Source organism: Culex pipiens, chromosome 3, assembly GCF_016801865.2.
Source record: "Culex pipiens pallens isolate TS chromosome 3, TS_CPP_V2, whole genome shotgun sequence".
Taxonomy (NCBI): domain Eukaryota; kingdom Metazoa; phylum Arthropoda; class Insecta; order Diptera; family Culicidae; genus Culex; species Culex pipiens.
The window spans coordinates 146452029-146524117 of NC_068939.1; the positions used below are offsets into that span (position 1 = coordinate 146452029).

Sequence of the window (72089 nt, forward strand, 5' to 3'; positions counted from 1 at the left end):
TTGCATGCAATATGTGGGAGTAGCAAACAGCCCTAATTCTCCATGCAAACTTTGGAGAAAAACCATTCGGCCCAGCCTAAATATTTTTTGAAAAAATTCAAAGTGCACGTTTTTCTGGGGACCCTAAACTTCACGTTTCCCCTCGAGTTAAGCCTGCGCAGAAATTTTGTTGGTCGGTGTACCCGAGCAGACGGAAATAACTTGGGAATAACATTTTTTGATATTTGAAAATAGTAATGTAATAACATTTTATGATATTTATAACAAGATTTGTTATTCGTCGTTATGATTTTTTTGTTATTGGATTGTTATTGTAATAACAGACTAATCACATTTTTAGTTATTCTTCGAACAAATCTTTGTTATTATTTTTTGTTATTTTAACAACTAATCCGATCTTCCCAATAACAGTTGGAGTTATTCTTCCATAACAAAAAATGTTATTCCAAAGTTGTTTTGGCCTTTAACCAATATCAGACCAATAACAAATTATGTTATGATAACATAAACTGTTATTAAACCCTTATGCAAAAATAGATTTTTCAAGAAGATTCCATAACACTTTCTGTTATTTTAACAGTATTTGTTATTAAAAAGGCATAAATATTGTTAATACCGTCTGCCCGGGTAATCAAACTCGTACAAATGCATTGTTGGATCCAGTAGAGCAAACAGTGCATTTTGTTTTTGATTCCAGTGAAGGGAACAATTATTGGAGATTTACAAGTGGGAAGTGAAAAACAATCAGTGATGATGTAGGGCTTGGAAAGCTCTCCAAAATAATTATAAAATTCATTCGAAGAAGCTATTTAATTACCTCTGAACTAAATAAAATCACGAAATTGATTGAAGTTGAGTGTCAAGTAAGATCTTTTTAATTACAAAAGACTACGTTTATGAACGTTCTGAATTTCGATAATGTTGCAGAATTCCAATGAAACCACATCTTTTGAACGTCAAATCTGATACACTCCTTAAACATGCAAACTACAGTTCTGCGTACCATTCTGCCAACTTCCGCAAGTTCCGTTTCCGGGTTGCCAGCAAAAGCTGGTGCCATCTCGCGAAATAAAATAACGTTGCAAACCTGCTGCAACACTTTCGCCACTCCGTTATTCATGGAAACAAAACTTTCGGCGGAAACTTTCCACTTACTGCCGGAAGCGTATTGTTTCGCGCCTTCCGGTTGCATAGCCCTACCAACAAACCTTCGGCAAAGAAAAAGCTTCGGGAGCCGTTACAAAACTCGAATCTATCTGTTCTGCCGGCAAACGGCACGAGCGAGCGAGCGACTGCTGCAAGAGTGTAAAACTTCCGCGTTGTTTCTGGCAAGATTGAGGGGTTCTCTGCAAAAAGCTCAAATTTTGCCTTTTTTTAATATTTTTGAAAAAAAAAATGTTATTGAATTGTTGGATTTTGTTAGCAGTGAATATTTGTATGTCAATTCAAAATTCCAAATTTTATTAAATTTAAATAGCGAACGATTATTTTCCCAAAGAATTGCTCAAACAAAACTCTTTATTCGCTTTGTCGGTGCACTTGCTGTTTGCTGACACGTGCAACACACTCAAACACTTATACAAGACCCACCAAACTTGCACAAAGACGGCAAGAGCGCGCACAGCAAGTGTGATTATTATTTATGGAGTTTAACTTAATTTTCAAGCTTCGCGTAACTTTTTTGGCATGATTTCATTACCATGACTTTCAAATCCTGTTTAGTGGCGGCAGCCTGCATGGCGTGGCGCTAACAAGCCAGCCCAGAGTGCAGCGTCTGGTAGTGAAATTCAAGTAGACGGAAAATTGTCCCACGAAAAACTTTGCGATTGCATCTTGTAGCGGCAGTAGACAAATTTTGCAGTCTTGGGCTATGAAATCTTGAATATTTTCTTAAAGATGGGACTGGTATCTTCTATCTTTGTCTTTATTTTCAAAATTAAACAACTTAAGTGGGTTCTCAACGATCCCTCCAATGAACGCCATTCCAACTAGAACCAAATCACCCAACCGTCTCTCAACTGATTATGAAGTTGTCAACTCCAGGTTGATAAATTCGCTTGGACTCGTCCATCCAGCACGAACCGGTCTTAACTCGTTTGTCATTTTTGTTGCCACCGCACTGATGGGTCTCTGTCAACCACTGACCGACCACCCCTTCCCAATCCCGCTCCGACCGAGGCATAAACATTGATCCAATCGCTGGAACTGAACCGCAGAATCGACCCCAAAGTCCAGTTTCATTTTGTTTGGTCCCAAAACGGTCATCACTTTTCGACGTGCGGCTCAAATCGGCCGGACGTGACTGGCGTCGGCAAAATATTGATACGGTTGTGATAAAAAGTTGTGGCTCCTTTTTCATAACGACAAGGTTGATCAGTTTGAGGAGACTTTTTGGTTGAACGATGAGTTTTTTGTAATATCAGATGTTTTTTGAAAAAAAAAAAAAGAGCAATATAATTTTTGTAATTGAAAATCGGAAATGCTGTTAACTTTTTCAGGTGAGATGAGGCAAGATGGCAACTTTGTGGCAACTACTTTTGTCCACATATTGTTTAAATTAAAGTAAAAATAGTTAAAAATAAGGGTCAACACCAGGAAAAAATATCGACATCAGAGATACCCCCTGACTCAATTCCTTTGGTAAAAATAAATAACTGTGCCAATTTTGAGCCAAATCGGTTAAGGTTAAAGTGTCACTATAGCTCGTTAAAGTTGATGAAAAACTATCTTTTCAAGCAAAAACGCCTTCTTTCAATTGTTAATATCTCGTCAGGGTTTACTCGGATCGTTTTGCGGTCTTCTACAAACTTGTATGTCATGCAATTTTACATACGAATCTCACACTTGACAATGATCTGACGCATTTTACGCTACCTTTAGGTGAAATTTTGAAATAAATGCTTTTCCCCATACATGCTTGCTTTTATTTTTCATACAAACTTCCACGATTAAAAGCAACCTTAATCCTTTACCGATTTGGCTCAAAATTGGTGCTGTTATTTATTTTTACCTAAAGAATCGAGCCAGGGAGAATCTACTAAGATTTTCCAAAACTTTAAATTTTTCTTGTCATCCTAGTCAACACTAAAGAATTTAATTGAAAATCAAAATGAAAAACTAACTAGATCCATCCATGTAGTTGATGCCTTCCCCACTCTTTACCAACAATAAGATGGGTTTGGACTCAAATTTCATCGTTTTTATTTTCAGATCCGAAATAACAAGTACATAAATATCAGTTAAGTGGTCATAGCTCGAGACAGGGTTGCCAGATTTTTTTTGGGACTCGTTGGAAAGGTCTTTCGATTCCGGATGATGGATCCGGACATAGTTCACATAAATTTTAAGTGAGATACGTCTCCAAAAAGTACATAAATATCACTAAAGCGCTCATAACTTGAGACAAGGTTGCTGGATTGTCAATGTATAGGACTCGTTGGAAAGGTCTTTCGATTACCTCACCAACGATATGTCGAATGATGGATCCGGACATAGTTTACATACATTTACGTGAGATACGTGTACAAAAAAGTACATGAATGTCATTTAAGTGGTCATAACTTGAGGCAGGGTTTTCGGATCTTTAATATTTTAGACTCGTTGGAAAGGTCTTTCAATTACCTATCAAACGATTTATAACATGATGATATTTGGTGCGATTTCCTGCCATTTATTCAACTTCCGAAAATATGCGAAAACACATTTTTATACATAGAGCAATTCCAGCTCAAATCAGGATTTTTTCTGGTACTTTTGAACCCAACCCTTTCCGATTTCAATGAAACTTTGTTGACATGTTATTCTAGGTCTATATAAGCCATTTTTGTGTATATGGAGCTAATTGTACTCGGAAATAACATTTGAGAAAGGCGTAAGTTATTTAAATATTTTTGTATCTAGCAATTAAAAAAATATTGTATCTCGAAGCCGTTGCAACGTATCAAAAAGTGGTCAAAGACAAACTTGTAGGAAATTGCTTTCTGAAAAAATACACTGAAACAAAAATGCACACCACTTCTATGAGATTTTTTCATTTTTAAATATAAAAGTTAAATTTTAAGGTGATGTCACGATTTTTTTTTCGTTCAAAATTTTTGAACACCACTTCTATGAGATTTTTTCATTTTTAAGTATTAAAGTTAAATTTTAAGGTGATGTCACGATTTTTTTTTCGTTCAAAATTTTTGAACACCACTTCTATGAGATTTTTTCATTTTTAAGTATAAAAGTTAAATTTTAAGGTGATGTCACGATTTTTTTTTCGTTCATCATCATCATCCTAAGATGTTACAAAAAGACTGACGAAAAATTCAGGATGGTATGTCTCTCCTCAAAAAATTCAAAAATCATTTACTAAAACTGTTATTTTTAAAGTGTTTTAAACGTCAAAATTTTTGAAAACCGATGGTGCGAATCGATTCTCCAGACAATTTTACATTCAAGAGTCTATATTGACCACTGTCCTATGTTCGATCCCTGTGAAGATACAGTGGTTTTAAAAATAAAAATGTTGAAAAAAAGTAATTTTTGGTGGTTTAGGCAATTTCTATATGACAGACTTGATATTTCAATCTAGTAAATACTTTTACCGGAAAGCTCGTCCAATTTCTCATAAGCTGGAATTGCTCCATAACTTTTGAACTAGCAATGACGCACTACAAATGTTAATAAACGACAAGAAGAGCTGCGTGTAAAAGTGCTGGGTGTAAAATAAATATTGCATTATTTAATGGATTTTTATGTAATTTTACGCCCTGAAATATGTAGCCTATCAGTATGGAAAACCTACTTGACCGAAATGTCAAGCTCATATATGCGTTTATCCTTACTGCTTTTGATCGGTCTGATGGCCGAGTGGGCTAAGGCGCCAGTCCTTACTGTTGGTGCTGGGTTTGAATCCCGTCGGTTGCGACTTTTTTTTGTGTATGCAAAAAAATTGTACATGCAGTGTGTAATATTAAGTGTTTATTTTGACGAAGGTGATGTGCATGCTTTTGCATGCGATTTTACCATTGGATTTTTTGCTGTGTAGGCGTCATCTAACCTTAGGCGCTTTCCAGGATCCCTTCGAAAGATTGGTTGCACTAGGGTCTGATTAGATCAGACCCTAAAAAAAATTCAACAATTTTAAAATTGTGAAAACTCTTACTAATGAGATGAGTTACTAAAGTAAAATTAACAGAAAAATTGAAGTCTGCATTTATTTGGACAAAAAAAAACAGCATAAATGAGAAGAAAGCCGCAACCATTTCAAATTGGATTAAATAACGGTTTTCCAATTAAAATACTTTTTTCCATAAAGTGCTTTCAATTCTTGCGCGTCTTCTGCTTGATAATGCCATTGGCGAGGTACACATTTTAAAATACCAACTCATGAACAGACAAAAAAGAGAATCAACATATGCCACGAAAAAACGCAGCCGGTCCACGTGGCCCCCACCACCCAACACTGCCCTTGCAGATCCACTTGTGTCCCTGGCAGCAACTCACCAGTGCCGGCGGCTTTCGGCGGCCAGCTGCAATGAAAGATAAAAATAATAATGAATTTTTAAACACATTAATTTATTTATCGGCTCCGGAATCATTTGTCACACGTCGGTTGGTATTCGCTCGGGTATTCTGACATCAAAAAAAAAAAAAAAGAGTTCACAAAAAATATTGGATTCAACCACGTGATGAAATTGATATGATAATGATGGTTACCAAATGTGTGTGTGTGTGTGTGTGTGCGCGTGGCTGGGAGGGTGGGTTGGTGAAGAAAAGTCGTGTTAATTTGCACTGACAGCTTCCGGTGGCGTTTTTCCGGCCGACAGCCAACCCGCCAAAGCGAGCCACGTGGAAAATTGATGTGCTGCCGGAGGTGCAGGCTTTTTTAAAATTAAATTTCTTCCGGCGTTGTCCGACACTTTTGAAACTGGGGCAAGGGGAGGGGAAAGAGGAGGAAGGAACGGTAGATTAAAACTGTATTAATAGGCGTTTTCTGTTGGTATTTTTTTGTTGCTGTCTGGGGAGGGGCATCAAATTTGCAACATATTTGACAGTTTGGGGCCAGGCCAGGATGAGGGTGGCGTTGTTGTTGTAGTAGAACGGAACCAGGACGTACCGACGAGGACGACGGCAAGGCCCATTAAATGGCAAATAATAAATTGCTTAAATCGCAGTTTAATTAAATTAAATTATGCCCCAGATATATTAAATGGTTAGCTAGAGTCGTACTCACTTCTGGTCTATCCCGAGCGAGTCTGGGCTCAGAGGCAGGAGAGATAACTCGAAGAAACCTGGTGCTCGGACTGTCGTTGAAGAGGGAGAAACATAAGAAGAAGATGTCCCCAGCTTCATTTTCTAATGTGCTTTTGTCGGCTTTTTACGTTTTATGACACTTTTTGCGAATTATGGTTTGCGGCGATTGTACTCGGACAGTTATGAAAGAAAATATGTATTTGAGTTGCCAAAAAAATTGAATACAAACATATTTAAGCAAATCAGGAAAGTTGCTTTTAAAGCATCAAATAATTCATTTCCTGTTGCTAAATAATTCCAATTCAGTGATATTACTGAGAGAAGGGAAATAATTTATATAGAAAAAATCGTAAAATTTCGCAAAAGCTTGAAAGCTTGAAATTACAGGCTAATTAGTTGCAACTTAGAAAAATGCATTTTCATCGATTCGAGTTCTTTGTTAGGCTGTACTTTAAACTAATTGCACGATTTTCAATATTCAGAGACACAATTTTAGGAAATAAAACCCAGGAGATGTCTATTTAGGTTTCTGAAACATTTCAAAAAATTCAGAAAATTGAAAATACGAATTTGGAGAATTTCATTTTACTAATAAAAAGGTAAATAAAACAATCGAATTTATTTCCGTGTATATATTTTGCCTACAACTTTGAAGACACAAAATTGATCATAAAATCCCATCTGAAGGTACAGAATTTCATACATTGATATTCCCATTTTGTATGACCAGCCCTCAAAATTGTAAGGAGACTTGTATCGAAAGACTAATTATGTTGAATGGTTTTTATTTGACAAAGAAATGTATGGACAAAGTTTCATCCAAATAAAAAAAAATGAAATTTTGCCAGATTCCTAGTTTCCTCTTGAAATAACCAAGCGAAAAACTACAATACAGAATGTAAATCTTTTTTTATTCAATTTATCTATATATATATAAAAAACAAGCCTTACCCGGCAAACTTTGTCTTGTCTCCTTTTTTGTATTTTGACGTTTTGAGCTTTTTGCTTATTCAGCCTCCTGTGATCCAAATTAGATTTTACGTAACTTTCTCCATACAATTTGCCGAAGCTCCGGAATCGGTTCCAGAGTGGCCAAAGTGTAAATTAGTTAGCGTAAGAATCTTCCTTGGACTTATACGAACCCAACGCAACAAAGAGCACCTCGATCTGACGTTCCGTGTTCAACTGATTCGCGTTCGAACAAAACCATCTAAATCTATATATATATATATATAAAATTTCGACGGTTTTGTTCGAACGCGAATCACTTCAACACGGAGCGTCGGATCGAGGTGCTCTTTGTTGCGTTGGGTTCGTATAAGCCCAAGGAAGGTTCTTACGCCAAAAAGTGACAACTTTGGCCACTCTGGAACCGATTCCGTAAAATCTGCAGATTGTATGGGAAAAGTTACGTTGAATCAAATTTTGATCACAGGAAGCTGAATTAGCAAACAAGCAAGAAACGTCAGGAAACCAAAAAAGGGCAGGATGAATTTTGCCGGGTAAGGCTTGTTTTTTTTTCAATTCGGTTTTATTTGTGAATAATCAAGTTACAATGAGTTAACAGAGTTTTGGTGTTCCTTTCAGCTGTGTTTTACATCGTATTTCAATCGAAAAATTATTACTTATAACTATGGAATAGACAAGAGTAAGAAAAAGTTTTCAAAAAACTTACAGAAAGTGCAATGGAAAAAGGATAGATAGAGAGAAAGCTTAAAACTAGATCACAGACAAGGCTTGTTTTTTATATATATAGATTTCAATGGTTTTGTTCGAACGCGAATCAGTTCAATACGGAGCATCGGATTGAGGTGCTCTTTGTTGCGTTGGGTTCGTATAAGCCCAAGGAAGGTTTATACGCTAACTAATTGACACTTTGGCCACTCTGGAACCGATTCCGGAAAATCTGCAGATTGTATGGGAAAAGTTACGTAAAATCAAATTTTGATCACAGGAGGCTGAATAAGCAAAAAACGTCAACAAACGAAAAAAGGCAGAACGAAGTTTGTCGGGTAAGGCTTGTTTGTCATAAATAAACAGCAACAGATTAACTGGATACAAATTTGAGCATTTGAGCTACACTGCTTAATCTCGAGTATTTCATTAAATTGTTATTTAACACCCAAAAGGTTCCCAATATTATTTCTTCAATCCTCTGCCATATTACATAATAACATTTAAAACATTTTCAAATCAATCACTTTGTGGAGAACTGTTTCCCTTAAAAAAGTATCAATTTTGGTTCAATATATCAAAGAGATAGTCCCAATTTGTAAAATAAAAAGTGACTTTCTCCAAAATGTCTGGATGTAATTCCCATTCAAACGATGAACACTGCCTACTGAGTTTTTTCAAACTATTCTAATCAGATGATAATCATTGATTTCATCACAATTTGAAAAAAATAATTATGTTTTAGGAAATTTATTTTACGATTTTACGTATATCAACAGACAAAGTTTGTGGTATAAATCTGCTTATATTGAACCAAAATTGATACTTTTAAGGGAAATAGTTCTGCAAACTGGCATTTCATCGTGATCGGGCTAAATTGTAGTAAGTTTGCTTTTGACGTTTTGTTTGACAAGCAAGCAATTCTCTACGAAGTCGGTCTTCTTCAATTTTAATTTTTGTATTTTTAAATCCGGCTGAAACTTTTTTGGTGGCTTCGGTATGCCCAAAGAAGCCATTTTGCTTCATTAGTTTGTCCATATAATTTTCCATACAAATATGGCAGCTGTCCATACAAAAATGATGAATGAAAATTCAAAAATCTGTATCTTTTGAAGGAATTTTTTGATCGATTTGGTGTCTTCGGCAATGTTGTAGGTATGGATAAGGACTACACTGAAAAAAATGATGCACGGTAAAAACACTTTTGTGATTTTTAATTTAATTTCACTATAACCATGGCAAATAGTGTCCAGGGCATTTGTGGAAATACAATGTCCCATCCTCGAGGGTCCCGGAGCACCAAAACTTCTCAGCATGGTGGCTCCCAACGATAAATTGCTTTACACAGGAACGTGAGCGGGGGATCCCCACGTTTCTTCCTCCCCTATAGATTCAGAAATTTATTGTTGTTTGAACACTCGTGCTCAAACTCAATGCAATTCAACGAATCATCTTTGCGGTTAACTTTACGCAGTTGGCCTGGCCGCTTTAACGTTTGTGATGTTTCAAAGCATTCTTATGCATTGAGGCACTGCAAGTGTTAATAATGACAAGAGGATGCTAGGCGTTAATCAACCTAAGGCATTTTCCAGGATGCCCTCGAAAGACTGGCTGCGCTTGGGTTAGATTAGATTAGATTAGATTAGATCTGATTACTATTTTCTGATATGTTTTAGGAGATCAAATGCCAACTTTTCAGAAATTTCCAGAAAGGGCAAAAAATATTTGACCGAGTTATGAATTTTTGAATCAATACTGATTAAAAAAATAAAATCGAAATATGGGTCGCAAAAATTTTTCAACTTTATTTTTCAATGTAAAATCGAATTTGAACTATGTTGATACAACCCTTAGCTGCTGAGATATTGCCATGCAAAGATTTAAAAACAGGAAAATTAATTGATGGAACTTTGCCAAAGATACCAAATTGAACAAAAAATTCCTTCAAAAGATACAGATTTTGGAATTTTCATGTATCATTTTTGTATGGACAGCTGCCAAATTTGTATGGAAAATTATATGGACAAACTAATGATGCAAAATGACTTTTAAGGGCATACCGAAGGAACCAAAAAAGTTTCAGCGGGATTAAAAAATACAAAAAAATCGAAAGACCACAATCTCAGAGTATTGCTTATCTACTAATTCGTCCTATTGAAAAGTTAATACGGAAATAATAGGAGGCTGTTGATTTACACAAATTTTGAAAAGCATTTTTTTTTCTTCAAAATTCCAACATTTTTTGCACCGCATCAGCCGAACAGCAAATAACAATGACCAAAATTAAGAAAGCTCTTCGCCAGCTGCAAAACTAAATAATCCGCGAGCAAGTGCAATAACTGGTCCACTAAAACACGAAGCAACGGCGATCCTTTTGTATGCTAGCCTCACCCTTGGCTTGGTTTGACTTTGTGGCCAACACTAAACAAAAGACAGTGTCTTCATCATACCACGTGGATGGCGTCTCGTGGCTTAGAAGGGTATTGGGATTAAATTTTGGTACTAATTTCAAAATTTATATAAAAACGCATGTTTGTTGGTTAGAAATGTTTAATAAAAGCCTAATTTAAAATATATTTAAAAAAAATTAAACTACCAACAAAAAACATTTTCAAAAATACAAGAAGCTAAAAAAATGACAAATTTCAAACAACACAGATCAGGGAATTGGCTAATTTAAACTCAATTTCTAAAAAGTTGGTTAATTTTCTAAGTTCCAAAGTCGAAACATCACTGTAGCAGAAGTAGATTTTAAAATATGTGGTTCAGCTCGGATGCCCATTTATCACCTAAGCAAAGAATTCACGGGGATGGGGACTCTCCGTCTCTTCACCAACTCTAAGTACCAAGATTGCTAGCAGAACTGGGTAGCTAGGTCAAACGAGGGGACTGGGAACGGGAATCTCTTCTTTAGAAAGCAAGTTATGTGAAATTTAATAAAGTAAATGGACCGTAACATTGGCATACTCGGCCATCTTTCTTCGCGTCGGAACCTACGAAGACGTGCCCCACGGTGGCTATTATTGTTGTCCTCTGCTGTGGGGAAGATTTTTCGACGGAAAGACATAATTAAATTTTGGTGCTGTGCGTAACGGTGATACTGTTAATAGAATAAATCGAGACATTTGAATTTGGAAAGTAATTTGGAGTAGAGTAGAAGTATATTGCATTGTTGGCTGTAGAGTACGAAAAGCTAAATATAAGATAAAAAATGTTCTTAAAACAGATATTTTCTACTCAAAGTCCCCCCAGTGTACAGTTTAAATAGATGTGGACGATGAGTCAGCCTGTCCTGGTGACGTGACCTCCAAGACCTGCTTTCCAGGACTGGTCCCCGTGGCCTCTGCTGGTAGTTTAAAGCGCGATTGTATGATTTATGGGGCTGCGTGATGCGTCCACGAGGCTCCACGAAACGATTAGAAATTATTTCCACAGTCAATATAGCTAATTAAAATGTGGCGCTAATTGAAATGAAGCACTCTGAGCCGGGCGGGACGGGATGGGGAGTTTATTTATGAATTGCTTTACTGTTTGTACTTTACTTGTCTGCCTGTGTGGATCAATCGGACCGCGCACTGGACTCACAATCCAGAGGTCGCCGGTTCGAATCCCGAGGCAGACACAAAAATCCTAAGTGTTAATATAGGTATTCGGTGCCCTCTCCCCGTGCCATACCTTCACACTTAGGAGACCCGGGAGGCGGAGTCTTGTCGCAAAAAGAACGATACACGCCTGTGGATCCGTTGACGAAACCGCAAGGTTTAAGAGGGCCTCATTATAAGGTGTTACGTCGATTCCGTTTTTTTTTTTTTTTACTGTTTGTAAATTATGCATTGGCTGATTACAGTGCGGAAAGGGCCCCGCTGAGTGCATTAGCAATTGATTAAAAGTGTTTTGAATTACAAGGTTGAATGTTTTGAACTTAACAGGAGTGCCAATTTAACTATTATTCAATTAATATTTTATTATGATTTTCTGTCTCTTGATTAAATTAGTATATTATCACAAATAAATTGATAAATGAATCAATGAATAAAGTTTTGAAAAATTGTCACAAATGCTAAATATTTATGTGAATTAAAAACTCTTTACAGAAGGAAAAGCAAGTCTTACTTTCTTTGCACTTGCTATTGAGCAGTTCTCTACGAAATTCGATCTTTTTTTTTGGAATTTTAATTTTTGTATTTTTTAATCCGGCTGAAACTTTTTTGGTGCCGTCGGTATGCCCAAAGAAGCCATTTTGCATCATTAGTTTGTCCATATAATTTTCCATACAAATTTGGCAGCTGGCCATACAAAAATGATGTATGAAAATTCAAAAATCTGTATCTTTTGAAGGAATTTTTTGATCGATTTGGTGTCATCGGCAAAGTTGTAGGTATGGATATGGACTACACTGAAAAAAAATGATACACGGTAAAATTTTTTTTTGGTGATTTTTTATTTAACTTTTTGTCACTAAAACTTGATTTGCAAAAAAACACTATTTTATTTTTATTTTTTTTATATGTTTTAGAGTCCATCAAATGCCAACTTTTCAGAATTTTCCAGGTTGTGCAAAAAATCTTTGAGCGAGTTATGAATTTTTGAATCAATACTGATTTTTCAAAAAAAATCGAAAAATTGGTCGCAAAAAATTTTCAACTTCATTTTTCGATGTAAAATCCCGTTTGCAATCAAAAAGTACTTAAGTAAATTTTTGATAAAGTGCACCGTTTTCAAGTTAAATCCATTTTTAGGTGACTTGTTTGAAAAAAGTCGCAGTTTTTTATTTTTGAAAATTAGTGCACATGTATGCCCACCTTAAAATAGTAGTTTATGCAACAAGTTGCAAAAAGAGGATTTTTTCAGCACGAGTCGTACATTTATCCAACGAGGTTCACCGAGTTGGATAAATACGAAGAGTGCTGAAAAAATAAAGTTTTGCTACGAGTTCCATACAACATTTTTTGCAATTCCGAAAAACACCCATTGAGTGAAAATTTAGGTAAAATTATCATGTATTTTGTTAATAAATCGTTTAAATAAAAAAAAATGTTGAAAAGTGTTACTTTTCGAAACAAGTACTGAAAAGTTCAACTTTTCAGCACCCATTTCAGTGCTGAAAAGTAGAACTTTTCAGCATTTATTATGAAAAGTGTTGCTATTCGATTCTGTTATTTTTGGTACAGAAAAGTAGACTATTTCGTCTTTCAAGAATGACAGGAAAAGTAAGCAGTTTCACGACGGAATTGCAAAAAAAATATTTGTGAAAAGCTGAGAAAATTCTCTATATTTTGCTTTTTTTAACTTTGTTGATACGACCCTTAGTTGCTGAGATATTGCCATGCAAAGGTTTAAAAACTGGAACATTTATGTTTTCTAAGTCTCACCCAAACAATCCACCATTTTCTAATGTCCATATCTCATAAACTAATGGTCCGATTTTCAATGTTGAAATATGAAACATTCGTGAAATTTTCCGATCTTTTCGAAAAAAATATTTTCAAATTTTTTAAACCAAAACTAACATTTCAAAAGGGCCAAACATTCAATATTCAATCAAAATATTTTTTTCGAAGAGATCGGAAAATTTCACGATTTTTTCATATTTTAACATTGAAAATTGGACCATTAGTTGCTGAGATATTGACATTAGGAAATGGTGTGTTGTTTGGGTGAGATTTAGAAAACATCAATTTTCCTGTTTTTAAACCTTTGCATGGCAATATCTCAGCAACTAAGGGTCGTATCAACAAAGTTCAAAAAAGCAAAATATAGAGAATTTCCCAAGCTTTTAAATTTTTTTTTTCAAAAGTGGGCAAACATGTGCACTAATTTAAAAAATTTAAAAACTGCGACTATTTTCAAAACAGTCACCTAAAAATGGATTTAACTTAAAAACGGTGCACTTTATCAAAATTTCACTAAAGCACTTTTTGATTTCAAATTTGATTTTACATCGATAACTGAAGTTGAAAATTTTTTGCGAATTTTTTTTCAATTTTTTGAAAAAATCAGTATTGATTCAAAAATTAATAACTCGCTCAAAGATTTTTTGCACAACCTGGAAATTTCTGAAAAGTTGGCATTTGATGTCCTCTAAAACATAGTGTTTTTTTTTTGCAAATCAAGTTTTAGTGACAAAAAGTTAAATAAAAAATCACCAAAAAATTATTTACCGTGTATCATTTTTTTTCAGTGTAGTCCATATCCATACCTACAACTTTGCCGAAGACACCAAATCGATCAAAAAATTCCTTCAAAAGATACAGATTTTTGAATTTTCATGCATCATTTTTGTGTGGCCAGCTGCCAAATTTGTATGGAAAATTATATGGACAAACTAATGATGCAAAATGGCTTCTTTGGGCATACCGAAGGCACCAAACAAGTTTCAGGCGGGTTAAAAAATAAAATAAAAATCGGATGACCGAAATCTGAGTGAACTGCTCTATTTCAATGCTTACATAGAAGCACATAGCATTAAAACTTGAAAAAAAAAAATCTCAGAAAATATATTCAACACAGTGAGCAAAATTGAGCACGAGAAACTGCACATGTGGTTTGCGCAACAAACTGGAGGTCATTATCTTTATTTTCAAGCTACATAGTTTGAAGCACTATTTTTTCCAAGCAAAAAACAGTCTTTTCACGTCTAGTTATGAGTTGTTCTCTTTATTCCTTGGAACTTGAAACATACACATCCAGCCTAGCGTTCACACAGATTGTTAGCGCATGCAAAGATAAGACCCGGCATCCAAACGACTTTCCTTCGCAGATGATGAAGATAAACTTGGAAGTGTGTGTGTGGGGGTGTTTCTTCAAGCAAGGATAAACTTTTTTCCTGGAAGGGTGAATAAGTTGAGTTATAGTTTTTCAATTTGTTCCAAACCACTCCAGCTGGATCTGCTCTATTCACTGCTAGATGAGGTATATTCATCCGCAGATTGTAAGAAGGCTTGGGATCTTGCTTTGCTTGTTCGAGTACGCAGTATGTACTACTACTACTACTGTGGAAGACATCCTCGAAACGGCTGGAAAACAAGCTTCGTTACGGTGTTGCTGCGGAAGAAAACTCTACAACTTGAAACTTGGTGGAAATACTCTGCAAATAATTGTGATTTGTATTGAAGCAACAATTTCCATATACAAAAATCGCTTCGCTTCAAGTCGGTGATTTTAACGAATTGCAGACTGGAAGACGGCAAGTATTGAAGCTCCACTTTTTTAAAGGGATAAGGGAAATTCTGCACGGTATCCCAATTAAGTGTCGCTTGGAGTTGGACGGTTTTTGAGAAGGTATAAGATCTAGCATACGTTCTAAGCAAGCGTTGCGACCAATGGCAAAATGTGTTTAAGGGTTGAAATTTTATTCTCACGGCAAGGGATGCTGCTGTCGAGACATTTCCCGTTAATATTTTCTAGACTAGAAAAACGTCTGATGTTGCTGTCTAGACAATTACCTATTTTTTACAGTGTAACAATGTTCTACAAATTTGTAGAGCAGACAATTTCAAAAATTTGCTTATAACCATCACGAGTTATTGTCGTTTTACGAAAAAACATTTTTGAAAAAGTTACTTGTTTTAGGGCTGTGGAGTCGGAGTCGGAGTCGGTGGAGCCGGGTTTTTTTGGGGACCTGGAGTCGGAGTCTGCTCAATTTTATGAGCTGGAGCTGATAAACCCGGAGTTGGAGTATTCAAAAATTAACACAAAGTTTAAAAGCTTTAATTGTTCAGTATTTGTTATAATGCATGTTAACTCCCAAAACTTTTTTTAATTACATATCTAATGAATTTATCAGATGCATTTTTATTGTGAATGGATTTTTTTTTGTTATTTCACTATGATCACTAAATTATAACCTATTAATCCTCTCTTACTCATAAAATAATAAACAATTATGGTTGTGTAGTCAAAAGTATTTGACATATTCAATTGATTCTTGACTGCCTCCTTTTGCTTGAATTTATGACCAAATTTAATCAAACTCTTTCTTAAAAAAGTACACACACAGTCATCTTTTAGCCAGATAGCGAATGTCTTGGAGGTTTTAAGGAAAAAAAAAATATGAGGTACACCAAAAAATCTATAAAAAATAATAATTACTGTTTTTCGGAATTTGTAAAATTGACAGTATAACTTTACCATCAAATGATTAGCTATTTTATCAATCTATTACTTGGAATTCAACACGCGCATTTTGTATGTAAAATGTCGTGTTGAAAATATTTGAAACTTACAATAAATATCTACTAATTATTTAAATAATTTAGAAATAATCATTGAATTAGAGCGTCTAATTTCCGGGAAACGGGAAATTTTCAACAGATTTCCCGGGAAATCCCGGAAAATTTGAAATTTATCGAAAATGATTTGATCTTGGCTCTGATTAGTATTTTGCAACAAAGTTGTATGGAACAGCAACTTATATGGTAAACATGAGTGTGAGGATCAATTAATGGCCTGACTACTTGTTAAAAAAATTAAGGAAAATATACAAATTTTGAAATTTTATACGTTGTCTTTCAAATCGTACCAAATCAAAAACTAGTCATTAGTTTGTTTTGTTAAAAATAATTATTGATTTATCGAAATTTTTGGACATTGAATAAAATGAATCCATTTTCCCCAAAAATAAAAATTGTTTTTGTGAGAGAACATGTTTAAAAATAGCATTGACACATAAAGTTTAAATGAAAAAAAAAAACATGCAGAAATTACTATTTTTAGGAAAATAACCAGATCAAGTCTTAATGCTCTCGCCTCATGAATAAATGGAACATCACGGATTTTAACTTAAAAATCTGAAACTCAAAGTTTTCAAATATATATATTAATGTATCAAGTCAAATATAGCGAGTTTTTGAAATGTGTTTGCATTCTTTGGGCACCTTTCGTATCATACGAAGTTGGTTTTCAATCCTATTTTATGGTTTCATTCATGGTTTGGCTTTTGTTACATGGTATTCAGCCTTATAAATGACATAGGTTGAAAGAGATTTCATAGCACAAACAGTGGTTTTAAATAAAACGATATATGTTTGTCATATTTAACCCTCTTACGCTTTGTGCTTCATTAATTTTTAATATCAAACTGTAATTTCTCGAATACTTTTTAACAATTTCTTCTTGCACAAACGATAACAAAAAACTTTATTTTCATCTTGGCTCTTGGCCAGAAGGTGAATGACCGAGTCACGTAGCTAGTGGTAAAGCGGTAGATCGGGGTTCAAATCCCGGCTCGGACCAACACAACTGGTGATCGTTTCTCTTCTGGATTCGATTGCTTAGTAAAGGGCTGGTGGTGCACCGTCACAAGCTGGACCTTACCCACGAAACCTTAGGAAGGCGACCTCACTATACCACAAATAATTTGTTGCTATATAGGTAATTAGTTATTAGGCACACTGATTTATAAGGGAATACTTTCGCTTGAATTTCGGGAATTCCCGGGACATTTACAAGTTTTCCGGGAAACAGGAAATATTTTTTTTGGGAAATCCCGGAAATTCCCGAGAGTTGTTTTTCCCGGGAAGGGAAAATGGACGCTCTACTTTGAATATATTAAATAGATCGATTACTTTAATGGTTACTGTTCAGGGTTGCCAGGTTGCCAGATAAATCTGGGAATGCCAGATTTTTCAAGTGACAGCCAGAATAAAGATTCACTCTTTTCTGTGCCATATATTTACAGATTTTTCACTTTATGCCGAACTTGAATTTTTTATTCATTATAATGTACATTAATTTTTCTTATTTAAAATTAATGTGATTTTCTTTAAGAAAATGTAAATTCTACATTTTTGAGCCCATAAAATCATTTAAACCATCTGAATTCTACAAACTTTTGAATTAATTCATATCCTTCCTCCCTTCACCATTCAGAGTTGTTAGATTTTCGACGGCCAGTTTTTTCCAGATTTATAACCGTTACTTTGCCAGATTTTTCAAATTTCGACCTGGTAACCCTGTTACTGTTTCTCTACATAAAACTGAGAGTTTTGATCCTTAGGCAAAATATTTTGATATCGTTGCAAAATATTGATTTTTCAAAGATCAAAAATTATTCTACCGTTAAGATTTTTCTCATGATTTTTTTTTTTTGTTAAAAACATGTACTGAGCTGGATGACACAATGTTCATGCACGTCTTTAAATTAGTTTCGTTGCAAATTATTTATTTTGAAAATCTGTGTGACTTTCATTATTTCTGTTTTTCTTACAAATTTCAGCCTAAAAGTGAGAAAATTGATTTATATGTCAAATCAATTATGAAGGCTAGGTTTCATTTTAAAAAAAATTAACAAATAATATTTGTTTAACTAGTTTATGATCTTTTTAATAAAAAAATGGTTATTTTAGGCTTTATGTCTCAAATTTTTTTAAAAAGTCGATTCACGAAAAATGGCAGGAACTTTGAAACTATTTTTGTATTTTTTCGACGAAAATTACGTTTTTTTCTAAATTTCGAGTATGCCATCAAATCGTGTGTCTAATTTTTAAGAGTTTCAAAGTTCCTTTGAGACAAAATTTTCAAACTATCATAGGCTGCAAACCATTTTAGGCTGCAAATCATTGAAAAACATGTATTTTTTCGAATGTTCAAAAATGGAAGGGTCTTACCGCCCCTCCTTCACGAGATATCTAAAAATGGAGCTTGGATTCGCAAATCAAAGAGGAGTCGGGGCAACTGCTGTGTGAGGTGGCGGAAAAATGGCCCCCTATAATTTTCATGTGCATAAATGTAAAAAAATATTTGAAAAGCAGTTTCAATATTGCTGATTTTGGTCAGTAAGCATAACGATTTCTTCAAGAATTGCACAACGCCATGGACTGGAAGCTCAAACTAATGGACGAATTGTTCCCAGAGAAACCCCTTTCGGGAGCCTCCGTTGGCGGAATCGCCGCCGACCGGGATCCGTCGTGGCGGGGGCTTGTTTCTCAAGGATATTGTTTGCGTGTGTCGTGTCCCCCCCCCCCTCCCCGGCCAGGACACACAAAAACAGTTTGGTGGAAATTGCAGACGGAAAAGTTTTATTTATTATTGCTCGCTCTCTGTCTCAATATCCTTGAGCCATGGGAAAACACACACAAACAAGTGGGTACTCATTCGGGTGGAACGCTCCGGATTGCTGCCGGATGGCTTTGGTTGCTGACTGGTTAGAGGACGCGGCCGGAGATCGTCATTACAACAAACTCCTCATCCAACCAGGGAGCTTTTGTTAACGAACCGTTGAGGAGATCTGCGTTTGTTGTTCTGGATATGGGTTCAACAGGGTGTTGCGGCGTTACGTGTGTGTGTGGTCTTGACATCTGCGATGAACAACAAGGGCTCATCATCCAGCGATGGGTTTGTTGTTTTGATGGTTTTGATGGAGCAGAGAGAGAGAGAGAGAGAGAGAGAGAGTGCACATTTTAATTTTTGATGTAATGTAATGAGTTCATTCGTTAAATAAGTTGGTTGTTCTGGGAAAACGAAGCTTTCAGCAGGATTGTTTGCCCGAAAGCTGACAGTAAACACATGCTCAATGATGAAGGTATTATTTTGGGTGTATTGTTTCAGTTGTTGCTGGTTCGTGTTGTGGATTTTATTTATAAGTTAATTCCCAGTTACATTTTTTCTTAATGGTTATTACCTGCTACTTTGTTGAAGAAAGCAATTCGATCAGAATGTCTTTTATTACACAGAAAAAAGTCGATTCCCGAAATCGTGAATTGTGTTCATGAATGTGAGAACCACGAAGGAATATATTCACGTTTATAGTGCAAATGCACCATACTCATGAATAAATTTCTTCGTGGTTCTCACATTCATGAACACAATTCACGATTACGGGAATTGATTTTTTTTTCTGTGTAGGTACAAATTTATTTATTATTTATTTGTCAAGTCCAACTGAATGAATTTCATAGAAACTTGTTTGGATGAACCTAGTATGCGAAATGGATTCTTAAAAGATGAACATTTTGAAACAAGTTAAATCGCCAAAAGATTAACACTCAACAACCAAAAAAATATCCAAAACCTGTTCAAGTTCTACGTACAAACATCCCAACCTATCATATGGCGCTACCAAAGTCATTGCTCTGTTGTCGTCCTTTGGTATCAAAAGATTTCCGGCCAAGCACGTTCTCGATAGTCTCGTAACATTCCGCCGCGCAATCTGTTCCCCATACAAATTTGCATTATAGGGGCACTTGTTGCTCTCTCTCTATCTGGAGCTAGCAGGTTGGAGTCCCGGAGTGCCCACCAGCTTCCCCAAACAAATCCCTTCCAATTTATAGTGCGCCACTTTAAATCGTACCAAACACCCGAAGCGTTCTCTTGCGTCCTAGTTTCCTTCTCAGTTGTGAAACGCCAAAATCGGGGAACCGGCCAAGGTTGCCAGGTCTCTCCCCCGCTGGGCTAGCGGAGAGGACCGACAATCAGCTTTTACTATAATCGTTTGTTCAAATTCCCTGCGGCGCCGCAAAACGAAGGAATTACATTTAGAAGATTAATAAAATCGTACCACGCTGCTGTGTGGGGGTGGTGGTGGTATGGTCCTTCGTTTTTCTTATACCGTGCGAGTCCTGCCCTTTTCAGTGGATCATTGCTGCATGGGTGGATGGGAGCGCGCGGGTGGACACCAGTCCGGAGCGTCATAAATGGCGCATAACCACGCGTCCAACAGCTGGTTTGTGCGGTGGTGGACAATTTTTTCTTCCCGGGAAATGCGTGTTTTAGCATAGAAATAAAAATTGATGATTATAAAAAAAAATTGGGTCAGTCGATTTTTTTTTCACTCAATTTTTTTTAAAAACACAAAGTACTTAGGCCTTTAGGAGATATAAACAATTGTGTGATTTGACCTGACAGCAATTCTTCATGAAAACCGCAAATTGTTAGTAAATATTCGAAAAACTGTACTTTTGGGAGCAAAATTTATGCTAGGAAGATTGTATGTCTTCGCAAAACTAGGGAGCAAACGGTGTACATCAACCAGATTGTTTGCGCCAAGATTTTAGTTACACACATTTTAATATCTTTACAAACCACGGGAAACACCGATATAAAGTGCTGTCTTCAAAATTGTTTACAAGAAAGTTTGATTATTTGACAGTCAGATTATTGCAGGATTGGGTCCGTAAGTTTGACAGTTTTAGAAGATCAATTATTATAACAAATTCCTTAGTAACTGTGCAGCCTCAAATCTAAATTTGAAAGAAAATAGAAGTACAATCAACTGAAACTGCACACTTTTGTTATGCTTTCTTTGTTGGAAGTGGACATTTACATGTTGAAAAAAATGGTCTGTAATGTATTTTTTTCCACCCCCTCGACGTGGACGTGTTTGCCACGACCTTACTCCAATTGGAAAAGTTCACCGCAAAAATTTAAATAGGCGTCACATCTTAAGTTTTATTTTGAAGAAAATATATATTTCTGTTAATAGTGCACATGACCACACCCTACACCCAAAGTTAAAGAACGAGGGGATAGTCCTCACGAAAAGAAACGTGAGGAAAGTGCTATTTTGCGAGAGTATAGTCCTCTCGCGTGTTCATTCGTTCATTGGAACAGTTCATCCTATTGAGTGGCTTATATGGACAAATGACCGCCACTTAGTCACCGAACCATGGTGGCCCATACGGCAAAGGTACGGTTCAATATGCCGAAGGTCTTGGGTTCGAGTCTCGGTACGGGTACTTTTTTTTTGATAGATGAATTTTTTTGAAGATGAATCCATGAGTAAAGTACTCTCGGTAATTTCGGGATTTATCCTCTCAGTCCGCACACAGTACCATTTTACTACCGAATCGTGCTCTTTATCCTCTCGTATGCCGATGCCCAGTTCTGGGTGTAGTAACATTTTTGGTTTTAAGTAGGCCATAAAAGCCTATTTAGGCTATATGTGGGTTTTCAGAACCCTCATAAAATCTGTAACTTTAAATTTGTTACTATGGCATCCTTGTTTTTTTTTTCCAAAAAGCTTCGAATAAATAAACTAAAAGAACATAGAAGAACTGTTCAAAATCTTAGCATTCGAATTATTGAATTCAGCGTCCGGGAATTCAATGCAATATTTGATCACTAACATGACCGGAAACTGACTCCGTTTCCCATCCCTAAAGAATTTAATTGAAAGTAAATGATTTTTTTCCTGAGATCGTTATTAGTTATCCCGCCTATCATATGGCGACAAAAAAAAAATTGAAAATTTTGGAAAATCTCAAGAGATACCCCCTGGCTCGATTCTTTAGGTAAACAAATTGTTTCAGATTAGTTATCCCCCTATCAGGGATGCCAGATACACAGATTTGTCTGTGTTTCACAGACTTTTGAGCTTGTCAGACATTGTTTGAGGTGCACAGACTTTTAAAAAACTTTATTAAATTAATATTTTGTAATCTTTTTTGTTGAAACTTATTTCGTTAGTCTTCAAATGCTTAAAAACGCAATTTCTGATGGATTTCAATTACTGTGAATTGATATATTTGAATTTTAGACAAATGCACAGACATACACAGACTTTTTTACAGACATTTTAAAAAACCAAGTGGCATCCCTGCCCCCTATTCCCCATGAAACGCGTAACGAAAGGTCTTTTTGCTTATTTGTATGATTGTTTATATGAAAATTGTGCGTTACGGAACAGATTTTTCCGTCACTACCCTCCCTTCCCCAATTTTCGTAACATTTCGCAACAGACCTCGATACCCCCTTCACCCTTTACTGCGTTACGCAATAAAATTAACAATTAACAATTAACAATTAACAATTAACAATTAACAATTAACAATTAACAATTAACAATTAACAATTAACAATTAACAATTAACAATTAACAATTAACAATTAACAATTAACAATTAACAATTAACAATTAACAATTAACAATTAACAATTAACAATTAACAATTAACAATTAACAATTAACAATTAACAATTAACAATTAACAATTAACAATTAACAATTAACAATTAACAATTAACAATTAACAATTAACAATTAACAATTAACAATTAACAATTAACAATTAACAATTAACAATTAACAATTAACAATTAACAATTAACAATTAACAATTAACAATTAACAATTAACAATTAACAATTAACAATTAACAATTAACAATTAACAATTAACAATTAACAATTAACAATTAACAATTAACAATTAACAATTAACAATTAACAATTAACAATTAACAATTAACAATTAACAATTAACAATTAACAATTAACAATTAACAATTAACAATTAACAATTAACAATTAACAATAAACAATAAACAATTAACAATTAACAATTAACAATTAACAATTAACAATTAACAATTAACAATTAACAATTAACAATTAACAATTAACAATTAACAATTAACAATTAACAATTAACAATTAACAATTAACAATTAACAATTAACAATTAACAATTAACAATTAACAATTAACAATTAACAATTAACAATTAACAATTAACAATTAACAATTAACAATTAACAATTAACAATTAACAATTAACAATTAACAATTAACAATTAACAATTAACAATTAACAATTAACAATTAACAATTAACAATTAACAATTAACAATTAACAATTAACAATTAACAATTAACAATTAACAATTAACAATTAACAATTAACAATTAACAATTAACAATTAACAATTAACAATTAACAATTAACAATTAACAATTAACAATTAACAATTAACAATTAACAATTAACAATTAACAATTAACAATTAACAATTAACAATTAACAATTAACAATTAACAATTAACAATTAACAATTAACAATTAACAATTAACAATTAACAATTAACAATTAACAATTAACAATTAACAATTAACAATTAACAATTAACAATTAACAATTAACAATTAACAATTAACAATTAACAATTAACAATTAACAATGAACAATTAACAATTAACAATTAACAATTAACAATTAACAATTAACAATTAACAATTAACAATTAACAATTAACAGTTAACAATTAACAATTAACAATTAACAATTAACAATTATCAATTAACAATTAACAATTAACAATTAACAATTAACAATTAACAATTAACAATTAACAATTAACAATTAACAATTAACAATTAACAATTAACAATTAACAATTAACAATTAACAATTAACAATTAACAATTAACAATTAACAATTAACAATTAACAATTAACAATTAACAATTAACAATCAACAATCAACAATCAACAATTAACAATTAACAATTAACAATTAACAATTAACAATTAACAATTAACAATTAACAATTAACAATTAACAATTAACAATTAACAATTAACAATTAACAATTAACAATTAACAATTAACAATTAACAATTAACAATTAACAATTAACAATTAACAATTAACAATTAACAATTAACAATTAACAATTAACAATTAACAATTAACAATTAACAATTAACAATTAACAATTAACAATTAACAATTAACAATTAACAATTAACAATTAACAATTAACAATTAACAATTAACAATTAACAATTAACAATTAACAATTAACAATTAACAATTAACAATTAACAATTAACAATTAACAATTAACAATTAACAATTAACAATTAACAATTAACAATTAACAATTAACAATTAACAATTAACAATTAACAATTAACAATTAACAATTAACAATTAATAATTAATAATGAAAAATTAATAATTAAAAATTAACAATTAACAATTATCAATTATCAATTAATAATTAATAATTAATAATTAATAATGAAAAATTAATAATTAAAAATTAACAATTAACAATTATCAATTATCAATTAATAATTAATAATTAATAATGAAAAATTAATAATAACAAATTAAAAATTAACAGTTGGGTAATTCTCTATCTAAAATTAGACGCCCGATTTGATGGCGTACTCAGAATTCCGGAAAAATGTATTTTTCATCGAATGAAACACTAAAAAAGTTTTAAAAACCCAGCCATTTTCCGTTACTCGACTGTGAAAAAATTTGGAACATGTCATTTTAAGGCAAATTTAATGTACTTTTCGAATCTACATTGACCTAGAAGGGTATTTTTTTCATTTAGAACAATTTTTTTCATTTTAAAAATTCGTGTTTTTTTCTATCTTTGCATGGTTATTTTTAAGAGTGTAGCAATGTTCTACAAAGTTGTAGAGCAGACAATTACAAAAATTTTGATATATAGACATAAGGGGTTTGCTTGTAAACATCACAAGTTATCGCGATTTTACGAAAAAAAAGTTTTGAAAAATTTACTTTTTGCGTTTCTCTTTGTTTCGTTGTCCGTGTCAGTCGCGGATGACCATGAACGGCCATGATCAACGACGAGCAACATTTTCAAAACTTTTTTTTCGTAAAATCGCGATAACTTGTGATGTTTACAAGCAAACCCCTTATGTTTACAAATCAAAATTTTTGTAGTTGTCTGCTCTACAACTTTGTAGAACATTGTTACACTCTTAAAAATAACCCTAAAAAGTTATAAGAAACACGAAATTTTAAAATGAAAAATTTTGTTCTAAATAAAAAAAATTACCCTTCTGGGTCAATGTAGATTCGAAAAGTAAATTAAATTTCCCATAAAATGACATGTTCCAAATTTTTTCACAGTCAATTGATGGAAAATGACAGAGTTTTTAAAACTTTTTTAGAGTTTTTTTCGATGAAAAATACGTTTTTCCGGAATTCTGAATTCGAGCGTCTAATTTTACACAAAAGTCCCTTTGACACTAAAATCCTATCTCGTCACCGTTTCAGGCTGCAAATTATTGAAAAACACCTCTTTTTTCGCATGTTCAAAAATGAAAGGGGTCGTACCGCCCCTCCGTCACGAGATATTGGAAAACGGACCTCGGATTCGTGACCAAGGACAAAAGTTACTCCTTAGGACAAAGTTTCACGCAAATCTAATAGGGGTCGGGACAACTGCTGTGTGAGTTGACGGAGATTTACCCACATGATTTAATATGCATCGATGATGTAAACGAACCCACGTTCCACAGAATCAACAGGGGACGGAAGATGCGTGTACATACCGTACCAAACGTTAAAATTTAAAAATTACAAGCCTTACCCGACAAACTTCGTTCTGCCCCTTTTTTTCGTTTGTTGACGTTTTTTTGATTTTTTGCTTATTCAGCCTCCTGTGATCAAAATATGATTTTACGTAACTTTCTCCATACAATTTGCCGATGCTCCGGAATCGGTTCCAGAGTGGCCAAAGTGTCAATTAGTTAGCGTAAGAACCTTCCTTGGGCTTATACGAACCCAACGCAACAAAGAGCACCTCGATCCGACGCTCCGTATTGAACTGATTCGCGTTCGAACAAAACCGTCGAAATTTTTTATATATTTAGAAGAAGAAGATTAAATTTAAGTAATATTTTTCAATTCCCGGACAAGGGGTTTCCAGCATCATGTCAGACTGGTCACTAATCCGGAATTACTTGGAATTTGAGCAAGTAATTCTGTAATTCCGGATTTACTGAGTAATTCCAGAGTAATCCTGGTAATTCCTACTAATCCCAGTAATCCTGGTAATTCCTTGATTTTTGTTTGTGAAAACATACTTTAGAAAATAATTAAATAATAAAAAATAATTGTTAAAAAGATAATTTCGATAAACCTTTTATGATTCTATTTATTGCCTATTAATTTTCATGTAAGAAACCAAAGTTACAGCTAGTACGGGATCATTCGGATTTTGAGTAAGTAATTCAGTAATTCCAGAATTACTCCGCAATTCTGCAGTAATTTCTGTAATTCTGAAATTACCTTGTAATTCCGTAGTAATTCGAGTAATTCCATAGTTACTCAGTAATTCGTGTATTTCCAATTAATTCAAGTAACTACTAGTAATTCTTTAAAGGCAGAATGCATTTTTCTTTTCCTTGATGCTTTTTATGTTTGTAAGAAGTACAGAGCGGATTCGGAATGTCCGCAAATTTGGATGCTCACTAATTCAAATGTATTCGGATGAAAAACACTCAAACGTCAAAATCAGTTGTCAAACTGATGTTGATGTTTACCACATTATTCGATGATTTCCAAGTAGGGCGTCCAATTTTCCCGGGTTTTGAGTTTACCGGAAAACGGAAAAAATATATTTTTTATCCCGGTAATTTTTTGAAAACGTCATAAAATCTATGTTTTCTTTATATTCGTTATGTTTTTAAAATCATACTATTAGCTCAATACTATTAAAATCAATCTAAACAAGGATAGCACTTTTAGACAGTTTTAAAGATTTTTTTTGTTCTTTGTTGTGTTTTGAATTTTAAATGCACTCAAACGCCAAAATCAGTTTTCAAAATGATGTTGATATTTACCCAATTGTTCGATGATTTCCAAGCAGGACATCTAATTTTCCCAGGTTTTGAGTTTCCCGGAAAACGGGAAAAATATTTATTTATTCCCGGGATGTTTTTAGTTTTTGAAAAAGTCGTAAAATCTATGTTTTCTTTATATTTGTTATGTTTTTCAAGCTTTAAATTTATAGAATTAGGTCAATACTATTTATATCAATCTAAACAAGGATAGCAGTTTTTAGATAGCTTAAACAATTTTTTGCTGTTCTTTGTTTTGCTTTGAATTTTAAATGCACCACATTTCTAATTCAAATGAAATAAGTATCTAATAATAATTATTTTTTTATTTATTTCTATATGAAATGACTAAAATAGCTTAAAAATTGGTTTAAGATGTCTAAAAAACAAAAATGGCAACAAATAAAATGGTACCAATTTATGTAAAATTTTAGAAAAGTTTAAACTTATTAATTGTAATACTAATGTAATTTCCAGGCCAAATTAAGATTTTTGTTTAATTCCGGGAATTCCCCGTACAACATATAAAAATCCCAGGAATTTTGTGCCGGGAATTCCCGGGATGGACGTACTATTGCCAAGCACGTGGTTTTGTGCATTTGACAGCTGTCATTCGATCCAATTCTCAATATGCTGGAAGCTAGGCAGTAATTCCAAGTTATTTTTATAAATTTGAGCAATTCTGCGTGGTTGGAAATCCCAAGTAATTCTGGGAAATCAAAGTAATTCATGACATATTGCCAGTAATCCTGGTAATTCCATTTAGACTGGTCAGTAATCCTTGATGCTGGAAACCCCTTGTTCCCGGATAAAACATTTCCCGAAAAAAACCCACAAACTTACTACCAGAGAAACGTAGCAAAGCAATGGAAATTGTCACATTGAAAGCACCATGGTTGTGTGTGTGTGTGTCGTCCCTGTCTATGTGTGTAGGGTGTAGAAACGTGCTGCTATCCGGAAAAGTAACCGGCTGTGATCCGTCCGTTCAGCACCCACCCTTATTTTCCTCTCTAGGGTCCAAAAATCCACCCACTGGGGAACAATAACGATCGTTTCAAATCATGTCTGTAGCATGAGTATGTGTGTGCGTTGAGAGGTGGGCCATGCTGGGTGAAAAATGTTAAGAAAAAGTAGTTTGGATGAATTCTTCTAGCAGTATTTTATGTTTTTTTCTGAGGTGACAGTTCGTCCAAAGTTGCACTAAAACACGTTACAGTGCATTACATGCACACTCAAAGTAAAAGGGTTCGAAACAAAATAGTAGCGTGTGTTGCATGCACCGAATAGATGTCATTAGTACGGTGGGATTACTCTGGTAATGCTCCTCCGGGGGGTTGTTCCTCCAGGACAAAGAGACGACTGTGTGGGATTCCTTCTCACTCTGGGAATGGAGGTTTCCCGCAGTGCCACTTCTTTCTGGTTCGGCACCAATGGCAGCAATAATATTTAGTTATTCTTTATGGGTGCGGAGGGCGAGCCATTGAGCATATAATTTCGTACAATTTCTCCGTCTAGACATGAATGCACTTTGTCCGTGCACTGTGCTCGCTCCAGGGCAACCGGGTTGCCCCGCCGGAGATGGCCATCAGCGTGGTGCAGGGCCAGCAGTAGTGAAAGTTTCGACCGACCTCGACGAAGAAGCGGTCTGGGCGGCAAAACTGGAAACGGAAATTTATGATTTGGCTTTTGGGGTTGAAGAAGCGATGCGCACGATGATTCTGCTGGAGTTGTTGGTTTTGCAGGCAGACGGAGTTGGGTGACGGCAACCGCACTTTTAGGTTTCGCAACGGAAAATGACAAAGTTTGCTGGAAGATGTCTCCGACCGCCGCCGTCAGCTAGGCGTGGATGATGGGATGTAACGAGCGATTGCTCGAGGTGTTCCGGGTCAGGGGTTTTAAACCATAAACTTTGAAAAATGTTTGCAACGGGCTTATTTGGCCAAAACAAAAACTTCCATTGTACTGAGATTCATTTTTGAGGTTTTTAACAACTTTTAAAATATTTACAGTTCTTTAATAGTAGTTTATGCAACAAGTTGCAAAAAGAGGATTTTTTCAGCACGAGTTGTACATTTATCCAACGAGGTTCACCGAGTTGGATAAATACGAAGAGTGCTGAAAAAATCAAGTTTTGCAACGAGTTCCATACAACATTTTTTGCAATTCCGAAAAACACCCATTGAGTGAAATTTTAAGTCAAATTTTCATGTATTTTGTCAATAAATCGTTTAAATAAAAAAAAATGTTGAAAAGTGTTACTTTTCGAAACAAGTGCTGAAAAGTTCAACTTTTCAGCACCCATTTCAGTGCTAAAAAGTAGAAAAGTAGGCTATTTCGTCGTTCAAGAATGACAGGAAAAGTAAGTAGTTTCACGATGGAATTGCAAAAATGATTATTTTCATTACCAATCAATGGGACTCGAAACTGGACCGAAAGAAACAAATTCAAATAAAATTTGTTCTACCAAAGCCAACTTTTACTGACCGTAGTTATATTTATCAATACTTTAATATCTACTATCAAGTTTTGATGATCATGAGCATTTTTGTAACTTTTTAATCATTAATGATAAAATTAACACAATAAATCAAAGCAATCAATCCAACGACCACTGCCTTTCTTAAGAGCTGGAATTCCTAGACCATAAGCAAGAGAAAACTCGAGCACCCGGCAAGAATTGCGCGCCGGAGCTAGGGGAAACCAATTTTGTCATATATCTGAAAGTTTGTCAATTTGCCGAGCGCCAGCGTTTATGGCCTTGCCTGGCCAACACTTTCGTCCCCCGAACCGTCCTCGGTGAAAGTTTACATACTGTTGCCTCTTTGGGGGAGAGGATGAGTCATGAAGTCATGGCCGAATACCAACCAAACCGAGAACCAAAACTGTGACTTGTCCCTTGGAGTCTTCTAGTTTCGCTGCGTTAGTGCTGGCGGGCGAACGCAATAAGGGAAAAGTTTGATCGACTGAAGGATTAAGTAATTTTGGAGAAACTTTCTGACAGCTTCTTCGTCGTCCTTTGTCGTTGGAAGTTCATATTAAATAATGGCAAGCGATATTAAATTAAGCTTCTGGTCGCCCAGACAGGTGATGAGTGACGAGGGCTGCGACAGAGCGCAGTTATTCGTTTAGCTGAAGGATTGATTGGTGACATTATGTTCGAATTAATTTTCATTAGGAAGGGTATCAAAGGGAGACTGACGTTATAGAATGTAGTAGGGAAGTTGCTTACTAATGATAAAGTTATATAATCTTAAAAAAAAGTTCACATCACAGTCTTCCTTCCAGCTTATGCTAATAAATCCCAACTTTACTGCTGTATCCCAAGGCAACGGAAAAGTTTCATTTTCAAGGTGGAAAACTTAAATCCACCATGAGAGGTGCAGATAATCTCACCAACGCCCACTGTCAAACCAAGCATGAAAGCTTTTCTTATCGTGGTTTGTTAAGCTTTTTAAAATGAAAAACTTACATGCAGTGGTAGAAGTGGTATCATGGTAAAACAGGACCAGGAATGGAAGAGGGTTCGTTTAATCTATAAGTTAAGGGTGCGGTGATTATTTTCAATTTAATTAGCATACAACTCAATCACGAAGACTCTGAAATGGAGTCGAAGGGAACCGTGTGCTGAGGTGTCATCAAACTCACATTAATAATTGGATTGCAAAATCAAAGGTTAATTTAAAAATGATGTAAAATGTAAAATACGATGTTTCAAAAACAATGATTTGAAATCAATACGTATATCAATCGGTTTAAGAATCTAAATCAATCGAATTTTACTTTACCCATTGAGAGATATTATCCAAAGTTATCAAGTTTCATCAGTTTTAATCGTGAACTACCGGTAACATGAAATCTCATGAATCAATAATACTATTAGAACAAAACTCGACGAAATAGGCCTTTTTGCCTTCCTCACCTTACTGAGGAAAGGCTATAAAATCACTCGAAAAATGAACTTCTTAATTCGACCTCGTAGACCTACCTTCACGTATACCTATCGACTCAGAATCAAATTCTGAGCAAATGTCTGTGCGTGTGTATGTCTGTAAGTCCGTGCACCGAAAAAAATGCACTCGATTATCTCCGGACTGGCTGAACCGATTTGGGCCGTTCTGGTCTCATTCGATCCGTCTTAGGGTCCCACAAGACCTATATTAACTATTATGAAGTTTTGTTAAGTATTTCAAAAGTTATGCTAAAAAAACGATTCTGGCTATAGTTTGAAAGATTGTAAAAAGGGTGGTTTTTGTAAGAAAACCCGTCTGATCCTACATTTTTAGAAAGGTATTTGAAATACCTTTCTAATGAGCCCAAAACATTGAAGATCTGATAACCTTATCAAAAGTTATGAGCACTTTAGTGTCATTTGTACACATTTTAGATGCCGGATCTCAAATATGTTGATGAAAAAGTTGTCCGGATCTATCATGCGACACATCGTTGGATAGGTAATCAAAAGACCTTTCCAACAAGCTCAAAAGATTGAAGATCTGATAACCCTATCAAAAGTTATGAGCACCTAAGTGTCATTTGTACACATTTTAGAGGCCGGATCTCAAATATGTTGATGAAAAAGTTGTTCAGATCAATCCGGAGATCTGGCTCCCAGGATTTTGTTGATTTGAAACTCCCGGGAAAAATGAACAGATATATTTTTTTACTGCCTTAAGGCTTAAAAAACTTTAAAGTAATATAACTATTGAAAGTGAACAATTTTCATGTAACAGCCCCGTAGGTGTTGTTCTAATATTACGTCCAATGATTTTTGGGATTCTAGACCCATACTCCATGTAGATATGTTGTAAGAAGTAAAATTTAGATAAAATTTGTAGGTTTGACATTCTTACTACAGAAACAAATATGTACATAATTGTTAGGAAGGCACCAACCACCATCGGTGGATTAAGTAACGTTTTTAAATTTTAATTTTTGTATTTTCAAATCTGGCTGAAACGTTTTGAGTGCCTTTCGTATGACCAAGGAAGCGCTTTTGCATCATTAGTTTGTCCATATCATTTTCCATACAAATTCAGCAGTTGCCCATACAAAAATGGTATATGAAAATTCAAACATCTGTATGAAACCAGCAGGATCCAGATCAAAAGTGCTCCAATTTTGCATTGGTCAAAATAATTTGACCCATTTTTTTGTCTGTCGGGTTGTCCTATCCGAAGTAGGGTGATAAAAAAATTCTAACGGTGATAATCTTATCAACGGTAACGGACGATAACTCATTTTCAAAATCTTTCTAAAATCCGACCATATTATGTCAGATTTTATTATGTTAGAAATTTTCATAATTTCAAATATGGATATCAAACAAAGCAAAATTGTGTATAATTTTTTACTGTTTCATAGTTTTCTGAATGAATTTCTTAAAATTTTAACAAAGTATCGTTTTTTAAAGTACTCATTTTTTTATTATTTGCAGTGTACAGTATTTTGTGAAAATTTGAGCACCTTAAAAAAAATACGGTATTTTGTTAAAATTGTAGTAATCCATTCAATTAAACTCTCAAACAGTGAAAATGCATATATCATTTCGAATTGTTTGATACCCATATTGTAAATTATAAAAATTTCAATATTTAAAAAATGCGGTATTTTTTGAAATTTTTTGTATTACGTAAAAAAACCTTACTTAATACATCCTTAGATGGTTGGTGCCTTCCTCACATTTAAAGGGTGCTATCCAAAATAGACACAAACGGCCAACACGGTAGCGCTAACCGGTAGCGAAATTATGGGAAAGTATAATTTGTATCAGACTGTGTACATGCCGAATGCTGATACAGCTTATCTCAGTCCCGGGTATTAGGTGGTGATAGCCCTCGCGCTGCTTCCAACGACCCATTTCAGAATGACAGAGCTCCTTGCGGTCCAATTCCGAGGTCGCTGGGCATTGATCGGCCCCGCCTACACATAGAAGCAAGCATCTGAAGGAAACTCGATCTATATTTAGACTTCCAATCCCCTCAGGCAAGTCAGGGATCAGCACGTATTTAATAATAAGAGAAGAAGGGATAACATGTTTCAACACTACGGATCAATTCACTACTAGAGTGTAAACCTTCTGATGGCCTACTGCTTAGCGTCCCAGACAACCAATCCAAAGGTGAGAGTTTGAATCCCACCTGATTCATTTTAGTTTTTATTCATATTCAAATTCCTGATTCCAAATTTCAAAGGTACCCACCGGGATTTGATCCCTGAGCCTTCTGCTTGAGAGACAGAAGCCGTAACCATTAAGCCACGAAGCCGGTTGAAAGGGACGTGGTTCTCTGTATGGCTTTTTGCGAGATGAGAGCAGAGGACAACAATCATCTCAACGTTTCCACTTTACCCGGGCTAACGGCCGGCAGTTCCAGTTCACGATGATTTCCCTTCATATGTTAAAAATCACTTATGATTTTGGCACATATTCCGTTTGTCAGCGTTTCCTGTCATTACTGGTGGGAAAAATCTACGTGGAATCAGCTGTGCAGACCTCATGTATGACAGGAATGCAGGTTAAGCGACTCCCACGGGCAAATATGAAAATATGAGTATGTACTTGAAAAAAATACGGTATTTTGTGAACATTTAAGTATTTCTTTCCAAAAATTTTAAAAGTGTGAAAATGCATACGAAATTTCAAATCGTTTGATATCCATATTAAAAATTAGGAGAATTTGAGCATTTTCAAAAAAAAACGGTATTTCATGAAAATTTTAGTATTTCATTCAAAAAACTCTAAAACAGTGAAAATGCCTGCACAATTTCGAATTGTTTGATAACCATATTGCAACCATATAAAAATTTGAGTACTATGCAAAAATACGGTATTTTGTGAAAAGTTGAGTATTTAATTTCTTAAACTGTAAAACAGCGAAAATGTGTGCAAAATTTTGAATTGTGCAAAAATTGAATTTGAGTACTTTGCAAAAATACGAAGCAAAGAAATCCACTTTCACGACCCCCGGGTCTTTTGTGGTCTCTGTTGCAAGTTTCTGCTCATTTCTAGGCGTCCGAAGGTTATGTGTGGTGAGTCACCCAAAACCTCTTTTACGCTAATGGACCGACGGACGTTTTACTTCCCTACCACTGCGCCACCGGACCTGGACTCGGATAGGGTATTTTCTGAAAATTTTAGTATTTAATTCCAAAAACTATAAAACAGCGAAAATGTATACGAAATTTCAAATTGTTTGATTGCAAATAATGATAATTTGAGTATTTTCAAAAAACGGTATTTTGTGAAAATTTTGATACTTGTGGAAATGCATATAAAATTTCGCTTCGTTTGATACCCATATTTCTAGATATGAAAATAAGTATAGTTTTGGAAAAAATATGGTATTTTGTTAACTTGTTTGAGTATTTATACTTTTAAACCTATCAAAAAATATATACGTGGTGGATGCTTTGAAAATTTAACATAATTCAATTTCAGACATACCGTAAAACGGGGTGACTTTGATAGCCGGGGTGACTTTGATAGGTTTGCGATTTTTCCGCAAAATGAAGAGTACAATTAAAATACGTACGGAATGGTTTAGAAACATACTGACCGTGGTAGAGAAGTGTTCAAAGTACCTCAAGAAGAATTTTTCATAAAATTTTGACAAGTTTAAAAAGTTAGTTAACTATAGTTAATAAAATGTTGATGAAAGTCATTATTTTAAATTTCTCAAAGTGTCATGATTTTCTCAATGAACATGATTTTTAATCGGAAAACGGAATGCATTTTTGGATTCTTTGGACAATCTTCCACTAGGAGAAGGTAAAAAAAGTTTGTAAATAATAAATAATATGTGTTTTTGAAACACAATACAAAAAAAATCTTCAAATTTATAGGCAATTTCAGTTGAACAAATTTCATGTAAAATGTGAAAACTTGTGATTTGTGCTTCGAAATCAGTATAAAATGCAATATAAATCGATAATTTTATAAACAAAACTAGTTTTAACAAATTTCAGGCAAAATTCTGACTTTTGAGCAATTTTACCTAAAATTTATATGTATTTTGCTAAAAAGCTTATACATTTAGTTAACTAAATATAAACATTGATTTTTTTTTCTTGAAAACTATATCATCTACTATAGTGATGGTACATTAAGCGTACAAATAAAGTTTGAACATTTTAAATTTGATTTTGACAAGAAAAACTATGACTATCAAAGTCACCCCGGAATTAAAACTAAGAATTTTTAACGTAACTATTTTTCTAAACATTATTGAAAAACACTTTTTTTTCGAAATAGTGCATGGACTTTGTGTGGTCTACCCCAGTACATGTTTTAAAAATAGTATTCTTGAGAAAAACCTTACCTGTTGGAAAATATTCTAGAAACAAATTGAAATCCTATCAAAGTCACCCCGGTTTACGGTAGTTTAAATTTCGTCCGTTAGATCGTCGATAAGAATTTTCGAAATAACGATAACGATAGAAGACAAACATAGAACTATCGTTATCGTTAGCGAATCTCGACGATTTTTTCGTTAGCAACCTTGTTGCTGTGGCTCAAATATCGATCTAACTTTTATTTTTTAAATAAGCCGTTATGAATTTTTAATTCGGACGGGGTTTCTAAATTTATATTTAATCTATGTTGGTTTAATGTAGTTCTCTGCATCAAAATTTTACAAATATTCACTGATTTTTTATTAGGTTCTATTCTGCAATAATCAAACATAGGAAAATTTTATTTGAATTCTTTTAAAAATAACTATGTTTAGTTAATCAGAAATAAATTAAACAATTAATCATTTGATTTCCTTGCATTAGCTTGTAATCAAAGCTTTGTGTTGGAAAATTATTGAATGCCATTATAATGATTTTAAGGTCGTTCAAACCTAGAAATTTTCTTTTTCTCTGATGTTTTGGACATTTTAACAAGGAAGACATTTTCCATTTTCAACTGAAATGATTTTATAAATTATAGATGACAATTTCGTAAGATTGACAGAACATTGTTTTAAACTCATAACTACTGCTCAAATTTGCTCCACTCCACGCTTCTATTCACTTTACAAAGTCAAAAAGCAGGTACTAGCTTCTGCCCCCTCCCCCTCCTCGTTCCCTCTTCAACACTGTCAAAGTTTCAATTGAGTTCCAACTTTTTCGTAGAGCTTTCGGCAAGGAAAACTCCAATATAGCAAATTGGGAGCCCCTTTCGCTCCCATTAACTGCTGTGCCATCCAATCTCAGCATCTGCTGCGCTGCCCGTGCCACACTCTGTGGATGAGGCTAATAAGCTTGAGTGGCGTATTCACACAGTGGCTGCTGGGGAGCTTTTTCCTGGGAAAACCATATGAGCCGATGAAGCTTGAGAGAGAGAGAGAGGGGGGCACACCTTTATCTCGTCAGGAACAGCACATTGAATTTAAATGAAGATGGGATTAGTGCGAAAGTGAACGAGTTTCAAGTTTTCTCTCTTTTTCCTTGGGTCCTTGAGAGAACTTGAGTGTTTTCTCAGGCTGCCTGTTCCGGGGAACTTTTCCCAAAGAATTCAAATCAACATCAGCTCTCCACCATATTCATTATGATAATAACAATGATAATAACAGCAGCATTTTCCAAACAATTGTTTGCAAACAAGTGGAAAGTTTCACTTCTCGACTCGAGTGTGGCACTTCCTCCTTATCCTTCCATAAGGATCGGCGATATTTCCGATGGCACGGCGATGCACGTAGCAGATTCCACTGGATGGCATCTTTCTGACAAAGTCCTTCTTCGCCAACGCACACACACGTTGCACGTGGATCCTCGGGGCAACCATCTTCCAAAGTAAGCGCAAGGTAATTCCCTTCCGGTGGGACATCCGGAATCTGATGATATGTTTGACAACTCGTTGGATCTGGATCGACGGATCCAACGAGTTGGGAAAAACTTTTGAAGAGCAAGTCAATCTATAACTCTATTACTGCACTGGATAATGTATGTCTCAAGTGGAGGTGCGGAAACTTCTCTCGGGTTGTTGTTTTTAGTAGTTTGCAGAAAAGATACGGAAAAGTGAAGCTTTCTGCGAGATAAGTCTTTTTTTATGTTTGTTTCCGCGAGACAATCGAAGAATATGCTTGCTGTATCTCCTTGATATTTTGTTGCTGCTGCATCATTATTTTAAACCGATTATCATAATGCGTTTCGCTTTGTTTTTAATAACGAATATCAAATGAAGTCTAATGTTTGTGGATTTTTTATATCTATTAAACTATTGGGATAAGCAATATAGTTTTCGATTCAAAATCTGGAAAACTGTTTTATAAGTGGATTGACTATAAAGTAAGACTTTTTAAAAAATCAAATGGTTTAATTACTGGGACAAAGAATGCAACATTTTTTAAGAAGACATCATCTTCTTTGTGGGATCAATAATACATATAATCGGCAAATTTTGTACGTTTTTGTTGTTGTTGAATTGTCTTAAACTTTGTGGGGCCCTTCCCTGTGACCAAAGAAGCCAATTTGTGCCATTGGTTCACCCATACAAGTCTCGATATTCAAGTCAAAGATCCGATCCGATGTGAACGAAAAATCAAAGTCGCTCGAGGCGGGGTTCGATCCTCCGTCCTTTGGATTGGTAAGCAAAAATGCTAACCACTAGGCCATGACGACTTTGTAAGCTTGGACTGGAATTAGGAATAATGTTACAGAGAGCGAGTTGTGGCGCTATAACCACGGCAAATAGTGTCCAGGGCATTCGTGGAAATACAATGTCTCATCCCAGAGGGTCCCGGATTACCAAACCTTCTTAGCATGGTGCTCCCAACGAATACAACCAAAAATCTCGGAGCGTATGGTGGTGTGTCCCCACGCTTCTTCCTCCCCTGTCGATTCAGAATTGTGTTGTTGTTCGAACACTCAATGCTCAAACTCAACCCAATTACGAGTCATCTCTGCGATACGGCTTTACGCAGTAGGCCTGGCCGCTTTAACGCTTGTGATGTTTCAATGCATTCTAATGCAATGGCGCACTACAAATGTTAAAAAATGACAAGAAGAGTGCTAGGCGTCATCTAACCTAAGGCACTCTCCAGGATCCCTTCGAAAGATTGGCTGCGCTAGGGTCTGATTAGATTAGATTAGATTAGATTATAAGTGGATTGACTATAAAGTAAGACTTTTAAAAAAATCAAATGGTTTAATTACTGGGACAAAGAATGCAACATTTTTTAAGAAGACATCATCTTCTTTGTGGGATCAATAATACATATAATCGGCAAATTTTGTACATTTTTGTTGTTGTTGAATTGTCTTAAACTTTGTGGGGCCCTTCCCTGTGACCAAAGAAGCCAATTTGTGCCATTGGTTCACCCATACAAGTCTCGATATTCAAGTCAAATATCCGATAATCTGTATCTTTTGAATGCATTGTGAAAGCGATTTGGTGTCTTCGGCAAAGTTTTTGGTATCGATGAGGACTATTCAGAAAACTGTTTCACGGATTTTTTCACAGAATTTAAAATTATTTTTTTAATTAAAAACAATGATTTCTGAAATCAACTTTTGAGATAAAGAGAAGTAAGGCAAATCGAGTTATGAAAAGGAAATTTTCATAACTTAAAAAAATATATTCAAAAATGGTCACAATTAAAAAAAAAACGAAAAACTGCAAATTTAAGTTAAAATTAAACTTTTTGTAGCCTTACGGTGCAATATACCAAAATATCTGTTAAGTACTTTTCTATTGCAAAATTGATTTAACATTCAAAGCTGTAGTACAAAAAAAAAGAACAATTGCTTCAAAACTAGGTGGCAATATGTTTGGTCGTACTTTTGTTGGCTCAAAAGCTGCGGGGTTTTGTCCCCCATGAAAAAATATATATTTTGAGAACCGTCATCAGAGGTGATATTTGGTCTGGGGTTTGAGATTGAGTCATACCTTGTTTTTTTGCATTTTTGTATGACCCAATGCCAAAAAGTTAATTTTTGCAATTCCGCAGTGAAACTGTCAACTTTTCCTGACCTTCGGGAGAAACGAAACGGCCTACTTTTCCCTACCAAAAAACAATGCTGAAAAGTAGTACTTTTCAGCACTGTTTCCGGTGCTGAAAAGTTGAACTTTTCAGCATTGTTTTGAGTGCTGAAAAGTGTTACTTTTCAGCACTTTTGTGAATTCATGTTTTTTTTGTGTTATCACGGTATCAACTAAGATACCCGTATTTCTGTCTTAATTTTTAAATGAACATAACTCAATAATTTTTTGTTGTGTATTATTTTTATTCGGTAAGATTTCTTAGTTTGGTAGAAATTAATAGTGCAGTTCCTCACATTATTGAACTGAACTGGATTGTGGGCGGAAGACGAAGAAGGCATGGGAAAGCTGATGGTAGAAGGCGTATCAGAGAGTGTAGAATTAACCGTAATTGATTCTGCTTGACGCTCTGGTACATTCTTGCTGGATGTCGCGATATGCACTTTTGAGGGTTCAGAAACTTCGGCAGCTTCGCCAAGAATCTTGGTGGCAATCGATTTCTTTTGTTGCAAAGAATTTTCAACATAACCTTCAGCGACTGACGATGACTTCCAACCACCGCACAGTGGAAAAAAAGGGCCCAAAAAATTACCGCAACATGATTTCGCGCAAACCATCGATTGCTATACACCAAAAGCTTCGTTTTTGCACCAGGAACAATAATCCGATGAAAAATCGCACTGCACGGACCGGTAGCCGGAGTACAGGCCACCGGAAGATCCGGATTTTTGGAAAAAAGTGTCAGATTTATTCAATTGTGAACTGATTAGCTTTCTTCTACCATGAATAGTCACGAAAAACAATCGTAGAATAATATTAAATACCATAGGACTCATCGGAACCGGTTCCACCGATCTCCGGTGGCCACATCAGGAACCGCATTAGGAAACAGTGTTAACCAGTCATGCGACGTATCAAACTTCTTGATTTTGAATGGAGAGTATCCTTAAAATGTATTTTTACCTCCGGTGACCGGTTCCCAGGTTCTCCGGTGGCCACATCCGAAGATCATATTTGGCAAATTCCTGAAACCACTCTTGCGACATATCAAACTTCATGTTTTTAAGAAAGGAGTGAATAACTCATGTCCCCATCCAAAATCAAGAAGTTTGATACGTCGCATGACTGGTTAACACTGTTTCCTAATGCGGTTCCTGATGCGGCCACCGGAGATCGGTGGAACCGGTTCTGATGGGTCCTATGGTATTTAATATTATTCTAGGATTGTTTTGCATGACTATTCATGGTAGAAAAAAGCTTAGCAGTTCACAATTGGAATAATCTGACACTTTTTCCAAAAATCCGGATCTTCCCGTGGCCTGTACTCCGGCCACCGGTCCGTGCAGTGCGATTTTTCATCGGATTATTGTTCCTAGTGCAAAAACGAAGCTTTTGGTGTATAGCAATCGATGGTTTGCGCGAAATCATGTTGCGGTAATTTTTTGGGCCCTTTTTTCCCACTGTGCACCGTGTCTCTTCAGAACGGAAATATCGACTCCTGAATCGGCCAGCAGTGAGGCAGAAGACCCCCGGAAACGGTGTCCAGTGTACAGCTTCGGTGACGGAAGCTTCAGGTGCTCGGTGATGATTCTCGGCAGTTTTGCAATAGTGTTGATCCCCATGGCCTGTTTTGTACACTTTCCAAAGCGGTACGAAACAAAAAATCTGGAGTGACCTGTACCGGCAGGACGTTTTTCAGCATACAACCGGAAAAGTTTCAACATGTCCACACCAGGGGCTTCACCTTTCGTAACGATGAACTGCCGTATAATTTTCGTCTTTGTGTTAGGGATGGTGATCTTGATGCTGTCCTTCAGGTCTTCAATATCGTCCAGAGAGAGTTTCATGATTTCTTCCCGCCGACAAGCACCGTACACTCCAATGATGAGCGCAACCTGTGAATTCAAAAAACACTAAGTTAACCCATTTGTTTTTGTTTTTACTTTCATTAAATTAACCTTTGTAGCCAAAAGAACGAAGTCTTCGGCTTCCTTCAAGAACTTGAAAATTTGTTCCTTAGTGAGGATTTTTGACTTTTTTGGGCGATAACCATCCGACTTCCGTTTCAGGAACGATTTCAAGTTCATGAAACCGGAAATGTCAATGCCTATTTTCACGTTGATCATAGTTCTCAACATGGAGTATAGGCTCTACTTCGTCGGCGGGCTCTTGTCCTTCAGCTCTTGAGAACAATAGGCCAGCAAGCACTTTTCGTCTGTGGCTTGAACCCGATTCTTGGCCTGCCAATCTTGAAATTTTTTGTAGGCTGCTTCATACAGCGCCTTCGATTTCTCGGGAAGAAGGCCATTTATAGCTGCTTCGGCCGCCGCCTCAATGTCCATCGGACAGTCAGAATCCGTTTCGGACTCGCTCATCTCTTCAGATTTCGGGAAAAATAAAATGGTCTTCACTTGAAGGTGGTTGGAAAAACTATGACAGAACAAACTATTTTAGAATTCATAGGCTACTGAGTCGGAAAAAATAAGATGGCCATACTCTTGGACGGCAACACATTCCTTTATTCCTCTTTGAAAAACTCTTCAAACGATTATTTTTCGGATTTGCAAAAAACGTTGTATGGAACTCGGTGCAAAACTCGATTTTTTCAGCACTCGTCGTATTTATCCAACTCGGCAGAGCCTCGTTGGATAAATGTACGACTCGTGCTGAAAAAATCTTCTTTTTGCACCTTGTTGCATAAACTACTATTAAAATTCATCCAAACAAATTCGTGTACCGATGTATTCTGAAAACTCGATTACATTTTCAAAAGGTCCTTATTGCGTAGGGAATGCTAAATACAGGCTGTTTTAAAAATTTACCTATGAATAGTGTTGGGGCCAAATCTCCCAACTAGATCTTCGGGTGGACTGTATAAGGTTTCTCCGGGTGATCAAAACACTTTGCGGAATTCTCTTTCCTAACAAAAACTTTTTATTCCGATCACTATGTACAAAGCACGTCTTTACTCAAACGCGTCGCGAACTGGAGTGAAAAATCTCCACTTCTCTTTCTCCTTCTCTCCTCCTTCTGCTCGTTTGCGCGCGCATCCGTTGCGCGCCAATTCCCACCTTCTCGATCGTTCCTTGCGTCGTCGCAGGCGGCGACGAGGGGTGTCGCGTTGGTGAGTCGATCGCAGCAACCAGTGTTGCCGATCGAGCTGGTTTTTTCACTTGACATCAAACGTTTGTTGAGGACGGAAGCGTAGCTGACATTCTCCCCCGCGGCTGCATTCCAGCTAATCTGAAGCACCGAAGCGCTCCAGAAGCCGGTCGTTGTCCACGGTCGGCAAGGGTGCCAGTTTAGAAACCGACCGCTTGAAGACGGCTCCAGAACCGGTCTTCACGTCCACGACACGCACCAGCGCGTCCATTCCGGGGTAAGTCTCGACGATGATGCCGACCTTCCAGGTCTGCGACGGGAGGTTGTCCTCAACTAGGAGGACCAGCATTCCGGGCTGCAGGTTGTGCGATTTCTTGGTCCACTTCGCACGGTTCTGCAGACTTGTTAGGTACTCTCTGGACCAGCGGCCCCAGAAGTCCTCACGAAGCTTGTCCAGGTACTCCCAGCGGTTCAGACGGTTGTCCGCGACACCGCTGCGGGAGGGCTTGGCGACAGGACGCAGCGGCCTGCCGAGTTGAAGATGCGCCGGAGTTATCGGAAGAGGATCTCCGGGGCTGTCCGACAAGCTGAAGAGCGGCCGAGAGTTCAAGACCGCTTCAACGTGCGTCAAGATGGTAGCAAATTCTTCGAAGGTAAGCACCGCGTTCTGCAGCGTTCGTTTCAGGTGTGTCTTGACGCTCTTCACGCCCGCCTCCCACAATCCGCCGAAGTTGGGAGCCCTGGGCGGGATGAAGCTCCACTCGATGGCCTTGGGCACGAGCAAATCCTGGATTCCGCGCTTCAGAAGGTCCTGCTTGAAGAGCTCGTGCATTTCGCGCAAAGATCGTGACGCCCCGACGAAATTCGTCGCGTTGTCGGAAAAGATCTTGCGCACCATGCCTCGTCGGTTGACGAAGCGATCCAGGGCGGCCAAGAAGGCCTCGGTTGTCAAGTCTGACACCAATTCCAGGTGGATGTTCTTGGTGACCAGACAAACGAACACGGCGATGTAGGCTTTGGTAAGTTTGGGTCTGTACTTGCCTTGTTTCACCGTCACAGGTCCAGCGTAGTCCACGCCGGTGTACTCGAAGGGGGCGGCAACGTTCACTCGTTCCGCCGGAAGCTGTCCCATGAACTGTTCAATCCTGCGTGGGTTGGCCTTGAAGCACTGCAGGCATTTGCGAGTCACGTCGCGCACTACGTTGCGCGCCTTCAGCGGCCAGTACTGCTGTCGAACGATGGCCAGGAGTCCGGAGGGGCCGACATGCAGGTTCTCCACATGCAGCGCTCGGACCAGCAACGTAGTCACGTGATGACGGGGCAGGATCACGGGATGCTTGGCCTCGTACGGGAGGCTCGAATGTTCCAGACGTCCGCCGACTCTCAGCAGACCGTCCTCGTCGACGATTGGTGCCAGGCTCGCGAGCTGGCTGGATACTTGTTCGGTCTTCGCTAGGTAAAACTCATCTGGTAAGGCTGCCATTTGAATCGACCAGATGATGGACTTTAACGCCGCTCTAGTTTCAGGTACTGTCACGTAGGCGCACGTTGTCCTTGGTTGTCCAGACTTCTTGTTCCTGCAGTTCTGGACGAATCTGCGCACGTAGCAGATCACGCGCTGGAGTTTCCGGAACTCGCCGAACCGTTTGAACACCGGCATCTCCTCGACGACGGTGACTTTGTAGACGATGGCTACCAGCCCTGGCAGCTCGTCGTCCTCGAGTTCGGGGGGTTCTTCAGGAACGTAGGCAACGCTCGTCAGCGGTAGAAACCCCTTCCACCACTTCGGACACCGACTCAAGAGTTTGGGACTCATCCCTCGAGAGACGATGTCTGCCGGATTGTCGGCTGACCTCACGTAATTCCATCGGAACTTACCTGTGAGGTTGAGGATCTGGATGACGCGGTTGCGCACGAAGGTCACCAGGAGATTCGGATCTTTCTTCAGCCATGCGAGCACAATCTGGCTGTCCGAATACAGCTCGATGACGGACAGCTCCAGATCCAGCGTTTCGATGACCTTCACGACGAGCCGCGCAAGCAACAGCGCTGCACACAGCTCCAGGTTCGGCACGGACAGCTTCTTCAGCGGAGCCACTCGGGATTTCGCGCACAACAGGTTGGCCTCGGCCGACCCATTCCCGCGGACGCACCGCAGGTAGACGTTGGCCCCGTAGGCAACGGTCGACGCGTCAGCAAACCCGTGCAGCTCGTGCAGAACCGTGTTGGGCACCACGACGCATCGCGGCACACGAATATCGTTCAGCGCTGTTAGAGACTCTCGAATCTCGAACCACTCACACAGAAGCTCTTCGTTTAGTTCGGTAGCCCAGTCCATCTTGCTGGCCCACAACTTCTGCATGAACACTTTGGCCAGCACGATGACTGGGGCTACGAAGCCCAGTGGGTCAAACACTTTAAGGATGTCCGAAAACACTTTCGTCTTCGAGACTGGTTTGTCGTCGCACTCTTCCAAACAGTTCACAAAACGAAACTCATCCTCATGTGGGTCCCACAGGACACCCAGAGCCTTGATGGCTTCGTTCGCACTATACTCTTCGATCGGTTTCGGCTTCTCCTGATCTTCTTCAGGCACACACTTTAGCACTTGCTCTGAGTTAGAGCACCACTTCTTCACTGGGAAACCTCCCTCTTCCATGATCTTCTTCACTTCCAGCACAAGTTTCGCTGCTTCCTTCTCGTTGCTGGCGCCGGACAGCATGTCGTCGACATACATGTCCTCGATCACGATCTTGGCGGCAGCAGGGAACCGGCCTTTCGCCGACTCCGCCTGCTCCACCAGACACCGCGTCGCGAGGAACGGGGCGCTCGCCGTTCCGTAGGTCACGGTGTTCAGCTCAAGCACTCGCAAGCGCTCGTTCGGGTTCTTCCTCCAGAAGATTCGCTGGTACGGTGTATCGCTCGGATGCACCCGCACCTGCCGATACATCTTCACCACGTCGGCGGTGAATGCGACCGGATGGCGACGGAACCGGAGAACGATGGAGAACAGGTCGTTCTGGACGGTCGGTCCCACCTTCAGCACATCGTTCAGGGAGTACTTGCCGGCCTTGGCGCTGGCGTCGAAAACCACCCGCAGCTTCGTGGACGAACTGGACGGTTTGAGCACAGCGTGGTGCGGTAGGTAGTACTTACGCACTTCTGGTGGATCTTGTTGCTCATAAATCTCCTTGCAGTGACCCAGCGCCTCGTACTCCTCGACGAACGCCGTGTACTGCTCTCGGAGTTCCGGGTTGCGCGACAGACGGCGCTCCAGCAGGTTGAATCTCCTCAACGCCTGGACTCGGTTGTCGCCCAGCTCAAGAACCGTGTCCTTGAACGGCAACTGGGCGACGAAGCGGCCACTTTCGTCACGGCCGTGGGTGCCGCGAAAGTGTTCTTCCACTTCCTGTTCTTCATTGGTTTGCAGTTGCTTGTCTGCAAGTTCTTCGACCAGCCAGAACTTCTCGATGGCGTTGTTAAGCTGATCCTTCAGCGTGATGTTCGAGTGGACGACTTGGCAACTCAGCTGCTGGAACGGGTCGTACACGCCGGTCACAATCCAGCCCAGATCGGTTTCACGCAGAGTCACGGTGCCGTTCGCCAGTTTCACTCGATCCGTTCGCAGCAAGTCCCACACGTAGTTCGACGCCATGACTAGGTCGATCTCGTGCGGCTCGCTGAACTTCGGGTCTGCCAGGAACACGTCGCTCGGGATGTGCCAAGCAGCTGTATCGATTCTTGCCGACGGGATCCGTCCCGTGGGCTTGTCCGAAATCAGGCACGAGATGTTGTCTTGGAACTGACAGTACCTCGACGAGAAGGTAAGGTTGACTCCCTTCTTTGCTTGCGTCTTCACTGCGTTTGCTCCAATGACCGTCACGCTGCATTTTTCGAAGGTTAGGCCAAGGGTTCGAGCCATCGCCTCCGACAAAATGTGCGCCTGGGAACCAGAATCCAACAACGTGCGGCACGGATGGAATCTACCGGCCTTGTCCGCCACGTTGATGATCGCTGTCTGCAGTAGAACCTGCTGGGGCGACTTCAGCGCTCCGCTGCTGAAGCACGACGTTGCCTGCTGCTCGTTCTCGTCGCTCACTTCCGGCGCACTCGTGCCACTAGGACCAGCCTTCACGCTGGCGGCCGACGGCGCCTTCGCTGATACCGGAGCCGCTTCTGGCTTCGGCTTGGTTTGCTGCTGGTTCTTCTCCTGGTGCAACAGGCTGTGGTGCTTCTCGCCGCACTTGCAGGATCGGTCCGACGGACACTGTCCCACCCGGTGACCCTTGCGCAAGCAGTTGTAGCACAGCCTCGCGTCACGCACCTTCGACCATCTCTCCGCAACACTCATGCCGCGGAACGAGCCACACTTGTAGTTCGCGTGAGACCCGTCACACAGATCGCACTCCGCCTCGTTGGAGGTCGCGGCTGCCGAGGTGATCTTCGCCGATGGCTTCGAGGACTGCACCGCCTTGGGAACTGTCGACCGGGCAGCAGACGACGCAGGGGCAGCTAGCTCGCACCGTTCCAGGATGGCGCACCGCTGCTTCAGGAATTCGATCGTCTGCGCATACTTCGGGAGTTCACCCTTCTTGACGGTAGCTTCCCACTGCTCACGAGTCTCACGATCCAAGCAAGACGACAGAATGTTGACGACGAACAACTCCGATACACCCAGCAGCTCCTGCTTGTGGTACCGTAAGTTCTCAACGTGTCTCGAACACTCCTCGTACAGCTCTCGCAGCTCCTTTGACGACTTCTTCGCCATCCTTTTTAGCTGCAAGATTCCGTTGATGTGGATGTCGATGATCAGGCGTTGGTTCTCGTACCGGTCCTCGAGGATCTCCCACGCGTGCGCATAGTTGTTGTCCTGAAGCGTCTTCGTGTCGATCATGCCCGTCGCCGCACCCACCAGAGACTTGTCCAAGTAGTGCAGCTTGATGGCGTCCGAGTCTGGCGAGTTCTTCATCAGCTCCAGGAACATCGACTTGAACTTAGGCCAGTTCTCGTACTGGCCGTCAAACGTCGGAATCGGTGCACGCAAGGGCGTCTGCTGGACAATCACCTGCTGACCAGCCTGTCCGGCAGGGACGACCGCTTGGACACGATTCGGTGGTGCTGTGAGCTCAACGATCTTCTCAAGCACCTCGTCGTAGAGCTGCTCGAAGTCCAAGAATCGTGCTGTGTTCTCGTCCTTCTGCTCTTCCGACAACTTTGCATCCATGATATCGTTGTTAAGGCTGTTGTACTCACCGTAGTACTTTTCAGCGTTCGCCTTGCAGACTACGATCCGCGATGCTGGGATTCCAGGCTGACCGAGGACAGTCCTGACCCGCGTCAGCTTGCCCTTCACATGTCCGCGCCTGTTCAGCAACGCCTGCACTTCCTCGTCCGCCATTTTCCGCTTGCTCTCCGCGTGCCGTTGCTTCGGAGTCAGCGGAAGTTGAACCACCACGGGCTTACGGTCTTCCGGTTCCGGTTTCTTCTGAACACTTCCTTCCTGCCCAGATTCCTCGCCTTCTTCCGGTTCTACTTTCGGCTCGGTGTTCAACCCCAGGAAACTACGCCACATCCGCCGGGATGCAGCTCACTTTTCACTTTTTCTCTTCGGATTCCAAGATGGCGGCGCACGCTCTCTTCTTGCCGAACACTCTCTTGCTGGCGTTTTCAAGATGGCGGCCCACGCTCTTTTCACCGAACACTTTTTCTGCTCGAGTAGCAACGCTACCGTCCACGCAACGTTCTGCTTCGGTGGCCAATCGCGACCACTGTCCACACTTCGCACTACCGGCGGCCAATCCAACCTCTTCCGGTGCACTGTCTCGCGCGTTGCTGGAACCTCCACACAACCGCGTCACTTTCACGCTGTTCGGGCCACGTGAAACGCCCTCCGGGATTAGCGACTTCCGGACACTTCACTCCTCGCGACACTCCGGAATTCCCCGATTCCGACGAACTTACCGATAGGCACTGTCTATCCGGTTCGTAAGGGCCAAATGTTGGGGCCAAATCTCCCAACTAGATCTTCGGGTGGACTGTATAAGGTTTCTCCGGGTGATCAAAACACTTTGCGGAATTCTCTTTCCTAACAAAAACTTTTTATTCCGATCACTATGTACAAAGCACGTCTTTACTCAAACGCGTCGCGAACTGGAGTGAAAAATCTCCACTTCTCTTTCTCCTTCTCTCCTCCTTCTGCTCGTTTGCGCGCGCATCCGTTGCGCGCCAATTCCCACCTTCTCGATCGTTCCTTGCGTCGTCGCAGGCGGCGACGAGGGGTGTCGCGTTGGTGAGTCGATCGCAGCAACCAGTGTTGCCGATCGAGCTGGTTTTTTCACTTGACATCAAACGTTTGTTGAGGACGGAAGCGTAGCTGACAAATAGTTTTCATCAATATATACCCTACAATTTTGCCAAAGATACCAAATCGATCCTAAAATTCTTCCAAAAGGTACAGCTTTTTGAATATTTACGTACCATTTTTGTATGGACAGCTGTCAAAATTTAACGGATTTCGAGTTTCGATTATCCGATGTTTCGAGAAACTGAAGTTTCTATTATCCGAAGTGAAATTAGGCCAAGGCCTTCGGATAATCGAGTCTGGACTGTATATTCTTTTGAGAAAAAAAAAAAAAAAAACTAGAATGCTAGCAATGTCTGTCAAAGTGTGAAAGTGCAAACCATCGTCGTATCTCAATCAAAATTTGTCGAAATCCACATTGCACTTAGTTCCAGTCTAGGGAGGGGGAGAGGGGGGGGGGGACCATTTTACAAAAGGCACACATACAACTGTGATGCTCTCACGATCTTTGTTGTATGTGTGACCCTAGCTCACATTCGGTTCGTGTGCAACAGCAACAGTGGCAAAGTAGAAGAAGAGCCACATTTTATGATGGGATGTTATGATAATGATGATAGCAGCAATAACAATAATAATAGTACACATAGTAGTGGTAATATAAAACTCAATTGAATGGAACCAAACAGCAATAACCGGGCTTCAAATATTCAACATTTCATTTCATTTCCCAACCACTTTTGTGTTGTGGTGTGAAAGATTTTGCGCTGTTAGAGTGTGTGTGGTGAGTTTTTTTTGTATTTAGTCGAATGAAAATGGGTTGTGTGCGTTGCAGGGTGCATAATTTCTGTAACGTGATTGCTACTCTTTGAGAATTGTTGTTTCTTTGTTGTTTTGTGTTTTATGTTTTATGAATTAAAAAAAAAACAGATAGATTTTTGCAGAAATTCTAGAATTTTCCACCCGGAACAATTTCAGCACCGCCAGGAATCCTCTTGTGAGGGAAGCGTCAGTTGTTTGTCGACCATTGTGTGCTGGAAAATGGTTTTCCCGAAACATTAATATCCTTGCGGCAAACTATGATCCTTGCCAATCATCTGCACCGAGATCAGACCAGCCCAGGACGGGGTTGGCTCTTTGTGTCTGTTGCGCCATTAAGGATCAGAACTGATTGTTTTGCCTTTCGGAGATAGATAGCTGAGCTTGAGTATTCTGTCGCCAAAGCCGGTGTCAGAACACGGTGAAAAGTGGTGTCACAGACAATTAGACTCTCTTTTTTGATTTTTTTAAACAAGTGTTGAAAAACTTGAAAGGTGTATATGCACTCCAATGAAACCTTGATAATTATTTAAAAAAATCAACATAAAATTTCCTGACATCTCTGCGGAAAGCCTCCTCAAAGGTGTAAACAACAGTGTGTGGCATAATGTTGAAGCTTAGACCAGATAGAACCAAGCTCGGGGATGTCGTGGAAACGGACAAGGTCCCAGCAAAGGACACCCAAGCCACGAGATCATCCTCATCATCCGAATCAGATGCGTTATTCAATTGTATGAGCAAGTTTGCCTCGGGGAGCTTGGATTCCATTTAGCGCTCAGAAACGGAACCCCTTCAGATTCTGCGAAATTGTTGACGCTGATGTGCGTCCATTCGACATATTTGCTGTCGGTGAGCCATGTAAGATGAGTTGCGATAGGGTTGTCTGTTTATTCTAGGGTTTTAAGGATTTTTTTAGATTCTTTAAGCAAAAAACAACAAACAACAAACAACAAACAACAAACAACAAACAACAAACAACAAACAACAAACAACAAACAACAAACAACAAACAACAAACAACAAACAACAAACAACAAACAACAAACAACAAACAACAAACAACAAACAACAAACAACAAACAACAAACAACAAACAACAAACAACAAACAACAAACAACAAACAACAAACAACAAACAACAAACAACAGTTTTTTTAAGCGAAATTTAAATAAATTGTAAGTCCTAGCTGTTCTACTATTTATTTCAAATATTTATCGTCCAAAAGGACCGCAACTCTCCGTACCCACCCTACATTAATAGGAAGAGATAACCACTGACAATGGCCCACCCAAAGTTCGCAATGATATTTGCCTACTCATAACATCAGTCCCAACTGGAAATCATATTGGACAATAAGTCCACTTGTGTGTGTGTGTTGGCAACGTACATGTGTTTGTGTGAATCTGCACACACACACACACACACACACTCCTTTTCCTCGGCAAATGGATATCAGATGAAATGTTTGTCTTCGGGCTAAAAACTGAGCTTGTTTGTCACTCTTCGGTGCGAGACACGGACCGAAAATGAATTTATCGTGAAACAATCCAAGTGAGGGATGATCCACCACCACTTTGACTGACAGGCGGTTGATGCCTTACATCGGTCGTTAATGGAATGTCTTGAGAGGTGACGCGGTTTTTGAGTAATCTTCCACCCTTGACAAGTTTGAACGATTTTCGCTGAAAGGGGTGGTGGTTTTGTGGTTGAGGGTGGGGTATCCACTTTTGGCCGATCCTTGAAAGTGTTTTACCCTAAATATGGCAATTAGTTGGAGCAAATTAGCGGTACCTTTGCAAAGTTTGTACAAATATCGTACAGAGTTTCAGTTCGCGTTGCAACCAACTTTTGGAATTGTGCAATTCTCTGGAATTTCGCTTTTTTAATTTTTGTTTGTGTAAAATTATGTTTCATTTCAATAACGAATCATAAGAAGCATTTCTATTACATACAAAAGAATAAAAACATTGTAAGTTAAAAGATTATTGAAGACTTAGTAAAGGATTGCACAGTGAGCACAAACGGGTGAAAAAAACGGATCTTCTGATGCCGTCACTTTCTGCCTTTCAAACGGGAGGGTGATGTGTCCTATCCCTCGCCTAGACCAGACCGAAATCCACGACAAAGCTGTCAGACCAAATCTGTAAAAAGTAAACAATCTTGGGCTTTGACTTAGGTGCACACAAATCAAGAAAAGATAATTTTAAAAATTATTTTATTTTTACAATTTAATAACTGGTTTTGGGTATATATTGAATTGATGTAGTTTTCTACACTTTTAAAGTATGTAATTTGAATTGTTTCATTGAACTAAGAAAAAAAATCAATGTTAATTCTGAATGTTACATCATTAAAAATGTAACACTTTTGTACGTTATCAATCATTTAAATTTAAATGAGATTTGATGTAATTTGCAACAAATCAAACGTAAAAACATGATTTTACGTGTGATACAGACGATTACATCGAATCTTGTGGTTACATCAACCAAGTTACATGTGATTCATAATTTCCGTGTCGAGAAAATTATTGAAAAAAAAGCCGCAGTGTTAAAATCAATTAATTCAACATTCTTCCAAAAGATCTTTAAATACTTTCTTATCATTTTTGAATGGTCCCTGTCAAAACGCCATACGAAACTTACGCCAAAATCAAGAAAATCATTTTCTTTTAAATAACTCAAGTTAAACTGAATGTTGATGGTTGTTAGCTGGAGAGGCAAGTTAATGTTTAACATAAGTTTTGCGAAAATCAATCAAAACAGTTCAAACTGTCAACAAACTCATTCTCCCTTTTCTGAGTTAGTCTATAAATGTTTGCAATCACACTTTTAAAATATATGAAGTAACTTGAGCCTCTTTCAGTATTTTGATGAAATCGTGCAAAAAGTGGTATTAAAATATCAAATAATCGATTCATTTTTAATTTAATACATTTCAAATGTCTAATTTAGTATTGTGATAAAAGTTTTGTATGGAATTAACATCGTTACATTCAAAGGAAGTTTTTACATTTAATCCAATCACAAGCATGTTGACAAAAGCTGATTTTTTAAAACAACAAAATTGCATTAGGACTTCTCCATAAATGAAAATGAAATCTAAAAATGAAATTCATATCAGAGAAATTTATTTATTCTGGGAGGTTCCAGTGACTATCAATATTTGTATTTCTACTAAGGCCGTGGCAAACATTTTTCAAAGTTTATGTCACCACCATTTCCCCGATAAATAGGTCCAAAAAATCATGGACATAAAAAAATTCCGTAAACTGGGGTGACTTTGATAGGATTTCAATTTGTTTTTGGAATATATTCCAACAGGTAAGGTTTTACTCAAGATTATTATTTTTAAAACATGTACTGGGGTAGGCCACACAAAGTCCATGCACTATTTTGGAAAAAAAGTTTTTTCAATGGTGTTTAGAAAAATAGTTACGTTAAAAATTCTTAGTTTAAATTCCGGGGTGACTTTGATAGTCATAGTTTTTGTTGTTAAAATCATATTTAAGATGTTCAAACTTTATTTGTACGTTAAATGTACCATCACTGAAGTTGCTGATATTGTTTTTAAGAAAAAAAAATCAATGTTTATATTTAGTTAACTAAGTTTATAAGCTTTTTAACAAAATAAATATTAATTTTAGGTAAAAAGTCGGAATTTTGCCTGAAATTAGTAAAAACTAGTTTTGTTTATAAAATTATCTATTTATATTGCATTTCATGTTGAATTCGAAGCACTAATCACAAGTTTTCACATTTTACATGAAATTTGTTCAACTGAAATTGCCTATAAATTCGGAGATTTTTTTAAATTGTGTTTCAAAAACACATATTATTTATTATTTACAAACTTATTTTACCTTCTCCTAGTGGAAAATTTTCCAAAGAATCCGAAAATGCATTCCGTTTTCCGATTCAAAATCATGTTCATTGAGAAAATCATGACACTTTGAGAAGTTGAAAATAATGACTTTCATCAACATTTTCTTAACTAGAGTTAAGTAACTTTTTAAACTTTTCAAAATTTTATGAAAAGTTCTTTTTGAGGTTCTTTGAACACTTCTCTACCACGGTCAGAATGATTCTAATCAATTCCGTACGTATTTTAATTGTACTCTTCATTTTGCGGAAAAATCGCAAACCTATCAAAGTCACCCCGGCTATCAAATTCACCTCGTTTTACGGTACTGGAAATAGATGTCTAATTAAGAGAAAACAGTTTGAGATGCATTTTCCTGTGTTTAAAATCATATTTAGCATGTCTTAAAATTTTAACTAAAAAAATGCCGTAAAAAAGTAAGAACAACAAATTTGTACATAAGTACAAGTACAGAGTTGTTATAACTTTCTTCAAAAATTTCGTTTTTGAAAAAAAGGAAAATTTTACACAGTTTTTTTTGAGTTTTCAATCGAATTTCCAATCGAAAGTACTTAACAGAAATTTTCAAAAATTGCATTTTTTTTTAAATTTAAGCCACTTTAAATTTGATTTTTATTTTTACTTAAAAAATCCGTGAGAGTAACTCTCTGAAAAAAAAAATCTTCCAATTTCTCTTAAAAACATTGAAGTATGGAAGTTTGGTTGCTGAGGTACGTCGGAATAAAGAAAGAGAAACAAGAAAATTTAAGTTCTATATGTCCCACCCAAATATATCGTTATTTTATAATGGAAATATCTCAATTTGGAATGTTATATTTCTCTTTAGAACAATTGTGAAATTGTCTGATCTCTTTTTAAAAAAATATATAAATATTTTGATTATTTTTAAATCTAGACTTACGTTTCAAAAGGGCAAAATATTGAATATTTGGACCTTTTAAAACGTTTGTCTTGATTCATAAATTTTCAAATTGTAAAATCACACATTTTTTGACACAAAATTTTTCATGTCAAATTTAGGCTTTTTTTGATAGCAATCAAACTATATAAAAAAATATTGTGAAATTATTTTTTTTTATTTCTTGAAAAAAGTCCAGTGCATTGTTGTTAAAAGATCACTTATTTGAAATAAAAGCATAAACCGTTTTAAAAGTTTTTGAATTTTTGCCCAACATTTTTTAAATACGCAAATTCTTGAAACTCAAAATCATACAAAATGATCTATTCCAGAGAAATGCAACAAAAGCCAGCATTCGCTGCAAACTTTCCTCAATTAGTTATTTAAATCCCGCTGCCTGGCAAAAGTTTGAAGCATTTTTCATAGCAATTTATCCCTCGAAGCCAGTAATGCCGGCGGGCGGCTTCCAGCAGAGTGTAGCCTCCTCCCCTCTCGGTGGGAACCTGCACCAATGGTGTGAAACTGCACCCTGCCAAGAAAGTCTGCAAGAAAAAAAAAACTATTATCTGCATAAAGTTGGTGCCACCCGCGCTGGCAAACAAGGGAAAAAAGAACTTTAAATTACTATTATTATAAGAATTAAATTGAATACGAGATTACATCAAACTTTTAATCTAAATTGTTTTCTTTCTTTGTTCCGCTTTCCGAAAGCTTTTGCAGCACTCTTGCCTAGGTGTGACACTACTTTTTTCCACTTTTGTCCTCTTGGCGCCAAAGTTGACTCTGGACGTATACATTTAAATAATGTGCACCAACACCAGCAGTAGAAGGGGGGAAAAAGAACTTGACAACACTTTTTTGTTGTTGAAGGGTGTGAAACGGAGACGCGTGGTGGTTTCGTAAACTTTGGCTGACAATCGAATTTTGCTGGAGTTGGGTTTTTTTTTGGCTTTGCACTCTTGAAGATGTGCGCAAAGTTTGCACACGAAAAGGACTCGAGTTGGTTAGTTGCTGGTTGTTTATGCATCTGCTTGTTAGGAGTTTTCTTTCTTCCAGATATAATATGGGAGGAGACAAGTTTTCTCTCGTACTCAGAAAGGTGGTTAGTGGGTGAATTTTGTTTTGTTGCAATGGGGTTTGGAGATGTTGATGTTTGATTTGCGAATAAAAGCAATGGACGCTCGAATATGTTGTCAAATTAGTATTTTTGATTTGTTCACCCTTCCAATTTTTCCCAAAGCTATTTTCAATGAAGTCTTGTCATCTATTCCTAATATCCAAAGAAGTTATCATTGCTATTTTTATACATATCTCTATGGAGCCATCCTTAAACCACGTTTCCACTGTTTCTAAAACAAGTGTGCAATTCTCTTCGAAATCGGTCTTTTTTCTTCAAATTTAATTTTTGTATTTTTTAATCCTGCTGAAACTTTTTTGGTGCCTTCGGTATGCCCAAAGAAGCCATTTTGCATCATTAGTTTGTCCATATAATTTTCCATACAAATTTGGCAGCTGTCCATACAAAAATGATGCATGAAAATTCAAAAATCTGTATCTTTTGAAGGAATTTTTTGATCGATTTGGTGTCTTCGGCAAAGTTGTAGGTATGGATAAGGACTACACTGAAAAAAAATGATACACGGTAGAAAATTTGTTGGCACTAACTTTTTGCCACTAAAACTTGATTTGCAAAAAAAAAAAAACACAATTTTTATTATTTCTTATTTTTTAATATGTTTTAGAGGAAATCAAAAGCCAACTTTTCAGAAATTTCCAGGTTGTGCAAAAATGAATTTTTGAATCAATACTGATTTTTTCAAAAAATCGAAATATTGGTCGGTATTTTCAAAATTTTTAAACCAAGACTAACTACAACTTTGCCGAAGACACCAAATCGATCAAAAAATTCCTTCAAAAGATACAGATTTTTGAATTTTCATACATCATTTTTGTATGGACAGTTGCCAAATTTGTATGGAAAATTATATGGACAAACTAATGATGCAAAATGGCTTCTTTGGGCATACCGAAGGCACCAAAAAAGGTTTCAGCCGGATTAAAAAATACAAAAAAAATTCGAATGACCGAAATCTGAGAGAACTGCTCAAGTGTCCAAAGACAGTGCATTACAATATTTTGAAATTGGTATCTTAAGGAGGATGTTCATGATCGATTGAGTAGCTTCTGAAATGTGATTTGATTGCATAAAAAGTACATCAAGAAATCTACGGAGTTCATATTATTCTTGTTTTAAACTGAATATTTAATTTCAGCCTAGCAAGTATATTTTAGTAAATTATTGTTTAAGAGCAGCGTTTTTGAGTGGTCGTAAATTTTAGTTTGTTTAGTGCTATCTATTTTTGTTAATTTTATTTTAAAATGCCTTCTGCCATTCGTTTTTTTTTTAAATCATTTAGGGTAATTCTCCGCCAATTCACACAACAGTTGCCCCGACCCCTCTTGGATTTGCGTGAAACTTTGTTCTAAGGGGTAACTTTTGTCCCTGATCACGAATCCGAGGTCCGTTACGACGATTTCAGGGGCGGTACGACGATTTCACTTTAGATCAAGGCAAGAGCTCCTACCAATAATGTTCTGTATTCAAATTGATCCAGGCAGCTAAAGAATGATTTTTTTGGCATAAATTTTTACTAATTCCGCTCTTAAAACCAACATAAAAAAAACGCTGGAACCAATACCATCAGCTTACAGTCAACTCATTTCTGAACAATTTTGTTACTTCAGTGCCAAATTTTCAAAATTCTGAATAAAAACTTTATGTTATCACTTACATCTCATTTTAAACCGCTATTTCTGTTGTTGTTTTTGATGTCACCAATCCTTTTACATATTTTTTTTTAAAGGATTCGATATGCAAAATCAATAATTTTCATGAATTCTACCTAGAGCGTCCAATTTCCCAGGGATATCAAATTCCCGGTAAACGGGAAATTTTCAACCAATTTCCCGGGAAAATTGTAAAGATGTGCTGTCGATGAAAACTTTAAAAAAATATCATTCGTATTTTTTGTTATGAACTTTTATTTTGTGTTTGGAAATTGAGTAAGATCCATGCTCCGCAAACAAAAAAAATAAATGCTTTTAAATTTGTCTCTGTGACCAATTTGAGAGAATATGCTTTTGAATAACAATGATAGATAAAGCTGAATTCAAAAAAAAAAAATATGCAAAAAATATGTTTTTCACGGCAAATAACTTTTCCCAGAACATTTTTTACTGGTTTCAGCTTATGGATAAAAAGATAATCGTTGAAATTAGCTCAAAAAACTAACTCCTCTTGTTATTTCAAAATTTGTAGCGAGTTTTTTTTTATATTTTTGCATTTTTTGAGCATCTTTCATATGATACTAAGTTGTTTTCTAATGATGTTTTATGGTTTTATTTTAGTATAGTTTTTGTTACATGGTATTCAGGCTAATAAATGACTTAGCTGAAACGAATTTTCATAGTGCAAAAAATGGTTTAAATTAAACAATACATGTTTTTCATGATTACTTCTTTTATGGCCCCACCCTTACAAACTGTATTTTTTCGAAAAAAATTAAACAAATTCTTCTTGCACAACCCTTTTAGAAAAATATCATTCAATTTTCATCCAACATTGATCTTGGCTAGAAGGGGTTAACATCTTATTTTCGTATGATTTAACAAAAATGTTAGTTTAAAAAAGTTCAAAAAAAATAAAAATAAAAAAATAATTATTTTCATTCCATAAAAGCGTTATTTTTGTTGCCCTTCAAATAAGCAAGAGTTATTACCAGTTGTGAATGGGCCAGGAAACTATTAAATACATTTGAAAGTTTGAAATATCCCCTTTCATTTGCGAGGTAAACGAAAATCTTTGGTCGGAAAAAATTAAAGTTATCATCGTTTGATGTTTTTGAACTTTTTTCCTTCAAATCATACAATTTTTCATGCAGGGAACATTTTTTCTGAGGCACGCAAAGTGATTGGAAATAAGGGAAAAAAGTTATAATGGTTTAAGTGGAAATTTGGGAAAATTATGTTAAAATTGCTCATTTTATTTCCTACACCCTCTTTCCAAAAAACTGTTATGTTTTTGATGTTTAAATCATTGTATTGATGAATACTCTTTTGAGAAATGTTTAAGGGCCTATTGAGTATACAAATCACTACAGAAAAAGTGTAATTGGTTGGGTTTAAGCTCAACTGTAAGTCACATTGATTTATTTTGGATTTTAACTGAATCAATAATTTTTGTTGTGTTTTTGGTATCAAATTTACGTTTCCATGACATTTTCATTAAAACTCACCGGATATCTTGCACTTATTATGAGTTAAGTTGATTACATTGAAAATAAAATGATTGATTATTTGTGGTTTTGTTTATCAGAACAATTAATTTATTGTATTTTCATTACTTCAAATTCGGTTGCAGACCTTTTTTTTACAGGTAAAGCTCAAAAATTAACATTGTAAATCGGACCATTAGTTGCTGAGATATCGACATTAGAAAATAATGGGTAGTTTGGGTGACACTTAGAAAACATCAATTTTCCTGTTTTTAAAATTTTCAATGGAAATATCTCAGCAACTAAGGGTCGTATCAACAAAATTCAAAAGAGCAAAATATAGAGAATTTTCTCAGCTTTTCAAAAATATTTTTTTCAAAAGTGGGCAAACATGTGCACTTTTTTTTTAAAAAGAAAAACTGCGACTATTTTCAAAAAAGTCACCTAAAAATGGCTATAACTTAAAAACGGTGCACTTTATCAAAAATTCATTAAAGTACTTTTTGATTGCAAATTTGATTTTACATCTAAAAAATTTCGATTTTTTGAAAAAATCAGTATTGATTAAAAAAATCATAACTCGGTAAAAGATTTTTTGCACAACCTGGAAATTTCTGAAAAGTTGGCATTTGATGTCCTTTAATTCAATTCAATTCAATTCATTTTATTTACCGAAATAACAATTTTACAATTTGTGTGAATAACTGGTTCATAGAGATTTGGTGTTCCTTGCAACTATTTCCTTTTCAATAACCGTTTAGTAACAGAAGGTTCTTCAAATGCAATTAAACAAAAACTAGGGAAAATTTGGCCAAAAAACCTAGTGAGATCGTGATGTCCTTTAAAACATATCAAAAAATGAAAAAAATAAAAATAGTGTTTTTTTTCAAATCAAGTTTTAGTAGCAAAAAATTAAATAAAAAATCACCAAATTTTTTTTTACCGTGTAACATTTTTTTCCAGAGTAGTCCGTATCCATACCTAAAATTTTGCCGAAGACCCCAAATCGTACAAAAAATTCCTTCAAAAGATACAGATTTTTGAATTTTCATACCCCATTTTTGTATGGACAGCTGCCAAATTTGTATGGAAAATTATATGGACAAACTAATGAAGCAAAATGGCTTCTTTGGGCATACCGAAGGCACCAAAAAAGTTTCAGCCGGATTAAAAAATACAAAAAAAATCGAATGACCGAAATCTGAGAGAACTGCTCAACTGCAACATCAACTTTTGTATTTCACACAGCCCAATTGGACATAAAAATTAGGAAAATGCTTAGAAATAGAACCCCTGTGATGGTATTTAAACAGCAGATCTCAATCAGATAAAAAATATCATGTGGCCATATACTCACGAAAAACAAAATTAATAAAAGTGACCTACATTATTATTCAGTTACGTTTTTAATTTAAGAAAAAAAAATCCTTTGAAGTTCAACCTATAACCATTCTTTTGCAACGCGTCTAGCTAAGATTGGTTAAGCCGTTCCGGAGATATATTTTTTTATTAATTTTAATTATGAATTTTCAAAAAGAGGATATACGTAAATTATTTATTTTTGGAACACAGAGACCAAATTTGTGCCAAATTGGAGCCCTCTTGATTTGAATCCTGCTGGTTTGACGTTGAATTGCTGATACACTAATCAGATTTCATAGATAAGTGTTCCCAAAAATTTCGAAACAAGAGAGTGCAATCCAGTCGAACAAATCAACACCAATTTACTCCAACTAACCCCAGTGATTCCCCTCGTTAGCAACACTTTTCCGCCGAGTACGCTCGAACGCACCGAGCTTCGATTGGCTTTCGTCGGAGAAAAGTGCGAAACTCAACACCAACCAGCAGCGGCTTTGTCGCCGCAGGAGCTTTTTTTTTCTTGTTCGCGTGTATTTTGCAACCATCATCGGCACCGAATGTGTGAACTTACAGTTTCCGTCCGTCCCCACGAGCGTGCAACTCAAATTTATTGCTGGTAAAAAATGTTGAGCAATTGAAATAGAGTACCGGCGATGATGACGTGGTCGCCGGGAGGACCCCCCACACAAGTCGTGGAAAATATTCCAAGTTCTGATTCGGTTGCGCCCGAAGGGTCCTTGTGGTGGTTTTAGAGTTGTACCTTGGATAAATAGAAATGACTTTTAAATCTTTTCTCTTTATTATTCGAAAAAATAAATAAATATAAAAACCAGATTCAAATCGACAGTTATTATTTCTCAACCAAATAAAAGTACTGCTTAACGTCTGATTGTCTGTGGCTGACACCGTACGCGAGTGGTTGAGTACAGTTGGTTCAGCTGATGCGTGCCATAAATTGCCCCAGTCTTGACAGAATAATTTCGAGAATGCACTACACACAACCCAGTGCCAGTGCCGTCGAGCTAATAAATTTATCAACTGTACTGTAGACCCTTTCTGGCGTGTATCGCCGGGACCAAACGGGGAGGGACCCCTAACCCGGAATGTGTACTATTGCAAGTTGCTCTCACTAGTATACCGACAGTGTGAATTTTCATGAAAAATGATGGATTTAGCCGTTTCGGGTGCCACCGGCAGGCATTAGCGAAATGCAAATTCTACGTGATGGAGAGGCCACACTTTTCCCCTGAACGCTGGGAGGGAGAGAAAGAGATTAGGTGTGAAGTAAAGCAAAGTGGCTGTGTGGCAACATTGGCCATTGCTGGCCGTTGGTGGAACATCACGCTGTCAATTATGCAGAGGGTCCCGTCTATGCTGCAACCATGCTGGGGTAGTTTGTCTAGCGTGATTGATGGTTGACTGAATTTGTTTTACGAACGTTTCTGAAAATAGATCCTTTCAGAGAAGTTTAAATTTAATTTTTTTTTTTAATTTATATTTATTTTGATTTTCTTTTCCATGTACATTCATTCAGTTAAAATATTATTGAGTGTCCAATCACAATCGATGACTTTTCACCTCAATTTTAAATACAAGCAACTTTCATTTATTCATGAAATATTGTAGCTTTCGCTATTCAGTGATTTCAAATGTAGGAGGTCCTACATGTACAAAAGGGAAAAGGGATGCCTTAAAACTAACTTATAAACTATATAAAGAGCGGATCAATGCAGCTGAAGACTGCAATGATTTTTGTCGAAATGCATCAATTATCTTATTGGACATAACATCCAAAGTGTCAACTTCGGCTAATTGATGAAGTTCACTGGTGCTGAACCAGGGAGGAAGTTTCAGAATCATTTTCAGAATTTTGTTCTGAATCCTCTGAAGTTTTTTCTTCCTGGTTAGGCAACAGCTTGTCCAGATCGGCACAGCATAAAGCATGGCAGGTCTGAAAATTTGTTTATAAATTAACAGTTTATTCTTGAGACAAAGTCTAGAATTCCTGTTTATAAGTGGATACAAACATTTAATATATTTGTTACATTTAACCTGGATACTTTCAATGTGATCCTTGTAAGTAAGGTTTTTGTCAAAAGCAAGTCCAAGATATTTCACTTTATCCTCCCACTTTAAATTTACCTCATTCATCTTTATAATGTGATGACTTTTTGGTTTAAGAAAATCAGCCCTTGGTTTGTGAGGGAAAATAATAAGTTGAGTTTTTGCAGCATTTGGAGTAATTTTCCATTCTTTCAAATAAGAATTGAAAATATCCAAGCTTTTTTGTAATCTTCTTGTGATGACACGAAGGCTTCTACCTTTGGCGGAGATGCTTGTATTATCAGCAAAAAGTGATTTCTCACATCCTGGGGGCAAATCAGGCAAGTCAGAAGTAAAAATATTGTATAAAATTGGACCCAAAATGCTTCCTTGAGGGACGCCAGCACGTACAGGTAGTTGATCAGATTTGCTATTCTGATAACATACCTGCAGAGTACGATCCGTCAAATAATTTTGAATAATTTTCACGATATAAATCGGAAAATTAAACCTTTTCAATTTTGCAATCAAACCTTTATGCCAAACACTGTCAAATGCCTTTTCTGTGTCTAGAAGAGCAGCGCCAGTAGAATAGCCCTCAGATTTGTTGCTTCGAATCAAATTTGAAACTCTCAACAACTGATGAGTAGTTGAATGCCCAAGGCGAAATCCAAACTGCTCATCAGCGAAAATTGAATTTTCATTAATGTGCGTCATCATTCTATTAAGAATTATTCTTTCGAATAATTTACTAATAGATGAAAGCAAACTAATGGGCCGATACCTTGAGGCTTCAGCAGGATTTTTATCCGGTTTCAAAATCGGAACTACTTTAGCATTTTTCCAACTACTGGGAAAGTATGCCAAATCAAAACATTTGTTGCAAATTTTGACCAAGCTACTTAAAGTTGCTTCAGGTAATTTTTTAATTAAAATGTAAAAAATGCCATCCTCGCCAGGGGCTTTCATATTTTTAAATTTTTTGATAATAGATTTCATTTCATTCAGATCCGTATTAAAAACTTCATCTGATGAAAATTCTTGATCAACAATATTCTGAAATTCTATTGAAATTTGATCTTCAATAGGACTCAAAACATTTAAGTTGAAATTATGAGCACTCTCAAACTGCTGAGCAAGTTTTTGAGCTTTCTCCCCATTAGTTAATAGAATATTATCACCATCTTTTAAAGAAGGGATTGGTTTTTGAGGTTTCTTAAGAACCTTTGAAAGTTTCCAAAAAGGTTTGGAATAAGGTTTAATTTGTTCGACATCTCTTGCGAACTTTTCATTTCGCTGGAGAGTGAATCTGTGATCAATAACCTTTTGCAAATCTTTTTGAATTCGCTTCAGTGCAGGATCACGAGAACGTTGATACTGTCTTCGGCGAACATTTTTCAGACGAATCAGAAGCTGAAGATCGTCATCAATAATGGGAGAATCAAATTTGATTTGGACTTTAGGAATAGCAATATTCCTAGCATCCAAAATTGCATTAGTTAAAGATTCCAAGGCTGAATCAATATCAGCTTTGGTTTCTAAAACAAAATCATGATTTAAATTGTTCTCAATATGATGCTGATACCTGTCCCAATTAGCTTTGTGGTAATTAAACACAGAACTATTGGGTCTGGTAACTGCTTCATGAGAAAGTGAAAAAGTTACTGGAAGGTGATCAGAATCAAAATCAGCATGAGTCACTAAAGGACCACAATACTGACTTTGATTTGTCAAAACCAAATCAATTGTTGATGGATTTCTAACAGAAGAAAAGCATGTTGGCCCATTCGGGTATAAAACCGAATAAAGACCAGAAGTGCAATCTCTGAATAGAATTTTACCATTGGAATTTACTTTTGAATTATTCCAAGATTGGTGTTTGGCATTAAAATCACCGATGATCAAAAATCGAGATCTATGCCGAGTAAGTTTATTCAAATCCTGAAGCTGCAATCATAATTTTCCTCAAGCTGCAATCATAATTTTCCCAAAAGAAGTTTCAAGTTCAATGCCCAAACTTTCAATAACTTTTAACTTAAAGTCACGTAACGTACTATAAGTCATACTACGGTGGATAACTATTGCAACTCCACCGCCATTTCGATTCATTCTGTTATTGGTTATAACTTTATAATCTGGATCACTTTTCAAATAAGTGCCAGTTTTTAAAAATGTTTCGGTTATAACAGCAACATGCACGTTATGAACTCGTAAAAAGTTGAAAAATTCATTTTCTTTCGCTTTCAAAGAGCGAGCATTAAAATTCATAATATTGATGGAATTACTTAGATCCATGATTAAACTTCAGGGTAAGAACAACATCATTCGCAAATTTTAATCCAATCTGGATAGCTTCCATCATGGATGTAGCATTACTCATTGTTTGAATCAAACCAAACAGTGAGTTTTGCAAAAAAGTCATTTTTTCAAACGTAACATCGCCGAGATCAGAAGATCCCAAAGCGTTGCCAGCAGAAAAATTTTCAGATGAAATTTGAGGTACCTGCCCAATTTGAAAATTGGTAGAGGATTTAAAATTCGTGGATGAACCCGAACCCGAAACGACGTTGGCATAAGAAATGCCATTGCTGTTACCTAACTTTTCCACGGTAGGGGTATTTCGTTTGATTTAAAGATGCAGGTACAACCTGACTTTGAGAAAATTTCGGTTTGGATTTCGGCTGATGCTTAGCACGAGAATCCAAAACCTTTTTTCTGATGGGGCAATCCCAGAAATTTGATTTGTGATTTCCACCACAATTTGCACATTTAAATTGGGTGACTTCTTTCACGGGACAATTGTCCTTGTCGTGAGAAGAATCCCCGCAAACCATGCATTTTGGAACCATGGCGCAATGATCAGTACCGTGACCGAATGCCTGGCAACGCCGGCACTGGGTCAGATTCTGGCCATTACCGCCATGTTTCTTAAAATGCTCCCACTTTACCCGTACATGGAACAAAAACTGAACTTTGTCCAAAAGTTTCAAATTGTTGATTTCATTTCTGTTGAAATGAATCAGATAAAATTGTGAAGTCAAACCAAAGCGAGAAATATTCCCGTTTGATTTTTTCTTCATTGGTATTACTTGGGATGGGGCAAAGCCAAGCAACACCTTAAGTTCGTTTTTGATCTCATCCACCGACAAGTCGTTGGAGAGACCTTTCAGGACCGCCTTGAATGGACGAGCATTCTTGGTCTCATACGTGTAGAAATTGTGTTTGTGGTTTTTCAAATAACCAACAAAAGTTTGGTGATCTTGTAAAGATTCCGTCAACAAGCGACATTCTCCTCTTCGACCAAGCTGGAACGAAACCTTCAAATTGCAAGTTTCCTTGCAATTCTTCAATTGCGTTCGAAAGCTGGCCAAATCGGAGACGGAAGTCACTACAATTGGCGGAGCCTTTACTCGTTTCTCGACGGCAGTAGGCTCAGTACGAGGAGAAGGATCCTTGTCAACAGTTTCGGATAAAACACCGAAACCGTTTACCAATGGAATTGGAGGATTGACCTCACTTTCAGAATCAGAATCAGACCTCAGAAGAGGCTGTTTTCTTTTTCTGTTTCCGTTAGCCGATTTAGCGTTCAAACGCTTCACCGACGTAACGACCAAATCTTCAGAAGATTTGCGTTTACCTTTGTTTTGACGCATTTTGCAATCAAAGTTCTCTTAAAAAGATGGCTTCGTTTGTAAAATACAACAAAATTTCAGGTGGGGTTAGTCTTGAAAAGACTGTTTAGAATTTTGGAAAGTAACTCAGGTAGTCTTTAAAAAGACTGTGAATTTTGTTTGAAATAACTCTGAGCTTAGGTAGTAAAAAATACCGCAGCTCTAGTGTCCGTTCACCTCGAAGGTTCGCAAGACACTGATAATTTTATTTTATTTTTTGCATGTTCAAGCTCTAACCACATTGAGCTTGAACATGCAATTATCCAAACATCCAAACAGTGGTCGTGTCTTTTTCCTGCAATTCTGCATGAAAGTAAGGAAGAGGTGTTAGACTTGATTCCCGGGACACTTGATCCTTCGCCTGCATCTCGTCAGCATGTGGATAAAAAAGAGCTTTATTCTTAAAAACTGTGCGAAATTGAGTCAGACTAATTGTGGAAAACAAAGAAAAAAAAATGTTCGGATTGAGTTACACACATTTTGCAATTAGGGAGGCTTGATCCCTGCATTTTTACAGTCACTGGAACAGCCTCAAGCTTAATAAATTGGTTTGGTATTTCGTACATGGTTTCCTTAAGTTTAGGCGTACTGCCCATGATCGCATAAATGTGGAGAATAACCCATATGGGTTCCTATATTATCCAGTACTTTGTTCTAGAAATCAGGAGGAATTCAAGTTTTTTCACGAAAACTTGACACGTAGCCTTATGTGTGGGACAAACCTCAAATTCGTTTTTCTCAGCTTGCTGTTTTTGCATATGGGACATATATGCGAACATGGGCAGCGTAGATGACTGCTGTTTGAACCATTTTTCAAATATTTTGTAAACACAAATAACCAGCTTTTGTAAACATGCTCAATTTTGGTCTTTAAAAGAATATTTTAAGTTTTTAAACAATTTGCATACTAAACTTGTTATATTTTAAACAAAAGCGTTCAGGATTTATTTGAAAAATGCTGTGACTGATAGAAAATCAATAGTTTGGATGGATGAGAAACATTTTTCTTACGTTTTATTCAAAATATTGGAAAAGGGATCAAGTTAGCCCAAAAAAATGCCGGTTCAAAATATTTTTTTGAAGCGCTTGGCATGACTCAAAGAGTTCATCTGATTAAATACCTACCCTTATCAGCCAAACATAGTTGAATGTTTAAGGTTTCAATTCATGTAAAAAGTTCATAGTTTTGTGAGAAATTAAGCGAGTTATGTGTTAATCTAATCTAATCTAATCTAATCAGACCCTAGCACAGCCAATCATTCGAAGGGATCCTGGAGAGTGCCTTAGGTAAGATGACGCCTAGCACTCTTCTTGTTAACAAATGGTTAACATTTGTAGTGCGCCATTGCATTTAAATGCATTGAAACATCACAAGCGTTAAAGTGGCCAGGCCTACTGCGTAAAGCCGTATCGCAGAGATGACTCGTAATTGGGTTGAGTTTGAGCACAGAGTGTTCGAACAACAACACAATTCTGAATCGACAGGGGGGGACACACACCACCATACGCTCCGAGCTTTTGTTGTATTCGTTGGGAGCACCATGCTAAGAAGGTTTGGTACTCCGGGACCCTCTGAGATGGGACATTGTATTTCCACGAATGCCCTAGACGAAACATTAAAATAAAAAATGTTGTTCTTAATGAAAAAAATGACCTTTCTGGGTCAATGTAGATTCGAAAAGTACATTAAATCAGTCATGCTTTTGAACGGGTTCTCCGTTCGTTCAAGTTCACAAAGCAACACGAAAAATAACAGCTCTGAGAACGAACGCTCGTCTCTAAGAAACGTTCGTTCAGTAGGCCTTTTTGAAACGAACCGAGAACCCAGTTCAGAACTTCAACATTTTCCTTTGATAAGACCTCAGTAGACTAGCTAAACTTCATTGACTTTTAATCATCCGTTCACATGTCAGTACTGCTAGCTTAGTGGTAACAATTAGGTTTAGTAATCAGAGGTAGTGAGTTCGAATCTCTTTTTTCCTGAACTTGAAAAGCATGGATTTTTTTTTAAATCACGGTGGCAATAAGTTTTCGTCTCCATTTTAGTTGGGGTGCTTTTTGCTTTTTAACCGTTTCATTTAGTCTCCCTTGCCTCCCAGCTGGAGTGTTCCTTGATTTGTATAAAATGTAATTTCAGTCGTCGTCAAAAAGTTGGTACCCAACCACACAAAAAAATATTTCAAAAAATTGAGATTCGAACTCACTTCCTTTGAATACTGTACTTGCATGTTACCACCGAGCTAACTAAGCTCTGTATAAATCATTCTACTGAATGTTTATTTAAGTTAAACAGTTGCCATAGAGAGCCTCTGGCTACAGGCGGTTCACAGAACGCGTTCCAAACTTTGAAGAGAACGGCACGAAAAAGTGAAGTTCTGTTTTTGGAACGAAAAGCAATGGCTCCTGCGCTGTGGGTTCAGTTCATTTTGAAGAAAGAGAACGAACGCAGAACGGGTTCCGTTCAAATTGCATGACTGCATTAAATTTCCCTTAAAATGACATGTTTTAAAAAAATTTACAGTTGAGTAACGAAGAGGCTTTAAATTTTTTTTGTGTTTTTTTTCGATGAAAAATACGTTTTTTCGGAATTTTGAGTGCGCCATCAAATCGGGCGTCTAATTTTACTCAGTGTTGGTATTATCGCGCTCTCGCGAGAAAATTTTCTCTCTCTTGAGTTCTCGCCGCGAGTCTCGAGATGCCGAGAGAAACTCACCGATTGCCCGTGCTCTCCTCCGCTCGCGAACGGGCTTTCTCGCGAGCCAGAATTGCCCGTTCGCGAGAAGTTGAACGTGTTAGAAAAGAACAAAAAACAACACAGCGATTGAAGTTACACCTCTATACCATCGCTTGGTTCATATTCATAAGCCTGATAAACAAATTGCTAGCTTGGGACGAACGGCTAGCACGAGGCGCTCGCGGCGAGAGCGAGAACGCGAACGAAAATGCGAGCGCGAGCGAGAAGAGAAAAGTACTAAAAGTTCTCTCCCTCGTTCGCGAGCGAGAAATGCTTTCCTTCTTCTCGCTCGAATTCCAACAATGAATTTTACCTTAAAAGTCCCTTTGACAACAAACTTCTATCTCATCACCGGCTGCAAATTATTGAAAAAACGTGTCTTTTTTCGCATGTTCAAAAATGGAAGGGGTCGTACCACCCCTCCGTCACGAGATATCAAAAACGGACCTCGGATTCGTGATCAGGGACAAAAGTTACTCCTTAGGTTCGTGACAGTATGAAACCCACTGTGAAAATCATCAATATCAGGGAGGAGTTTAATGAAGACGAACTGAAGGCTACGCTTGTTGAAGACAATGACGTTTTCCATGACTTGAAACATTTTAAGCTTCGTAAGTTTTACAGAAATGAAAAACGAAGTTATGCACAGTTTACAGCCTTAGTAGAGTTAGATGCGACGACCTTTTTTAAAGTGATGGAGTTGGAAAAAATCTTTGTTGGATGGGATCGCTGCAGGGTTTTTGACGGACTTGAGGTTCCAAGATGTTTCAAATGCTGTAAGTATAACCATAAAATTGCAGAGTGCAAAGCAGAGGTAGACACATGCCCCAAATGTTGCGGGAATCATCGAGGGAAGGACTGTAAGTCAACTGTAGAGAAATGTGCTAACTGTGAAAGAGATCGTGTTGAGGGGAATCTGGACGTTGAAACGGATCATGCTGTATGGAGTACCAACTGCCCAGTTTATCAAAGGTTTATTAAACGTCTTAATAAGCGGATTGATTACACTGCATAGCAACCAGACAAGCCACATGATGTATTGTATTTGAATATTGCGGGACTTCCAACGCATTTCGATGAGCTTCAGTTGTTAATTCAAAATCAAAAACCAAAGATTGTAATTTTGACGGAGACGCATTTGACCGCTAGTCACGATCTTGCCCGGTTTGCGGTACCTTGTTTTGAAATGGTGAATTGTTTTTCTAAATCTGTTCATACCGGTGGAGTCTCGATGTACATCGACGATCGTTTGACTCATGAAATTGTATCGAATAAAACCGTTGGGGCAAACTGGTTTTTGTCGGTTGATATAAGCAACAGTAGTTTCAATGGAATTTTTGGCGGTGTTTATCACTCTCCAAGCAGCAGTGATAGGGACTTCGTTGAATGTTTCGAAAGTTGGCTGCAAGAAGTGGTTGTGGAGGACAAAACGAATGTAATTGCAGGAGATTTCAATATTCGTTGGGGGCAAGGTCCGTACTTTCTCGAGCTTAGAAATGCAACGGATGTAGCTGGATTAAAACAAAAAATAACAGAATGTACTCGTAGCCACGGTGGAAGTAGATCGATAATTGATCTGGTGTTTTCTAATATAGATGAGTGCGATGCTAGTGTTGTTGAGGAATTCAAAATTAGTGACCACGAAACAATCGGTGTGTGCGTCCCGGGTGCACTAGTTGTCAGTTTGCCAGATAACAAAAAGACGTTTGTGTCATGGAAGAAATATTCAAAATCTCGTTTACAAGCCTTGTTAAGAAGTGATGTCACCCTGCAAACTCAAGAAGTATCAGTGGATGCAAAAGCGAAAGTTTACAGCTCCTCGTTGGTGAAAGCAGTATCTGAATTGACGGAAGAACGAGTTGTGAGAGCGACTAGAAGCAACGCATGGTTTGGATCAAGTTTACAGATGCTGAAACAGCAGAGAGATGATGCATACAAGACGTACAAGCGGACAAGCAGTGAGGAATGCTGGCAACGGTATAAGATCCTGCGGAACCTTTACGTCAAAGAGCTACGTAATGCAAAAAACGGCTCTGTAAGGCAAGAAATCGACCGGTGTAGTGGAGACTCTAAAAGGCTGTGGAAATGTTTAAAGTCGCTGATAACTCCAGGAGGCATGAAGAAATCATCAATTGTTTTTGAAGGTGATGAAAGTGGTTCCTGCTCTGATGAAATGACGGCAAGAAAGGTTAATAAGTTTTTTGTAAAAAGTGTTGAGGAAATCCACAAGTCAATACCAGCGCCTCAGTTACCGGAAGTTTTAAGTTTGCCTCCCCAAAATCTATTTGATTCATTCCAGCCAATCACGATGGAGAAGTTGATTGAGATAGTTGCGTCGCTAAAAAAATGCTCTGGTACTGAAAATATCACCAAACAAGTGCTGTTAGACTCATTGGGCATTGTTGGTGGTAAACTGTTGGAGATTGTTAATGTTTCGCTACAACAAGGTGTTTTCCCGAAGGAATGGAAAAAATCTACTGTCATACCGATTCCAAAAGTTGCAAAATCGACAAAACCAGAAGATCATCTACCGATAAACATGCTGCCACTGTATGAAAAAGTGTTGGAAACTATCGTGAAAGAACAGTTATTGGATTTCATAAACCGTGAGGAGATCTTGTTGACCGAACAGTCTGGTTTTCGTAAAAAGCATTCCTGTGAATCAGCGTTGAACCTGTTGCTGCTTAAGTGGAAACAAGCTATTGAGAATAAAAGGACGATTCTTGCTGTTTTCGTAGACCTCAAGAGAGCGTTTGAGACAATCGATCGCCGTAAGCTGGTTGAAGTTTTGCGACGCTATGGAATAGCAGGGAATGTACTCAAATGGTTTAGCAGTTACTTGGAAGAACGAACGCAAGTTACTTTGTTTAATGGTGTACTATCTCCGGAAGTTGCAGTTGACCTGGGTGTTCCACAGGGCAGTGTTTTGGGACCGTTGTTGTTTATATTGTATATGAACGATATCAAAAAAGCGTTACAAAGATCTGAAGTGAACCTGTTTGCTGACGATACTGTAATTTACGTCACTGGAAGCTGTCGCGAAGAATGCTGTGAAATCCTGAATGCTGAGCTGATTGTGTTTGCTGACTGGTTAAAAAGGAAGAAGCTCAAGTTGAACGTGTCGAAAACCAAGTGTATGCTGATAACTAACCAACGGAGGGACGATACTGACGGAACAGTTTACATAGATGGCGAAGTAGTCGAAAGGGTTGATGTGATTAAATATCTGGGTGTTATGTTAGACAGCAAGTTGAACTTTGATGAGCACATCAACTATACGATTAGGAAAGCCGCTAGGAAACTGGGTATCATGTACAGGTTGAACAAGTACCTTTCTTTTGATAACAAGTTGATGATCTATAACACACTTATTGCTCCCCATTTCGACTACTGTGCCTCTATTTTGTTTACCGCAACACAGCAACAACAGAAACGTATGCAACTTCTTCAGAACAAGGTGATGCGTTTGATATTAGGATGTGAAAGACTAACACCAAGAAGTTTTATGCTTGACTGCCTACGATGGATGTCAGTTAGACAACGTGTAGAATACAATACTTTAGTTTTTATTTTTAGACTGACAAAAGGAATGGCTCCACAATACTTGACGGATACAATAGTTTATGGAAGTGATGTTCATCAACATTTTACTAGACAGGCGAGAGAAATTAGGTTGCTCAACTTCAAAATGACGTCTACGCAGAATTCAATTTTTTACAAAGGATACCGTTTGTTTAATATGTTACCTGAAGCAACAAGAAACTCGGACAATCTACGTGATTTTAAAAAGTTTTGTAAATCTTTTGT

The 72089-nt window shown here is 37.3% G+C and overlaps 2 protein-coding genes across 2 annotated transcripts; both read right to left on the reverse strand.

Annotated features, from left to right (window-relative positions):
- Positions 1 to 28750: 28750 nt before the first annotated feature.
- On the reverse strand, positions 28751 to 41339 carry LOC120419101 (uncharacterized). Its single transcript, XM_052709999.1, has 3 exons — positions 41160 to 41339; positions 40670 to 41096; positions 28751 to 28884 (listed from the first exon to the last, which is right to left on the reverse strand). Exons 1-3 carry the CDS (start codon positions 41337 to 41339, stop codon positions 28751 to 28753), a joined length of 741 nt encoding a protein of 246 aa, XP_052565959.1.
- Positions 41340 to 42055: 716 nt separating this feature from the next.
- LOC120419102 (uncharacterized) lies at positions 42056 to 47875 on the reverse strand. Its single transcript, XM_039581694.2, has one exon. The coding sequence runs from the start codon at positions 47873 to 47875 to the stop codon at positions 42440 to 42442; it is 5436 nt and encodes a 1811-aa protein (XP_039437628.1). The 3' UTR covers positions 42056 to 42439.
- Between the last annotated feature and the right edge of the window lie 24214 nt (positions 47876 to 72089).

Bases quoted from the DNA above. Each gene is read 5' to 3' on its own strand.
- LOC120419101 (XM_052709999.1), bottom strand. From the start codon at position 41,339: ATGTTGAGAACTATGATCAACGTGAAAATAGGCATTGACATTTCCGGT. The intron at 41,097-41,159 runs GTTAATTTAATG...TTGAATTCACAG, and splicing joins TCGTTCTTTTGGCTACAAAG to GTTGCGCTCATCATTGGAGT. The intron at 28,885-40,669 runs GTGCACAGTGGG...TTTGCCGCCCAG, and splicing joins TTCCGTTCTGAAGAGACACG to ACCGCTTCTTCGTCGAGGTC.
- LOC120419102 (XM_039581694.2), bottom strand. From the start codon at position 47,875: ATGTGGCGTAGTTTCCTGGGGTTGAACACCGAGCCGAAAGTAGAACCG.